Below are 66,789 nucleotides of genomic sequence, written 5' to 3'. Positions count from 1 at the left end.
ATATTATGCCTTCTACACACGATCAGATCATCTGATGAAAACGGTCTGACGGATTTTTTCATCAGATATCCGATGAAGCTGACTTTCATCAGTCTTGCCTACACACCATCAGTTAAAAATCCGATCGTGTCCAATGCGGTGACCTAAAACACAACGACGTGCTGAGAAAAATGAAGTTCAATGCTTCCGAGCATGCGTGGACTTGATTCTGAGCATGCGTGGATTTTTGACCGATGGATTTCCCCACAGACGATCGTTTTTTTTCTATCGTTTTTTTAACCATAAGAAAATTTTAAAACAGGTTCTATTTTTTTTCACCGATGGGAAAAAAAACGATGGGGCCCACACACGATCGGTTCGTCCGATGAAAACGGTCCATCGGTCCGTTTTCATCAGTCAAACCAATCGTGTGTACAGGGCATAAGAGTTGATCTAACGGTCCATGATATGAGAGAGCAAAGAAATTAATTGAGTAATATAATTTAATAATATAAATTTAATCATCCAAGATTTACATAATAATCCATTTAATACAATAAATCAATGGACATAATTAATACAAATAAACATATGAAAAAAGAATAAAACAATCACATGATTAAAGCAGATAAAGGATAATGGTATTGTTAAAATTCATGATTGAAACGGGCTAAGCTGAGCATCGTTAGTTGACAACCCGACGCGTTTCGTGTCTTCAGCTAACAGGGGTATAATGCATGTGCTGAAAATTAAATAGATAAATTAACTATTAATAGATAGAAAAACCTTCTCATGGAACAGGAATAACAAAAATAGCCACAGGATGGAAATACTAATGGGCCGTACAGACGACCGAACATGTCTGCTGAAACTGGTCCGCGGACCAGTTTCAGCAGACATGTTCGGTCGTGTGTAGGACCGAGCGTGCAGGATTCCAGCAAACATTTGCCCGCCGGGCCTTTTCCCAGCGGGAAAATATTTCTGGACTTGTTTTAAAACAGTCCGCTGGAATCCTGCCCGCTCGGACATGTTCGGTCGTCTGTACAGACCTACCGTACATGTTCGAGCGCCCGCCATCCCTCGCATGCGTCGAATGACTTCGACGCATGCGTGGAAGCATTTAACTGGCAGGCCCGCCCACGTCGCTGCGTCATCGGCACGGCGACGGTGCGGACACGCCCCGCGTATTGTTTAGGCGCGGATTTCTGTACGATGGTTAGTACAGCCATCGTACAGAAATCCCCGGGCAGACATGTACAGTGAAAACGGTCCGACGGACCGGTTTCATCGTACATGTTTGCCCGTGTGTACGCGGCCTTACAGAACAACTCGTAAGTTATGCCTAAGTCCAGCAACAGGTATGCAGGATAGTCCCTTTTATACACACACCCCAGGTCCATCCACTCCACTCACACAACCCTTTGTCACCTCTCTCATCTTTGAAATTCAATATCTTCCATCCTTTTCCTTTACAGACTTTGGTTTATAACGTGCAAATACAACACTTGTCAGATAAGTGATGGGGCTGTCCAGTCTGGCCCGAGGCTTTTGCTGTTCCCCTGGTCCCTTCTCCGATGTTCCACCAGGGGGGCGTGTGTTACCCTGCCTCAACCCCGGGTGAGACAGCTTATTCCAGACTATCCTGCATACCTGTTCCTGGACCTAGGCATAACTTACGGGTTGTTCTGTATTTCCATCATGTGGTCATTTTTGTTATTTTCATTCCATGAGAAGGTTTTTCTATGTATTAATAGTTAATCACTTAAGACCCGGACCAATATGCAGGTAAAGGACCAGGCCCCTTTTTGCGATTCGGCACTGCGTCGGTTTAACTGACAATTGCGCGGTCATGCGACGTGGCTCCCAAACAAAATTGGCTTCCTTTTTTCCCCACAAATAGAGCTTTCTTTTGGTGGTATTTGATCACCTCTGTGTTTTTTATTTTTTTGCACTATAAACAAAAATAGAGCGACAATTTTGAAAAAAATGCAATATTTTTTACTTTTTGCTATAATAAATATCCCCCAAAAATATATATAAAAAACTTTTTTTTTCCTCAGTTTAGGCCGATACGTATTCTTCTACCTATTTTTGGTATAAAAAAAAATCGCAATAAGTGTTTATCGATTGGTTTGCGCAAAATTTATAGCGTTTACAAAATAGGGGATAGTTTTATTGCATTTTTATTAATAATTTTTTTTACTACTAATGGCGGCGATCAGCGTTTTTCTTTCGTGACTGCGACATTATGGCGGACACTTCGGACAATTTTTGGGACCATTGTCATTTTCACAGCAAAAAGTGATATAAAAATGCATTGTTTACTGTGAAAATTAAAATTTCAGTTTGGGAGTTAACCAGTAGGGGACGCTGAAGGGGTTAAGTGTGACCTCATATGTGTTTCTAACTGTAGGGGGCGGGGCTGGACATGTGACATCATTGATCGCCTTTCCCCATATCAGGGAACAGGCAATCAATGACAGCGCCACGGTGAAGAACGGGGAAGGTGTGTTTACACACACCTCTCCCCGTTCTTCAGCTCCTGCGATCGATCGCGGGACTCCGGCGGCAATCGGGGCCACGGGTCCCGCGGTCACGGAGCTTCGGACTGGGTCCCGCGGCCGCGGTCACGGAGCTTCGGACATGGTTGGGCTTTTAAAGCGGTGGTTCCCCTAAAAATAAACTTTTGACATTGCATTTGCTACATTAATTACAATTAGAATCGGCTGGTTTTATTGAAAAAATACCTCCGTACGTAGCGTTTGCTATATTCGTTCCCACCGCCACTTCCGGGTACGATGCTGGCGGTGGGCGTTCCTAATTGATGGACAGGCATCACCGACGTTCGGCTTCTTTCGGCATCTCGTGACGCGATGGATGCGTCGGTCGGATGCCTGTCCATCAATTAGGAACGCCCACCGCCAGCATCGTACCCGGAAGTGGCGGTGGGAACGAATATAGCAAACACTACGTACGGAGGTATTTTTTCAATAAAACCAGCCGATTCTAATTGTAATTAATGTAGCAAATGCAATGTCAAAAGTTTATTTTTAGGGGAACCACCGCTTTAACAATCACGTACAGGTACGTGATTGTGCCCAGCCGTGCCATTCTGCCGACGTATATCAGCGTTAGGCAGTCCTTAAGTGGTTAATTTATCTATTTAATTTTCAGCACATTTATGCATTATACCCCTGATGATTGGCAGAAGCCATGAAACGTGTCGGGTTGTCAACCAACGATGCTCAGCTTAGCCCGTTTCAATTATGAATTTTAACAATACCATTACCCTTTATCTGCTTTAATCATGCGATTTCTTGATTCTTTTTTCATATGTTTATTTATATTAATTATGTCCATTGATTGATTGCATTGAATGTATTATTATGATTATGTAAATCTTGTATGATTAAATTTATATTACTCAATTAATTTCTTTGCTCTCTGATATCATGGACCACCCTTAGAAGTAAACTTTATCTAATCAAAATGAATTAGATAAACGCTTATATTTATTCATATTCATCATTCACAATGACATGTTTCACATAAAGTCCCAATTTCCTTCATTCCTTACTGTTTATATTGTTTTCATCTACAGGCGCCTCGTTTCTGCATAGGCTTTTATTTTGGTAAAGGCGAACTAACCCTTTAACCGCTTGCTTACTTGGCACTTTCACTCCCTTCCTGCCCAGGCCATTTTTCAGCACTGTCACACTTTGAATGACAATTGCGCGGTCATGCTACACTGTACTCAAATACATTTGTTATCAGTTTTTTCACACAAATTTATTTTTGTGGTATTTAATCACTACTGGGGTTTAGATTTTTTGCTAAAAAAAATAAAAAAAAAAATCATAGCTTGTTATAAAATTTTGCAAACAGGTAATTTTTCTCCTTCATTGATGTGCGCTGATGAGGCGGCACTGCTCAACAGTGCCGATATGCACTGGTAAGTGCCACTGGTGGGCACTACTTAGCAGCAGTGGATCTGGAGTGTGCTAGACCGATGTCCCGTTTACTCCAGATGGTAATCACCCTTTTTTCCCCTCACGCTGTCATTGGCTGACAGTTGATCACACGGTAAGGGGACAGCATCAGCCCCTTACTCCGATCTGTGATCAGCCGAGTCTCATTGGACTCACTGATCACAGAGCGAGCTGCGCGAACCCTGCATGGGGCACACAGGCTTTACATGCACGGGAGGACATACATTAGTACCCTCCTGGCAATTTAGGCCAGCGCTGTAGCCCTCTTTTAGCTATAGCGCGGGCGCAAAGAGGTTAAATAGTTAATCTGGACCAAGCTGCTCCAAATAAAAAAAAATCCTTGACTAACATGCTGCAGCTTAGCGTACATACAGTATACAGCACACAATTTTGAGTCCAGCTTAGCGCGTCTCAGCCTTTCACAGCAAACTTTGTATTCTATGAATAAATATAAGGCTTCCTATGATTGGCTGAGGCAAAGATTGCGACATCACCAGCCCACCTCTCGTTCACACCATGGTACAGAGACATCAGTTTTTCTGCACACGTTCTGCAAGGGCTCAAAAAAAATTAAAATAAATGGTTCTCTTTGTGCCCTGTTCACACCACACCGTGTGGATTTTTTGCCCGGGAAAAAACTGACGTGACATCAACATTGGTGTGAATAGGGCACATAACTGATGCGCTTAAAAACTGGTAAACTGATGTCTCTGCAAGTGAAATTTGCACGTTTTTTTCCCATAAGTTTTCATGCACATATGGTCAGTCAACCAGAGGAAGCCTCATATTCATTTAGAAAATACAAAGCTCCCTGTGAATGGCTGAGCAGCATTCAGCCTGATTTTGTTCCATGAGCTGGTCAGAAAGTCCCTGTCCTGCTGCCAGAATACACAGCGCTGTATACTGTATTAAGCTGATGCTATATACAGTTTATAAAACTGGACTTTTTTACAGTTGTTTCTAGGGGTGTCAGGTGTTTTTTCCCCCTGCCTCTAATTGCCCCTCCGTATTATCCCATGCACACATAGGCTTTTGCAGTGTATTTGCAAAGTAATATCTGAGTTCGCACATTTGGTGCACAGAAACTGCATTTATATCTGGAGTAAAGCTTTAACCCCTTATGTAATGCAGTTTATTTTTCAATGGCAGATCAATGACACTATTTTTTTTAACCCAGTGTCATGTATGAACCTTATGCTACATTGTGGGACAACAATGGGACTGTCAGGTGTTCCACCATACCTGGACATACTGGATATTTTTTGGGCAGGCTGGCAGCAGATTGGGGCAACAGGCTGGTACCAAAATACACTCTAACGGCTCTGTAGCCATCATAGTACAGTGAACTCTTGTTTGTTCAGCATGGACAATACACAGGTTCACCTAAGATAGAGATGTGTAGCTTAACCATTAAAAACTGGACACTTTCGACCCTTTTCTGGCCCAGGCCATTTATATGTTTTCATACTTTGAATGACAAATTGCTCAGTCATGCAACATTGTACAAAAAAAAAAAAAGAAAAGGAATAATAATTTTTTATTTAGGACAGAAAGAGCTTTCTTTGGTGGTATGTAATAACCACCAGCATTTTTGTTTTGGTATATAAACTGACAAACTGGTAAAAATAACCCAAATACGTGAATTCAGTTATTGTAAACATTTATTATACTGCAGCTTACCATTTCTCAGGCCCCGTACACACGAGAGGATATCCGCTAGAAACGGTCCGCTGGACCGTTTCCAACGGATAAATCCTCTGGCGGATTTGGATCTGATGGCTGTACTCACCATCAGATCGAAATCCGCGCGGAATCCATCCGCGGTGACGTGTCGTGGCGATGTGCGCGATGCTGGAAGGTAAAGACTTTCACGCATGCGTCGAATCATTACGACGCATGCGAAGGAGGGGAGCGGACGGATTGATCCGGTGAGTCTGTACAGACCACCGGATCAATCCGCTGGACAGGATTCAAGCGGATAGATTTCTTAGCATGCTAAGAAATTTTTATCCGCTTGAAATCCGTCGGCTGGATTTTTTTACGCCGATAAATGTCCGCTCGGACGTACACACGACCGGATCTATCCGCTGGAACTGATCTGCGGATAAATCCCAGCGGATAGATCCGGTCGTGTGTACGGGGCCTTAGATGTAATTGATACAATAATTTTCTTTAGACTTGATTTCTTCATCTGGTGATCCAGCTAGCAAGTCTGTTTTTCAACTGAACAAGCTATCCATCAGTATAGAGTAGTTACACAGATGACACAAACCACTTAACACTAGCAGGGTTGCTTACAATGATCAGCTTTTATTTATGTAACTTTTTGGGATAAAAAAACAAAAAAACGTTTGCTGTAACTGCTTATAAAGTTTTAGCTAGAGTTTGGCTTCAGTTTGTTAGTATATTTAAATCTGCTAGTACGCCCCTCCCCCCAGACTGGCAAAGCTTCTGTCCAAAGGTGCCCCCCCCATTGCTTCTTTATCCAGAGGGGGGTACTCCAATACAGGAGATGTGTCACTGACCAAATCACCAGATAAAAACAGAAGCAAAATGGACTAAGAAGAAAAATAAAATATTGGCAAGCTGCAATATATAAAAATTTTGGTTTATTATCACTTTAACAAAGCATTCCTCATTTGCTTGCTATTATAGCACCACTCTGATATCTACATGATCTTATTTCTACTACAACGTGTTTGATACGATGGCCTTTACAGTATTCAGAAACCTGGTCCAAAACACACAGGTATGCTGTGTGTCAAAGCAACCAAGTTTTAACCCTCAAGCCTCGTACACACGCACGGTTTTCATGGCAAGAAAGCTGCTGGGAGAGCTTTTTGCCGAGAAAACCATGCGTGTGTATGGTTTCTCGTCTGGAAAACTACCGGGAATCTCAACGAGAAAAATAGAGAATCTGCTCTCTATTTTTCTCGTTGGGATTCTCGGCAGTGTTTTCCTGGCGAGAAACCTGAGCGTGCGTAGGGTGTAGCAAGATGGCGGCGAAGGCATTGAATGTGACGAGCGCATGCTCGTTGTAGTCGATGACGTCACCGCGTTCTTGCCATTCAAAAGAACGGCGGTTCTTTTGAATGGTGTGTGTACACTTGGTGAGCAAGGCAGCTTGCCAGGAAAACCAACGTTTTTTTCCTGACGAGATTCCTGGCCGTGTGTACAGGGCTTTAGACTTTGAAGAAGTTGGTTTAGTCATTGCAGTGTGTAGTATGCAGTATCCAGACTTGTAGTATATAGTATTTTTGACTTGTTTCTATGACTACTTGCTCTTTGCCGTAATAAATATATGCTCATTAAGCTAAGCATTCATGAATGACCATATATGCGTGGAACAAAAAACAAAAACAAAACCCATAACATGCCAGTTGAGATATATACACACACAACCAAATGAAAAAATAAAATAAAGAGAGAAAAACCTTGGATTGCTGTATTTACAAGCAACATCAGAACATGCGTTCCTAAAACGCCAAAAGACTCATATGACCCATAAGCAAAATGAGCGCAATTATAAAAAGAGTGCATAATAAAATGGAAGGCGTTGCGGCAGAAATACATTTCAGCTCTTTTTCAAAGTGCTTAGTGTCCTTTTACATGATCTCCACTTCTTGTCTTTGGGAACAGTCTTAATGTAACAATGTAGACCAAACTTTATTGGTAATGTTGTCAGTTGAAGAACAATTCTTGATCACACGCTCTGGCCATTTTTGGTTTGTACTGCTGCATCAAAATGACGCTTCCCATCTAAGTAAAGCATTGACTCTATATAAAAAGAAAAAACATTAGGTCAGTGTTACATTACATCCCTGCCTGGAGAACACAGCGATTACTGCTAGCAGCTATAGCCACATGCTAAAAAATCTGACATGCTGGTGCCCAAATCAATACAATCAGCCTGCCTATAGATGGATCGAATCTCGGCCGGTTCAGCAGGGACCAGGCAAGATTCAATCCATCTATGGCCGCCTTAAGTGTACTGTAAGGCCCGGTTCACACTGATGCGAGTTCATAACGAATGTGATGCGTCACATACATGCGTTGCGATTCCTCTACGAATGCAATGCGATAAAAAAAAAAAAAAAAAAAAAGAGTCTTGTGCGAGTTTACAGCGTTGTGAATTTAGTCTCCATATACTTCAATGTAAATCTTTCTGGAATCACACAGATTTGCAAATAGAATACAATTATAGACATACAACACAAACATATAAACGTTCATTTAATTTTTTTTTAGCAAACTTTGAAACGACTTAAAGCCGATTGCCATGTTGTTCGTTTGGACCAAGCTGGTCAAACACATTCCTTCACCAACAGATGCAGCGGCTGTCAATGCTGTATAAACTGTATGTAGCCTCAGCTACATACAGTATTCAGCACTGTTTTTTGGCAGTGGGAGAAGGCCTTCCTGTCCCACTCCTGGTACAAAAGCAGGTTGGGCTGAACTTTCTCCATTTATAGACAATTTGTCTTACCATGGACTGATGAACAGCAAGGCTTTTGGAGATACTTTTATAACCCTTTCCAGCTTTATGCAAGTCAACAATTCTTAATCGTAGGTCTTCTGAGAGCTCTTTTGTGCGAGGCATCATTCACATCAGGCAATGCTTCTTGTGAAAAGCAAACCCAGAACTGGTGTGTGTTTTTTATAGGGCAGGGCAGGGCAGCTGTAACCAACACCTCCAATCTGATCTCAGTGATTGGACTCCAGTTGGCTGACACCTCACTCCAATTAGCTCTTGGAGATGTCATTAGTCTAGAAACTCACAAATTTTTTCCACCTGCACTGTGAATATTTACATGGTGTGTTCAATAAAAACATGGTAACATTTAATTCTTTGTGTGTTATTAGTTTAAGCAGACTGTGATTGTCTATTGTTGTGACTTAGATGAAGATCAGATTACATTTTATGACCAATTTTTGCAGAAATCCATATCATTCCAAAGGGGTTCACATACTTTTTCTTGCAACTGTACTTATTGAAAATTCTCAATACAATAAAAAGAATACCGGATCAAGGTCCACTCACCTCCATATGTCTTTGGTACAATGCGAGGCACTTCCTCTTCTGCCATAAATGTAAAGTGAAAGATGTTAGTTGTGTGATGTTCCCTAGTGATGGGATCCGAAACTTCACTGTGGACTCGGATCTGAATATAGTTGTTCTCTGTATAGCACACCTACAATGAAAAGAGAACACGTTCCCAGATGAATTGAAATTATCGAACTGGACAAAGAAATCTTTATAGAAGGGTGTGTTTGTCTCATCTTCAGTAACACGACTAATGTCACTAAGTTACAGCTCAAAGCAAACATTTGTGTGGCTGAAAAGAACACACATACATATAGTTTATTTATTTTTAATAAATCACATGCATTTAACTTGGTGCACTGAGCTTAATTGCAGTTAGTAACATAATATCCCAGGCTTTCACCTAGCTCTTACATTTTAGCTACAAACACGAGGGTGCGTGTCCCACCGCACCTAAGCCAACTGGTCTTAAAACCTAACTTATTAGTTCACAAATAAAATATAAAAAAAAGTGTATTGTGTTTTTACTTAAAGGGGTCACCTCAAAAAAAAGAATGATGAGAGATTACCATGGTGGTCAATGTCTAACCATGGGTCTTTAAATACTGCAAATATCTTCCCTGCTTCTAATCTGAACAGGATCTCTCTGGCTGTATAGTAGAACTACCTGATCTGCTGGCTTTGCGGCGATGTGTCTATCTGTAGGAGGCTACTTTAATATCCTACCTGTCAATACGATAGATAACCTGACAGATGCCTATAAGCCGCTTAAAATAAATATATCTTTCAACAGCTCTACAGCTCAGATAATTGTATGATTAGTTCTATCTGTAGTACCTGCTTAGTATCCAATCTTCAGCTTTGCTCCAGCCAATCTGTCTATATCGGTAGTGCTACAATTTCTACCTTGTTGTAGATAATATGCCCTCTTATGACCACCATTCATCTCTCAAACTAAGGTGCTATACCCCCACTTAAACCATGTAAACCCACAACCAAAAAAACTCCCCAAATGGGCTTTCTGTTCACTTTGGGCGTTTTTTGGTTGTGGCTTTACATGGCTTCAGTTGGGGTATAAACACGATACATTCTTTCACACACTTTTAGAATATTTTGTGAACTAATACAAGTTAGGTTTTAAGACCAGTTGGCTTAGGAATGGTGGGACATGGGAGAGGAAGGAGAAGGCGGATTTAAACGAAAATGGCAGGACTGGGCCAACTTTAAACTTACACCAAGGTATATTGACAGGATGATAAGATGATTTGACATAGAGTAGGAAGATTATTGGGCAAAGAGTGATTCAATAAGAGACTGATTTCCGGAGGTAGGGGAGGGTGGGAAGGCGGGGAGAAGGGTTGGGGGTGACTTGAGGGTGGGATGAGGGTTTGTTCGGCTAGGGGAAACTAATGTATCTATTTATGTATTTAAGTATTTTTTCCTTTCTCTCCTTTTGTATATTAACTGATATATATTAAAAAAAAAAAAAAAAAAAAAGGGGAAGAAAATGAAATGAATAGATAAATAAATTTTCCAACCATGATGCGAACTAAGGAGACTGCGAAATGAACGCAAATTGATTGAATATCCTGATAGTTCTCTGAGGCGGAAAAAAAAAAAAAAAGGAATGGTGGGACATGCACCCTCATGTTGTAGCTTAAATAGTATTGCCAGAAGTTGGTCACTATAAAATGAAGACATTGTTAGTGGGGAAAAAAAATAGATCTTACATTTGAAAGATGGAACTATCTTTTTAATGCATACTTGCATATTTAGAAGCCTCTTGACACATTGATACAAAGATAATTAAAGTGGATGTAAACCCCCCATACACCCAGTGAAGTGAACAGCCTCAGATGATACAGAGATTAACCAAATCTCCCTATATAGGTTTTATATCTATATATGCTGTGTTCACATTTATATACTATTTAGAAGGTTGAGATTGTGTTAGGAGATTTTCTCTTCCTGGTCAACACAGAGTGTGATGTCTGGGTATACAGCCAAGATAGCCAACATTGCTGATTGGAGGAAAGTCACACACCCCCTCTCTTCATAGGCAGAGACTCTCAGAGCTGTTTTGTAATAGGAGCTGCTCTCTGCTACTCTATTTTAGCAACCTCCTTTGACAAAAGATTCAGGCTGTTTTTGTCTAAAAAGTCAAAAAAACATGTCAGGAGTTCTCAGGCTGATAACAGAGGAACAGTTCAGAAGATAGCTATAAGACTTAGTTCATTCAAAAGAGATAACAAAATACTGCAGATGTATGTGCCCAGCTCAAATTTTTATGAATCGGGTTTACATCCACTTTAAAGAAACCTGCAGAGAAATATATGTGATCTGTACTGACCCATTCTGAAAATGCTTGTTGCCTGTCTGTCTCATGTACCTTCTGAGTTACTCTCCCAAAACAAACATGCAGCCAGTAATGTCTGACTGATGTCAGAACCTATTTACAAACTTGTCCTAGGTCAGCAGCTTAGAAAGCACTAGCGACCCTTGGATGAACATGCCAGCAATGCAAGTAGCATTTTCAGGGGTGGCAATGGTAGTCCACATATTTTCCTTAGTACACTTTCTATTGAAAAGATCAGGCCTCAAAATACTGATATTTCAGTTATGAACTGACCCCAGTTTTCTGAATCAACTGCTGGTCTCCGTTTTCCCTGCTGGACTCCCCATTTCTACCCCTGCACTATGGAGTTTCATACCCCATGCATCTATCTTTTCCGTAATGTAAGGCCACGTACACACCATCTGTCCAAACCAAACCGATGAAAACGGACCGAAGTTCAGTTTCATCGGTCCAAACCGTCCGTGTGTACGCCCCATCGGTCTTTTGTCCAACTTACTTTAAAATCGAACCGATGGATCGCTAACCGATGGTTAGTACACAAAAGCATCGGTTCAAAACCTGCGCATGCTCAGAATCAAGTCGACGCATGCTTGGAAGCATTGAACTTCGTTTTTTTCAGCACGTCGTGTGTTTTACGTCACCGCGTTCTGACCCAATCGGTTTTTGGAACGATGGTGTGTACGCACATCAGACCATCAGTCTGCTTCAGCGGTGAACCGATGAAAACGGTTTGTCGGACCATTCTCATCGGATGGATCGGCCGTGTGTATGCGGCCTAAGATGTAACTAGCAATGGGACAGCCTCAATAAGGCCTCAGCATGTATGTGGTACTGGGAAATGTAAAAAGCAGATGGTTATATCAACCCAATAGCATTAGCCCGATACTGATGGACTAAGTACCTTTTCATATGTCACTGGTTGAAGACCTGAGACCTGTGGCTTTATTTTATTTTTATAATCAAATATTTATTGAGTTTTCACAGTACATTAAAAAATCCACAATAGATCACAGTTAAAGAATATGCACTGTACACAACTCCATAACGCCACCAAAATGCATAAGAACAAGAACAAGATGCGTCTATAGTGCTGAAAGGGTGGTTGGCCACTGAGGTAAGACCAGCATATGCAATACAATCCTTGAGAAACAACAGGTTAACATCCTGAGCACAGGTCATTCAGTACCTACTATATAACAAGTGGTAATGCACACAGCACAGAACGTAAAGACAAAAATGTAAAAAAGGGGGACATGGACAATGCACTCAAAAGACCTGAGAAGAATGTTCCCGGGGAAATATATTCACAGTAAATATAGGGGGGCCACAACCGGCAGTGTAGAATAACTTGGTTGCATAATAAAAAGGCCTATAACGCCATCATCAGCCCCGTGGAGGATTTTAAATCAAAATATTGATCACATTTAAAGCGGGGGTTCACCCAAATTTTTTTTTTTTAACATTAGATTGAGGCTAATTGTGGGAAGCACAATCGGGTGTTTTTTTTTAAATCAATGCAGTACATACCGTTTTAGAGATAGATGTTCTTCGCGGCTTCCGGGTATGATCTTCGGGACTGGGCGTTCCCATTTGATTATATAAAAAACAGGGTGCAATCAGCGCAAATATATAGATCAAAAAATGATGATATTAAAAGTGTATTTATGTGATACAGACCCCCAGGGTTCAGATCACTGGTAATGCCAGCTGAACACTAAGGGAAATTCGCAAAAATCCTAAGCAAGTAAAAAATAAAATAGAAAAAGTGCAGCGCAAAACTCAAATATATAAATGATACTGGTATACTCAAACACCAATACCATAAGTGTGAATATGAATATGCAGAAAAAATGAAAAAAAAAAAAAAAAAAAAGAATATTAAAAAATAAATACAATTCAAACAAACAGTCCAAAAGTCCAGAAGTGTCAGAAGATGAGTGAAATAAATCTCCACCACGTGACAATCCACCAAAATTTTGAAGTGATCCCTCCACCGTTGTAGATGGCTACTCTCATCTTCATATATGGACCACTGAGTTAACAGATGGTCAATAAAGCAAATAGGCAGGTCATGAACAGGAACCAGGCTGATGTATTAGATCCTCATAAGACAACCAAACCGCAAAGGACAGGTGCATGTAAAGAGATAATCACAGACTAAGTGCTCACAGTTGCAATGTGTGGATTTATTCTTTAAAAGAAGCAAAAGTCAGGCTACTCACATTTGGCCAGACAAAAAACGGCATGAAGTAACAATCTTTAGGAATGAACAGCAGATGAGCGACGTGATGTTTCAGGCCCGAGTTGCCGAAAGAAGCCGACCGTCGGTGCGGCTCTATACGGCGTCTGCGCACCGACGTTCGGCTACTTTCGGCAACTCGTGACGCACTGTATGCGACGGTCGGAAGCCTGTCAATCAAATAGGAACGCCCAGTCCCGCAGATCATACCCGGAAGCCGCGGAGAACATCGATCTCTAAAACGGTAAGTACTGCATTGATTGTAAAAAAAACACCCGATTGTGCTTCCCATAATTAGCCTCAATCTAATGTTAAAAATTTGTTTTTTGGGTGAACCCCCGCTTTAAGTTCACTATACACATTACAATAAGCCCTAGATCTACCAAAACATTATATTATGGAGGGCCTACCTAGCTAAACTATCCAATCAATTTGTATCCAATTAGTCAAACCCTTCTACTACATACTGTACTTGTTAGTAGATCTAAAGTTCACCACACATGCTACAATCCGATTGTTACAATTGCCTTTAGATCTACCAACAACTACATAGTTCAAGCGCCTGCCTGACTGGATAGCTGATCTAGGTTCCTATATTTGGCAAATTTAAAATTGCTTGTACAAAGGTTGTATGGTCAGATAGTAACGTGTACGGCGACCACTGAATGAATACAGCTTTAACTATTAAGTGTAAAACCCTACCTGAGAGGATAAGAATAATAATGACCCCAATTCCACAGGCCTTTGGAACATGATGTCATCAACGGCTACAACGTAAGGTCTAGATCCACTAGAAGAGAAAGGTGTAGCAATGATTTTTTTATATATTCTATATACATACACACACTGAAATACATTAGGGTATGCATTACCCACCGTCTTGAAAGACATGAAGTAGTACACTGAAAGAATCTTATATATGTGTATATAAAACAAATCCTGAAATATTCATCAAGACAAGGAGTAAAACATATTTTAACAATAAATGAAATATCACTTACCCATAGGAACATGCAGTAGCCCATCCCAGCTCATAGGCCTTTCTCATTAGAAAACCGCCAAATATCCTGTTGAAGATGTTCCTTTGCTTAAGTTGTAAAAAAAAAATTTAAGAAATCATTGAGCTCACACAGAACTGAGAAATATTTTACAACATTTGCAGCAAAGCTGATCTGACAGCAGCACACTGTGGATGGGTCCAGCTCCCAACACCAAAAGCAATTGCCCCCCCGGTCGCTCTGCCATAAGCGATCCTGCCATAAACCGCTTCTGCCATAAGCGATCAGACAAGAAACTGTTATGAGGAGAGCTGGCCAGATCACACAGAGAGTTTCAGATCCAAGCTGTATCACATCGGGAGATTCTCTCTGTGTGATCCGGCTCTCATCCGGAATTATCCCTGTGATCCCAATGCAGCGATAGGCTGAATTGATGGGCACCAATGAGGCTGCACTGATAGGACGACAGCACTGATGGGTCGGCACTTATGGCCACTGATGAGGCAGCAATGATGGCCACTGATAAGGCTGCACTGATATGATTTATTTTAATATGGTAAAAGAAGTTGATTTCTTTTTTGTAACTTAATTCTGCATAAAACATTTAAAGCGGTAGTTCACCCCCCCCGACACGATTTTACCATCGAGACAGGCATTGTAGCGCGAGCTACAGTATGCCTGTCCCGATTTTTTTAACCCCGGACTCACCTTGTAATCGGACATCGTAGATTTCGGCTCCCGCGGGGAATGGGCGTGCCTATGGAGAGGGAGGATGATTGACGGCCGGCCCTGGCACGTCACTCTCCCCGAAGACAGCCGGAGTAGGTCTCGGCTCTTCACGGCGCCTGCGCACAGGCTATGAGCACGCGTCGTGAAGAGCCAAGCCTATTTTGGCTATTTCCGGAGAAGCGTGACGCGCCAGAGCCGGCCGTCAATCATCCTCCGTCTCCATAGGCACGCCCATTCCCCGGTATCTTCGATCTACGCGTACAAGGTGAGTACGGGGGTAAAAAATTCGGGACAGGCATACTGTAGCTCGCGCTACAATGCCTGATTTTATGGTAAAAGAAAAAAAACATTTTTTTTTTTCGTTGATAGGGTGAACCCCCGCTTTAACATTTCATGAGAAGTGACATTTGCATCACTTTCTTATAACACAAAGGAGTTCAAGTTTTCAACAAGCTAAATGCAGAGATTTCCACAAGGTTTCTAAATGATATCACACGCTCTGTAACTGGCAATTACATGATGATGTCTTTTCACTTTAACTATAAGAATAGAGAATCAGTTCAGCAGGGAAGACCACACATTCCCAAATACTTGAATGAAATCTGCTCTTGGACTCCTATGCAAACATCATTGATTTTCTTCAGCTCAGAAAAAATGCCAGAAATGCTACTATGACACTGTGGCAGTGGTGGTGGTTGTAGGGGGGACATTTCTTTTTTTATATAGAGTGAACAATTCCTTTTATTCATGCTAGTGCAAAAAATATATTAGGGCCAGATTCTCGTAGATCGGCGTATCTTTGTTCCGGCGTAGCGTATCCTATTTACGCTACGCCTCTGCAACTTAGACGGGCAAGTGCTGTATTCTCAAAGCACTTGCTCTGTAAGTTGCGGCGGCGTAGCGTAAATAGGCCGGCGTAAGCCTGCCTAATTCAAATGTGGAACAGGGGAGCGTGTTTTATGTAAATGTTATGTGACCCGACGTGATTGACGTTTTTCACGAACGGCGCATGCGCCGTCCGTGGAATATCCCAGTGTGCATTGCTCCAAAGTACGCCGCAAGGACGTATTGGTTTTGACGTGAACGTAAATGACATCCATCCCCATTCACGGACGACTTACGCAAACAAAGTAAAATTTTCAAATTTCGACGCGGGAACGCCGGCCATTCTTAACATTGGTACGCCGCATGTACACCACCATATAGCAGGGGTTAACTTTACGCCGGGAAAAGCCTAACGTAAACGGCGTATCTGTACTGCGTTGGCCGGGCGTACGTTTTTGTGAATTTGCGTATCTAGCTGATTTACATATTTCTAGGCGTAAATCAGCGTACACGCTCCTAGCGGCCAGCGTAAATATGCAGTTAAGATCCGACGGAGTAAGAGACTTACACCGGTCGGATCTAATAGAAATCTATGCGTAACTGATTCTATGAATCAGGCGCATAGATACGACCACGCAACTCAGAGTTACGACGGCGTATCCGGAGATACGCCGTCGTAACTCCGTTGTGAATCCGGGTCTTAGTATGTAAGATAGGATAATACCTGTGGGTGACAGATCTCCAAGCCCTTCAGTTTAGCATCTTCCATCCACACCGACTTGTGAGGCAATACACGACTTCTGAAGCTCACTGTGCTAAAGAACGACATTAGTGAAAAAATCCAGAAAGATACTTGCCCCATCCATATTCAAATGACTTGTATTTACCCCTATGCACATACTTTGTATCTAGTGTGTTCAAAAACATGTCATGCACAATTTTCCTTTCTTCTGCTTCTGGAGCCATTTTCAGAAGAGATGCGGTACTGAATGCAACTCGCCTCGACTTATTCACTATCAAAAGAGGATAAAAAGCATAGTTGGAAACATGATACACAAGAGATTTCCATTTGCACTAGTATTTATAATGACCCCCAGTGGCCTTAAACTTGAATATATGTTTGGCCATCATCATCTTAGTAGAAGTTAAAGTGGAATGCAAGTCTAATGCCTCGTACACACGCTCGGGATTTCCGGCAGGAAAAATTCTGTTGGGAATCCCGACGGGGGAAAAAAAATAGAGAGCTAGTTCTCTTTTTTTACCGCAAGATTTTGGCAGTTTTCCCGTCGGAAAAACTGCGAGGGAGTGTACACATGGCCGGCATTCCCGGCCAAAAGCTCTCCTCGCAGTTTTCCTGTCAGAAAACCCGGTCGTGTGTATGAGGCATTACACCAACTATAGTATTTTTAAAAATATTCCCTCCGCCTCCTCCTATCTGCACTGTGTAAAGAAAGATCTGTATACTTACCTTTTTTTTTATCCATACTGGTCATTTGATTCAGTAGGTCTGTCTGTCCAATGTCATGGAGCGCTCCACAACAGGTGGGTATTCTGTAACGTAACCCATAGGCTCCCATAGCTGTTAGCACTGTGTAGACTAAAATAAGGCAAGTATACTGAACTTTTTTTGTACAGAGTAGGTGGGGTCGGCCACCACTCCTAAGAACTAGTAGATTCTGGTGTCAAAAATCTATACTTAAAAGGGTTCAGGAAAATAACTCATAACAGTGTTGAAAAAAAAGTAAAAAAAAAAATATATATATATATATATATATATATATATATATATATATATATATATATATATATATATATATATATATATATATATATATCCCTCAAATATGTTTTCTAGTTTTCATCTTAGCTCCCCATTACTATGCAACAAGAATGACAATTGGAAGATGACTAGAAGGTTACTTTGGGCAACTGCGTAGTACAAAACAGTGAGGGTCACACCACCTACCCCTCTTCTTTATGTCATATAAAGCCATGAGAATAATGCATGAATGTAATTAATTTGTTCACAAGCACGATTTTAACCATCAGCCTTTCTCAACCGAGGTTCCATAGAAATTTAGGGTTCCTCTAGAGATTGCTAGGCATTCTCTGAGCAGTTCCTGCCTCTCAGATAAGTAACTACTGGCAACAATAATGTTTTTAGCACAAATGTAAGGAGCAGTCTTTCCAAAGACCACTACACTAAGGTGCTGCAAGCTAGATAGATGGTAGCTATAGCATATTTTGTTAGGGGTTCCCTGGGACAGGAAAGTTATTCCAAGGGTACCTGCATGTTAAAGTTGTGAAAGGGTGGGTTAGATGAACACTTACTTTCCCCTTGCTTGAAAAGATTTTCCTCTTCTTCTCCATTAGGAACTAAAGGATTCACAAATGCTGGCCTAAGGATATTAATAAGGCATGAGAAGTTACATTTTTATAGTACCATTAGAACCACTAAAAAGTCCAGCACCATTACACCCACTTTGGACCCATATTACGAAAGAACACCACACACAGTCATATGCCAGCAATTAAATAAATGTCCCAAGATCCTGGTGCTAAGTGCATATCAACAGAGTTAAATTTAAATCAGAAGATAGATAACAATAACACATCTCCGAGACGGCTGATGGTGGTCCATTCCCTAGGTAACCCAACCTTTACCAACATTATCATCACTACATTATATTCTTTTGAAACATTAGACCATTCATCTCACAGTAATAATCTAATGGACTCTCTCCATACCTGGAACAGTTTACACATTATGGGCCAGATTCAGGTAGGAGATACGACGGCGTATCTCCAGATACGCCGCTGTATCTCTGAGTGTGAGGCGTCGTATCTTGGCGCCTGATTCAAAGAATCAGATACGCCAGAATTTGTCTAAGATACAAAAAGATACTTGGTGGGCACACCCTAAAAATGCTATACATCTAAGCTGGTGCTGCTATAAGACCAAATACAGTACAAAACAGATTATAGCACACACATGCAAAAATGACATTTATCCTGCAAGGCTAGTTAAAAACACCTGAACATATTCAAAAATACGGGGGTTTTGTCTAAGATACGACCAGCGTAAGTCTCCTACGCCGTCGTATCCTAACTGCATATTTACGCTGGCCGCTAGGGGCGTGTATGCTGATTTACGCCTAGAATATGTAAATCAGCTAGATACGCCTATTCACGAACGTACGCCCGGCCGTTGCAGTACAGATACGCCATTTACGTAAGGCCTTTTCCGGCGTAAAGTTACCCCTGCTATATAAGGGGCAGCCAATGTTAAGTATGGACGTCGGGACCGCGTCGAATTTTCCGTTGATTACGTCGTTTGCGTAAGTCGTTCGCAAATAGGGCTGGGCGTAATTTACGTTCATGTCGAAAGCATTGGCTTTTTGCGGGTTAATTTGGAGCATGCGCACTGGGATACTTTCACGGACGGCGCATGCACCGTTCATAAAAAGCGTCATTTACGTGGGGTCACGATGATTTTGCATAAAACACGCCCACATCTTACAGATTTGAATTAGGCAGGCTTACGGCGGCCAATTTACGCTACGCCGCCGCAACTTACGGAGCAAGTGCTTTGTGAATAATGCACTTGCCTGTCAAAGTTGCGGAGGCGTAGCGTAAATAGGATACGTTACGCCCGCACACAAATACGCGCTCCCTACCTGAATCTACCCCTTATTCTCAAAATACTATGCACTATGTTATCTATACTTATTATAACAATAGGCTATCCCAAAACACATTCTTGGAAAGAGGTGATCTGTAGAATATGTAACCATTTATATTCAGCACCTATTTACCTCCTGTTTTCTGGATCCCGGGCCACCATAACAAACGTTGCATCCAGCACAGGACTGTAAACACCGTCATGAAGCTGTAACCACCAAAAAACACAAAGATTATGTTATGTAGTTATTTGCCACATAATCTTCTTCATGGCTAATTAAAGTGATTGTAGAGTCAGAAGATTTTATCTTAATGCAGCCCCCCTAATACTTACCGGAGTGCCATCTCCAATCGAGCAAAGTTGCAGGAGAGACTCGGCTGCACGGGACTCTTCCTCCTCACTAGCTGAGACAACAACAGAGCGCCATTGGCTCCCACTGCTATCAAAGTCTTTGAGCCAATAAGGAGAAAGAGGGGGCCTAGCCTCGGCTCTGTGTATGAATAAACAGGGCGGCTCAGCTGCCCCCATAGCAAGATGCAAAGAGACTTATCATTTTAATGCTTAACTATCATCCACTTCTGTTAAATTGGCACTGCTGAACAGAAGTGCCCACTGTATACGTCCTTAGCTCATGTGACAACTGCTGTCACCACTAGTATCATTTGCATAGGTGTTTGAGGAGCATTAAAAAACACCCCCTCAAATGCCTGCTTTCAATGCCAGTATGAACTTAGCCTAATGCCGCGTACACGCGATAATTTTTCGGGTTGTAAAAAACAACGTTTTTCAGCCTCTAGAAAAAACAACGTTTTTTCCAACTTCATCATTAAAACAACTTGCCTACACACGATAGTGAAAAAAAGAAGCTCTAGCAAAGCGCAGGGACGTACAACACGTACGACGGCACTATAAAGGGGAAGTTCCATGTGGATGACGCCACCCTTGGGGCTGCTTTTGCTGATTTTGTGTTAGTAAATGACGATTCGCGCTTTTCTGTCTGTTACAGCGTGATGAATGTACTTACTCCCGTCTCATAACTTGCTTCTGAGCATGCACAGGTTTTTCACGTCGTTAAAGCCCACACACCATCATTTTTTACAACCCGAAAAACAACATCATTTAAAACGTTGTGAAAAAAATAGAGCATGTTCGAATTTTTTTTTGTCGTTTTTCAGAACCCGAAAAATGCTCTGAAACCCATACACGATCGTTTTAAATTACATTTTTAAAAAACCCAAAAAATTATCGTGTGTATGCGGCATAAGAATAGCAGCCCAGCTGGTATCAGGACTGTGTAAATGTACTTGGGATGTGGGTGCCGCTTTTCAAAAATAACAAATAAATAACTAACTAAAAATGATGCAATTAAAAGCCATTTTAAGGAATCAATGTTTAAAAAGGCAAGACCCCCAAAATGCAATACGCTGTCCAGTATTGACCTCCCCATTGATTATTAATTCCAGGTTTCTAACATTGCTAATCATGCACCCAGTTTGGAGACCAGTTTATTATGTCAACTTATAGTGAACCTGTCCTGAAAAAAAAATGTAGGCTGCTACTGCTGATCTGCTTTTGACAAATCTACTTGTCTATCTATTATGCTGATCTTCTGGATTTCAAATGTTTTCTAAGTCACTGATTCATAACAAGCATAAATCCTGGTACGCACACAGGTAGTTCTGAGGCATTCATGGTACTAATTATGCAATGTTAAAGTGGTTGTAAAGCTTACATTTTTTTTAAATACCAAACATGTCATACTTACCTTCACTGTGCAGCTCGTTTCGCACAGACTGGCCCCGATCCTTGTCTTCTGGGGTCCCTCATTGGCTTTCTCGGCTCCTACCCGCTTCTGGTAACCCCCTGGGAAGTGCTCTCCCAAGGGGGGTTACCTTGCGGGCACGCTCCCGAGTCCTGTATTCGGCGTCCATAGCCGCCAACTACAGGACTCAGCCCAGCCCTTGCGTGATTGGAGTTGATAGACAGCAGCGTGAGTTAATGGCTGCGCTGCTATCAATCTATCCAATGAAGAGCCGAGAAGACCGAGCTGAGATCAAGTGCGGTCTCGACGCGGGACTTTCGAGGGCTCAGGTAAGTAAACGGGGGGGGGGGGGGGGCAAACATCAGATATTTTTTTCACCTTAAAGCGGGAGTTCACCCGAAAAAAAATTTTTAACATTAGATTGAGGCTCATTTTGTCAAGGGGAATCGGGTGTTTTTTTTTTTAATCGAAGCAGTACTTACCGTTTTAGAGAGAGATCTTCTCCGCCGTTTCCGGGTATGGTCTTCGGGACTGGGCGTTTCTATTTGATTGACAGGCTTTCCGACGGTCGCATACATCGCGTCACGAGTAGCCGAACGAGTGCGGCTCTATACGGCGCCTGCGAACCGACGTTCGGCTACTTTCGGAAAATCGTGACGCGATGTATGCGACCGTCGGAAGCCTGTCAATCAAATAGGAACTCCCAGTCCCGCAGCCCATACCCGGAAGCGGCGGAGAAGATCTATCTCTAAAACGGTAAGTACTGCTTCGATTTTAAAAAAAACACCCGATTCCCCTAGACAAAACGAGCCTCAATCTAATGTTAAAAATTACGTTTTTGGGTGAACCTCCACTTTCATGCATAGGATGCATTAAGGTGAAAAAACATGAACCTTTACAACCCCTTTAATACACCGATCTCCCTGCTGAGCTATTGGGTTCTGAGAGTGGGACTGCCTCCTGCCAGAACACACCTATCAGGGCTCGCAGCCATTGCCTGCAAGCTCTGATTAAATGCTGATCAGCTGCCAGTTTTACAGCATGCTTGTTCGACACAGCTGGGACGTTAGGCCAGCTTCTGTTGGACAGGCTGCTGTACTGGCACAATGTCAGTCTGTTTTTTTTTAACCAGCCAATATTCGGCCCATGTGTGGCAGCTTTTAAGATCAGATTACCGACTTCCCTTGCTACATTCTTTTCATATAAAAAAAGGTCAGAAATGGTGGCCCATGTTGTTTTCTAATTGTAAATTCCCTGTAATATCTTCTTGGATGTAACTATATAATAAGTCACTTGGCTAGACAAGTGAAATATTATGTAGGCTTTATTCTATGTAATGTTGTTATTTCTTTTGGATACAAAATCTTCTAGTAAAACACTATAAAGAACAACCAATGTCAATTTTATTTATGATGAAAAAAAAATAAAAAAAGCAATAAAGTCAAATACAGGCATTACATAATACATACCTGTAACATATGCATTTTGACTTCCATTGAAGTTTTCCCAACCCATGACACATGGCCTGTCAGCTTAATGTCACAGTCAGGAGAAATGATCTGCTTACGTAGATCTGAAACATATTAAACACAGTGTCATTTAGTAAAGCAAAGCATTTATTATAAATCAATAAACACACACAATATATATATATATATATATATATATATATATATATATATATACACATATATATATATATACATATATATATATATGTATATGTAATAGAATTCAAAATAAAAAGAGTCAAGGGTGCCATTAAACTCGTTACTTCAGTGCTCAGTCTGTTTTAGCTTCTCATAGCATATACCGTAGTTGTGGATAAATCTAAAGAGGATTATAAAAGTTGAATTTTGTGACCAGCATTAAGTGTTTTGTTATGGCAAAATCTCTCTTTGTTTTAGATTGGAACCTTTTTAGTATTGGTTGAAAGGAAATCTAACATTTTTAAATTGCCACCAGAGCAGGTGGAGGGGAAATCTTTCGATGGTGAAATCTGGTCACACACTTCAAATTTTGGCTGATTCCCGTTGAACTTCAATTAGTGGGTGTTACCGTCTTCCCACTCCTATCTGGATTGAAAAATCTAAGGCTGGACATAGATGCCTTGTTTTTTATTTATTTTTTAATCAACCAGAGGGCTGATCGAAAAAACAAAAACAAATGGGTCCACACATCCACACATGCAAGGAATCCTCCCTGCTGTGTCATTGTATTCTGACCGATCCAACTAGCTACATCTGATGTTTGGGATCATTTGACAGCCAGCTGTCAAAATACAAACTAGCTGCAGTGGGAGATTCGTACATCTGTGCTGTATAGCATGGAGGGATGAAATAGTCAGCCCACAGACCGAACATAAAAATAAAATATATGTGTGTATGGCAGGGGTTGACAAATTTGCTTGGAATCTAGGAGCCAGGTAAAAAAAGTTAGGAGCCAGAAAACGCGCCCCGTCCCGACGAGCTTGCGCGCAGAAGCGAACACATACGTGAGCAGCGCCCGCATATGTAAACGGTGTTCAAAACACACGTGAGGTATCGCTGCGATTGGTAGAGCGAGAGCAATAATTCTAGCCCTAGACCTCCTCTGTAACTCAAAACATGCAAACTGTAGATTTTTTTTAAACGTCGCCTATGAAGATTTTAAAGGGTAAAAATTTGTCGGCATTCCACGAGCGGACGCAATTTTGAAGCGTGACATGTTGGGTATCAATTTACTCGGCGTAACATTATCTTTCATAATATAAAAAAAAAATGGGGATAACTTTACTGTTGTCTTATTTTTTAATGAAAAAAAGTGTCATTTTTTCACAAAAAAGTGCGCTTGTAAGACCGCTGCGCAAATACTGCGTGACAGAAAGTATTGCAACGATCGCCATTTTATTCTCTAGGGTGTTAGGATAAAAAATATATACAATGTTTGGGGGTTCTAATTAGAGGGAAGAAGATGGCAGTGAAAATAGTGAAAAACAACATTAGAATTGCTGTTTAACTTGTAATGCTTAACTTGTAATACCAACGGCCACCACCAGATGGCGCCAGCTCACATCTGGTGGTAATAACTTGTAATACCCACGGCTCACCACCAGATGGCCCCCTTCCAATTCAAGTCGCCAGGACCCTATTTCTAGTCGCCATGGCGACCTGGCGCCCGGGATTTGTCGAGCCCTGGTGTATGGCCACTCTTGCTTTAGAAAGATCTCCCCTTGCTTTCTGCTGTTTCTTCGGGACAAGAACTAAAAGGCAATCTCTCTGATAGGACACCAGGGACAGCAGTAAAAAAAAAAAAATTTAAGAAAAAAAATTAAAAAAGCGGAATAATCACTCCTTACTCTATCCAAAACGAACACAAAAAGTTTTTGCTTTATATACATATTTTTAAAAGTGTATGCCAAGGCAAAAAAAAAAAAAATTAGGGCTGCCGTGTCCATCTGAAGGGCTCCTTTGCTGTGCCTTCATATCTGCATGCCGGTGGGACCTTACTATCCTCTATCAACCTGGGATTCTACAACCATCCACTGGGAGTTGTGATAGTTCCCTTCACGGGACATCTACATGCCGACACACTGATGTTAACCCCTCCTCATCTGGATTCAGCAGTGGTATCGTTGTACACATTTTTATACCAGTATCATACTTAGCTACATGTTTTTATGACTGCTTTTGCTACCGTTTGGTATTACTCGCACCATTTTTCCAGTTTATGTAGCTACATGGATTTTTATCTCCAGTGCAATTTTTTTTTTTTTACCTACTTGAAGACTATGAAAGTTTTAATGCTATTCCCATCGAGCGCTGCCTTTGTGTGTTTTTTGTATCCTGTTATGCATTTTCCAGTGGTTGGTAGCTGCACTGAAAATCAGCCTGCAAGGAGATCAGCTAAAAGTAGTTGGATCTGTATGTGCGTTATAATTAATCAAAATTAGTTGATTAATTGATAAAAAAAAATGTATAAAAAAAATTGATTAATCGAATACGAAAATTTTAATCAGCAACAGCCCTACTAATAATTATTGCACATGTTGGCTATCAGAGAGTTTTTTCCATGTCAGCTGGGTCATTGGTATGAACTGTTCGTCTAAATTGATTGTACCATAACGTTTTTGTCTGTTTGTGGGTATTTTTATACCTAATAAAAATGTTTTTTTTTTAAAATAAATAACTGTACCATAATAAATAGGGTTGCACCTATACTGATACCGGTACCAATGCCGATACCAAGCATTTGCACGCATATTCGTACACATGCAAATGCTCAGATACCTGAAATCAAAACCTTTGCTCATATCGCACTGCAAAGAAATGCATGCGATTTGAACAAGAATGGGGTGCAACCCATGTCCGAATCGCATTTGGTATCCCACACCGCTCCTGTGTAAACCCAGGCTTCTCATAGTGACTTTGGCCTGGGTTCACACAAGAGTGGTGTGGGAAACCGCATGCGAGTTGGTGCAGTGCGATTTGAGCCCATTCATTTTGTATGGGCTCAAATTGCATTGCAAAGGTATTGGCCCTCGGCATTGGCGAGTACTTGACTGAAAGTATCGGTGCGCGTACCCACCGGTAAAAAAAAAAAAAAAAAAGGGTATCGGTGCAACCCTAATAATAGATGATGCCACCACCAACCACACAAAGCTTATCAATGGATATCAATTACTTGACTTCAAAGATTTACTGTGAATTGATTATCATAGAGTCACAGTAAAAAACAAAGCTGGTACCAAATCTGGAGTTTTTCATCCCAAACACTCACCAATCTTGTCCACCAAGGCAGTGACTATTGAAAGAGGAGATGTGTTGCGCGATTCAGACTTGGTGTGGGTGTAGCAGATGAGAACTAGTACAGAAAAGCAAAAATCAGTATATACTGCAAAAACTTCCAATACTTCAACATAGAGCTTTAAAAAAAAAAAAAAAAAAAAAAAAAATGCCCTATTCTCTTGTTATAGCACTTGTTAGGACTGCCAACAGTGTTAAGCTGGCCATACACTAGTAGAATTTCATTTAACATTTTTAATTTTAAAGAATGTTTTACTTATGGTCAGTGGGGTCATATCATTGTTTATTTTCAACCACATTGATGAGAAAATTCAAAGCAGCATCATTTTCTCGAACAAACAAATTTCTAGCAGTGTACATAGTATTTATTTGGGAAAATACACTCATTCAATATTGAATGTTAAAAGCAAATTAACCTTTTACCTACTTTCAACTTGGCTTTGAAAAAATATAGAAATATTCCATGACAGTTTGCTTCGGAAGGCAGAATGTAAGTTAAAAAATAAATAAATACCATTGTTTAGCCATAGTGGAGCGATCCAATTTTTTCCCCTTCCTTTTCCCTTTTTTTTTCTTCTTTATTCTACCTTCTTTTTTCTTTCTCCCCCTTGTTTATGAGTGTATGAAAATGATATGTATTGAAGATATGTAAGGATGTAATGTATTCTACTAGCATATGTAGATAGCCCTCACATAAATATATCTGCTGTGTACAAGGTTAAACCCCTGTAATATTCTATGAAAATAATATTGTATATATATAAAAAAAAATATATATATATATATATATATATATATATATATATATATATATATATATATATATATATATATATATATATATATATATATAAAATAAACCCACACATATAGGAACTCTCTCCAATATATTTGTGACATAACAAATTTTATTCATCCATCCCTCCATGCTCAGCTATCCCTGTCCATACCCAGCAATACCCTGCCAATACTCCGCAATACCCCACAATACGCCACCCTCCGGTGCTTCTACTGACTCACCGCTACAATCAAAGCCAGGATACTTTTTTTTATTTCAGGCTTCCCAGCCTAGAAGTGAGATGTGGGGTCTTATTGACACCACATCTCACTGTAAAGAGAACCTGTCATGCTATATTCCTATTACAAGGGATGTCAAACTAAAGTAAATAAAGTAAAATAAACAATACATTTTTTTATTTTTTTTAAAACGCCCTTGTCTCCGTGTGCTTGCATGCAGAAGCGAACGCATATGTAATCCCTGCCGACATATGAAAACAGTGTTCAAGCTACACATGTGAGGTATCGCTGCGAACGTTAGAGCAAGAGCAATAATTTTGGCTGTAACTTAAAACATGTTACCAATAAAAAAAATTAAAGCGTTGCCTATGGGGATTTTTAAGTAGCGAAGTTTGGCGCCATTCCACGAGCGTGTGCAATTTTGAAGGGTGACATGTTAGGTATCTATTTACTCGGCGTAACTTCATCTTTCACATTATTCAAAAACATTGGGCTAACTTTACTGTTTTTTTTTTAAGCACAAAACATTATTTTTTTTAAAACCGCGTTCGAAAAATTTCTGCGCAAATACCGTGCAAGATAAAAAGTTGTAATGACCGCCATTTTATTCTCTAGGGTCTTTGCTAAAAAAGCATATATAATGTTTTGGGGTTCTATGTAATTTTCTAGCAAATAAATTATGATTTTTACATGTAGGAGAGAAATGTCAGAATTGGCCTGGGTGCCCCAGAACGCCTGAAGGTGCTCCCTGCATGTTGGGCCTCTGTATGTGGCCATGCTGTGTAAAAGTCTCACACATGTGGTATCGCCATACTCGGGAGTAGCAGAATGTGTTTTGGGGTGTAATTTGTGGTATGCATATGCTGTGTGTGAGAAATAACCTGCTAATATGAACATTTTGTGAAAAAAAAAAATCTTGATTTTGCAAAGAATTGTGGGGGGAAAAATGACAACTTCAAAAAAACTCACCATGCCTTTTTCTAAATACCTTGGAATGTCTTCTTTCCAAAATGGGGTCATTTGGGGGGTATTTGTACTTTTCTGGCATGTTAGGGTCTCAAGAAATGAGATATGCCGTCAGTACTTCAGGTGTGATCAATTTCAGAGATTGGCACCATAGCTTGTGGACTCTAATGGCCCGTACACATGATCCGAATATCGGACGAAAACGATCGTCCGATGAAGAATCGTACGATTTTCGGATCGTGTGTACACTACTTTCGAGAGCCGATCACGACAGTTCATCCGATATTATTCGATCGGACATGCCCGAAAATGTTCCTCGTACGATGTCAGATCGTACGATTTTCGTTTAGTCAGTACAGTTGTCGTCTGAAAATACAATACAAATACATTACAACACATGACATCACTTCCGATTATTTTTTTCGGTCGTACGAGAATTTTCGTGAATTTAATAACCTATTTCATTTTACTTGCGACTATTAAGCGAAAAAAGTCGTATGATCTGTCGTACGATATTCGGATCGTGTGTACGGGCCATAAGGCCCCTTTCACATTGAGGAGTTTTTCAGGCGGTACAGCGCTAAAAATAGCGCTGCTATCCCGCCTGAAAAACTCCTTCACTTGGAGGGCTTTCACACTGAGGCGATGCGCTGGCGGGAGACAAAAAAATCTCCTGTCAGCAGCATCTTTGGAGCGGTGAGAGGAGCGGCATGTATACCGCTCCTTCCCATTGAAAACAATGGGAAACCGTGGCAATACCGCCGGCAATGCGCCTCTATAGAGGCGCATTGCCGGCGGTATTAACCCTTTATCGGCTGCTAGCGGGGGTTAATACCGCACCACTAGCGGCTGATTCCCTCTGCAATCCCGGCGGTATAGCGCCGCTATTTTTAGCGGCGTTATACCGCCACCGCGGCTCCCGCCCAAGTCTGAAAGGGGCCTAACTTTCACAAAGACCAAATAATATACACCAAATTGTACTTATTTTTACCAAAATTTATGAAGAAAAATTACAATTTTTTTTTTTTTTTTTACAGAATTTTTTGTCTTTTTTCTTTTATAGTGCAAAAAATAAAAAACCCAATGGTGATTAAATACCACCAAAAGATAGCTCTATTTGTAAGGACAAAAATTTCATATGGGTACAGTAATTGTCATTCAAATTGTGAGAGCACCGAAAGCTGAAAATTGACCTAGTTAGGAAGGGGGTTTAAGTGCCCAGTGGTCAAGTTTTTAAAATCCTTCTGTCAAAACACAAATACCATATAGTTTGATATAGCTGAAAATTGTACCTCCCAAGCTGTCAAGATCCTCAAGAATTCTACCAAACCTATAAACAAAAAATGCAATAATTACAACCTTATAAAAATAACACATACACCACACATAAATGTATCACACTTTATATTTATGCTTTATATTCAATATTAGAAAAAAAAATGTTTTTCTGAGAGTCTTAAAATTTTGGACACAAAAAACTGACATTGTAAAAGCAGACGGGCTGCAGAGGTTCTTACCGGACATTGTTATAAACATTCAGGTATTTTTCTCGTAGTTCTGGCTGGCTACCAAGTGGCAGCATGACCTCAGTGTAGCTGTCTTTCATTCTACGTGACGGGAGGTCCTCTTGCCTTTTGGCCAGTAAAGACTGCAGAGCCTTTCTTTCCTCCATGGCTTGCACATGATCTCTATCGAAATACAGGAGAGTTCATACAATATTTTCAAGGGTTGGCAAATAAACTTGCACCTGCTATCTTGGCATACTAGAGAAAAGCACCTTACCGCCAGTTTGTAGAGACTCCAACTATTTCCCTAAGTTTATCACGCACTGAAAGAGAATCCAACAGTCACCATTACTATACAATGAAGAATGGGATAGAGAGGAAGACAGGACAATTGAAACAGACCGAAGAGGAGACACAGCCATTGAAAACTGCCACCATATAGACTATTCTAATTTATTTAGTATATAAGTAGTATTAAAAAAATAAGAATGCATTTCAATGCTAATACCTAGCAAAGCTAAATCTAAATAATAATAATAAAAAAAAAAAAAAAAAAAAAGGGGAAGTGGTCCTTAACATTGACAGCTCCTGAAAACTGGGATCAGAGTGTGGGAAGGTGTGTAACGCATAAGTAACATTCGCCACAGCGTCTGATCTGCTGTTTAGGGCACATTTTGAACTGACCTCTGGAATCTCCCAGAATCTCCATAGTGACTACAGATTGCTATAGCCTTTATACCTTGTAAAAAAGCAGTAGTGAAAGATCAAACTCATGGTGACTGGAGCATTCGGTCAGCATATTGGAGTAAAGGGGAAGGCCAAAGTAATGCAGACATTTTACTTATTTACAGCTCAAATACCAGTGCATCAAGTGCATGGTACAGGATACAAATATAATGAATCAAGGATTCATTTCATTTTGAATGCTTGTTACCCGTTAAATGATTTACGGCAATCATTTTGTCACCTACGTGATGGTGACACCAGGAATGAACAAATCCCAAGTACCAGGTAGCCAATGGTCCTTAAAAATAAAGGGCCAGATTCACATACATTTCCGTTACGCAGCGGCGGCGTAACGTATTCCATTTACGTTACACCGCCGCATGTTTACAGCGTAAGTGCCTGATTTACATAGCTCTTACCTGTAAACTTGCGGCGGTGTAACGTAAATGCGCTTGGCGCAAGCCCGCCTAATTCAAATGGGGCGGGCACCATTTAAATTAGGCGCGTTCCCGCGCCGAACGTACTGCGCATGCTCCGTCGGGAAAATTACCCGACGTGCATTGCGCTAAATGACGTCGCACGAACGTCATTTGCTTAAACGTTAACGTAAATGGCGTCCAGCGCCATTCACGGACGACTTACGCAAACGACGTGATTTTTCATATTTCGACGTGGGAACGACGGCTATACTTAACATTGGCTAGTCCACCTAGAGGGCAGCTTTAGTTTTACGCGGCGCATCTCGACGGAAACGACGTAAAGTTAGAGCAACGGGTAACGCGGACGTTCGGGAATCGCCGTAACTTGTGATTTGCATATTCTACGCCGACCGCTATGGAAACGCCACCTAGCGGCCGGCCTAGAATTGCATCCTAAGATCCGACGGTGTAATTACACCTGTCGGATCTTAGGGCTATCTATGCGGAACTGATTATATGAATCAGCCGCATAGATACGACAATCGTATCTCAGAGATACGACGGCGTATCAGGAGATACGCCGTCGTATCTCGGCTGTGAATCTGGCCCAAAAACTGCACCAAACTTTAAGGTTTTCTCTAGTTGTCAATTGAGCCAAAAAAACAACAAAAAAAAACGGGAAATACAATTTGGCCCCTTTCAAAAGGCAAAGATTCCAATACGATCAGCAGGAGATCAGCTAACACATCCACTTCTGTTTGGAGCAGATCAGGCGGATGACTACGTGTCCGCCTAGTTTTTGAGCCCGCGCTGCTCTTTTGGGCAGCCAGGAATCAATGAACTCTGCTGTCTGTTTACTCACGACTACCTTCCGATCCAATCCGCCTAAATGGAAGAGTATGGATCCCCCCTCCCTTTTTTTTTTTTTTGTGGACCTGATGGTAGGCGAGTGTAAACGGACACAAGTCCATTTACACCGGCCTGTCCATAGGGATGAATGAACCTTCTGATCAGGTCCACCCAACAAACTAACCAGAAGACCTGATCAGAACAGCTGTGTGAAAGGGGCCTTATTCTTACTTTTATCTATAAAGTGACACAAAAGTAACTAAACATAACATCAATACCAAGCGCAGTAGAAGCCAACAAAACCAAGTTAAGATAAAAACAAAAAGAGAGAGGAAGTATCCATGCATGTGCGAGTGGAGTGATGGTGCATGCAACAATGCATTTTGCTGGCTGGATTTTTCTAAAGCTCCATTTTTTAGTGCAGGCATATTCAAAAAAAATTTGATCCAAATCAATAAGTTGTAGCAAGTAGGGCAAGCTTGTTACATTTCTATACATGATAAAATTCTATACATGATTACAATTAAAGTAAAATTCCAGGAATTCAGATCCTTTGTAAACAGTGAAGGCACACTAGGAGTTAAGTCCAAGGAGGTGCATGTCATTTCACTGAACTCATCTCTATTTTTAATGTCTGACAGATCAAAAGACCACATTCGCTGTAGTTCCACAAGCCCCATGCTGATCCTTCAGGTCTTCAACAGAGTCGCCGAAACTACTATGCCTGTCCTTAACCCATCCTGTCCAATCACAGAAGCCTTTGTATTATGTGAGCTCATTCACAAAATGCAAAGGCATCTGAGAATGGGCAGCAGAGGGGAGGGGCGGGCATAGCTGCTTTGTGTGCTTCTCTCCCCTCACTCACAGCCCTAAGTGTTTCATGTATCCTCTGGTAGAGCCACAAATCAGATATAATTAATAGAAATATGTTGAGGAGATGCAATGCTCCGCCTTAGACTTAACTCATAGTGTGTTTTCACTGTTTACAAAGTGGCTGAACTCCTGGAACGTTTGCACGTTTTGTCGTACATAGACTGACTGTGGCTCAGTTTTTCAATCACACCGTTTATTTAGAACACAAACCAGCTGGTTTATCTGTGCATGGAAACAAATCAAACCAAGCATTGTACAATGCATATCCGATTCTGACTTTGACTGGTAATGCAAATACATGTAAATAAGCTAGTGCTCTGACAGATAAACTTCTCAAAAAGACATGATTTTCAGTTTCTTTTTTTAAAGTGTGAACACAGTCCCCCGGTATTAATGAAGCTGAGGGTCAGTACACCCGGCGTGCAATGAATGAGTCCCACACGAAGTATCACCTTCGTTATCATGGCCACTACCCTGCCAGGTAAGTATGATTTTCAGGTTTTTTTCCACCCCTTTTCAAATGGAGCTCAGGCAGGAAACCCGATTCAGTCCTGAAATTACCCAGGGCAACAAAACCAAATTCATGGATGGGCAACAACTTCATGACCAACACATGATCAACGCATAAAATAATTTCAAAGGAATTTGTTTGTAAGAAATATTTATTAGAAATCACAAAAGGTAACGCGTTTTTTTTTTTTCTAATTTACATATGAATTGTATAAATTTAGGATAATGTGCACAATCAACCATGATTCATTAGGTTTATATATTATTACATTCAAGTGTGCTTGACCAGCACTTTAAAAAAGTTCAGTGCTTCCATAATCCACAGCCACAGCAAAATGCGCAGGAAATAAGAGGCTTAAAGCAAAGCGAGTGCTATAAAAATGCTTTAAGTTACCACGCACCATTATTCACATGGACAGGTATGCATCCTACAAGGGAAAACAAACATTTACACAAGCAAGGTACAACTGAGGCAAAATAAAATGTTAATACCTACAAGCTCACACCTATGTATCGGTGGTCTCATGAATCATTTAAAATGGTCCTCCAATCTCCCAGTGAAAAGGTGCAGTCTTTACATTCCACTAGTATGGATGCCGCACGTTTTGGCTAGGACCGGAGGAATTTTTTATTCCTGGCCGGAGGGCCTGGTCATTGTTTCACCACAATGGCCACTTCTTTCACTCTCCTCTCCACTATCCCTTCCCCCACTTTATTGTATTTAAGCCTGTGTTTGTCACTTTTTTGTTGTGCACGTTTCGTCACTGTGTGATTAGTAGGGTGCGGGTCCTCGGGCCAGCCCTGAACGTCTTGGGAGTGGGTGGACATGGCCTTCTGGCTTAGTTCGCCTGCTCTCATGGGGTCTCCCTTCGGGGGAGCCCCACCTAGTACTGGGAGGGTTCTGTTTCGGCAGTCCCTCCGAGGAAGTTGGGTCCGTGTCGGCTTCGGTTGCTCGGACCACAGTACCTCAGTCCCCGTCTGGAGCCTAACGCCCCGGGGGATCAGGGTTATGGGTCCCTCTTCACAGGAGGACCACTTGACGTTGCACCCGTCTGCACGTTTTTGTGAACACTCTTTATGTGTGTGCACTTTTTTTCTGCACCGGGTGGAGTTTTTTGGGTGTGTTCACACGCCATAGGCTTTTCAAAAAAAAAAAAAATGGATGCCGCACGTTACACATGCTAAATTTACACTAAATCAAGCCATCTGCCATTTTGTGAAATTACATGGGATGACTGGGATGAAGTCCCCATTTTTTGCAACTTTGTTATTCAGATATAGTGACTCTTTATACACCATGTCTAAGGTACACATGTCACCTGGATAAAGTTATCCAATACAACAGCAAATGAACATTATTATTATTTAAAGGTACCGTATATATTCAAGTATAAGCCAAGTTTTTCAGCCCTTTTTTTAGGGCTGAAAATAGCCCCCTCGGCTTATACTTATAGGGCTAGATTCAGATAGCCCGCCGTAAGTTTGTGCGGGCATAGCGTATCTTAGATACGCTACGCCGCCGTAACTTAGTGAGGCTGGGGCTGGATTCATAAAGAACCTGCGCCCTAAGTTACGGCGGCGTATCGTAAATCTGCGGGCGTAAGCGCGCCAAATTCAAATTCTGAAGAGGTGGGCGTGTTTTATGCAAATAAAACATGACCCCACCTAAATGACGTCTCTAACGATCGGCACATGCGCCGTCCGTGAACGTATCCCAGTGCGCATGCTCCTAATCACGTTGCAAATAGTCAATGCTTTCGACGTGAACGTAATTTACGCAAAGCCCTATTTGCGAACGACTTACGCAATCGACGCAAAATTCAACGCTGTCCCGACGTCCATACTTAACATTGTATACTCCTCATATAGCAGGAGTAACCTTACGCCGGAAAAAACCTTACGTAAACTACGTAAAAAAATCCGCCGGGCGCACGTACGTTTCTGATTTGGCGTATCTAGCTCATTTGCATATTCTACGCCGAAATCAACGGAAGCGCCACCTAGCGGCCAGCGTAAATATGCACCCTAAGATACGACGGCGTAGGAGACTTACGCCGCTCGTATCTTAGCCTAATTTAAGCATATCTGGTTTCCAGAATACGCTTAAATTTACGACAGCGTAGATTCAGAGTTACGACGGCGTATCTACTGATACGCCGGCGTAACTCTCTCTCTGAATCTAGCCCATACTACCGCCTATCACAGAGGTCCTCTCATCCTCGGACTTTCCCAGCAGACACTGTGTTCAGTGTTCTGCCTATCACGGACGTCCTCTTGTCCGAGGATGAAAGAAGGTCCGTGATTGGCGGAACACTGAACACAGTGTCTGCTGGGAAACTGAGTCCGAGGATGAGCCTCCGTGATAGGCGGTAGCCGAACACAGTGTCAAACGCCTATCACGGACCAGGAGGATACTGCGACTTTTGAAAAATGGATGACCGCGACCCGACAGGTACACTGACTATCACGGAATGAAACGGGACCAGGAGGAAGCCGCGACTTTTGAAAAATGGATGCCCGCAGCCTGTCAAAAAATACAGGTACACTGAGGCTGCAATGGGCACAGTGAGAATGGACACAGTAAGGCTGCACTGGGCACAATGAGAATGGGCACAGTAAGGCTGCAAATGGGCACAGTAAGGCTGCAAATGGGCATTGTTGACCCTCTTTTCCGCTTACAGTAGCTACTGCATTCTCACCCTAGGCTTATACTCGAGTCAATACATTTTCTCAGGTTTTTGTGGTAACTTTAGGGTCTCCGTTTACACTCGGGTCGGCTTATACTCGAGTATATACGGTACTTATATAGCGCCGTAAATTTACGCAGCGCTTTACATATACATTGTATATTCACATCAGTCCCTACCCTCAAGGAGCTTACATCTAAAATCCCTAAATCACATTCATATACTAGGGCCAATTTATACAGAAGCCAATTAACCTACCAGCATGTCTTTGGAGTGTGGGAGGAAACAGGAGTACCCGGAGGAAACCCACAGGGAGAACATGCAAACTCCAGGCAGGTAGTGTCGTGGTTGAGATTCGAACCAGGAACGCTTATTACTGCTAGGCGAGAGTGCTCCCTTCTACACCACATGGGAGGCTGGAGGGGCATGTCAAACTGACAGGCTGCACTGCCGTCATACTTAACCATTTTTAAGTAAATGAGGCTGTGCTGCAACCGCAAGCCAAATGCTTTGAACCCAATTAAGCCCAGGCTGACACCGACAGCGGGAATGAAATAGTGTGAGTTCAGCTAAGCTTGCACGATTTAATTCCTGCATGTCAGTTCCGACTTTGGGGGGGGGGGGGTGATTTAAAAAACATCTTGCGGGTTGCTGCACAGATGTCTATTGAAATCACACTCCAAAGTAGTACAGAAACGACTTTTGGGAATCTGTGCCATTGCCATCAATTGCCGCCAATTTGGCATGTCAAATCGCATGCAAAATTGCTCCAGTGTCAACCTAGGCTAAATGGCTTTCTAGTTTGGAATTCGGGCCTGCATCCACTTAGCTACAACATCTACTTTTGTACTGCTTAGGGATACAGGAGAGGTTAGGATGAGTTTGCTAGTGCATGTTGACTGCTCCCAATTCTACAACTCCACAGGGACTTTGCAAGATAACAGAAAGTACTACAAGACTTTATGTTTTGTTTTTTTACATGGATAACTTTATCAAAATGACAAATTTGAATTTAAGGAAACCTATAGGAAGGTGGTTTGGAGGCTGCCATTGCCAACTTTCATAAAAGTCGACAATGGCAGCTGGTTGCCTGGTTTCCATTGTAATTCGACAGTTTCAAGAAGCTCTTGGATCCTTTATTTTCTCCTGGTGATCTGACCACTAATACACTTCCTGGTCTAGGGTGTCCCCAAAGTCTTTTTTCTTTAATTGTTAATTTATAAATTTTTGCAAGTTATACAAAAGAGAAAACACAGGAAACATTAACAGTTTAAAGGAATGCAGGTATACATAGTCTGAGCTAACTACTAAGCACATACAATTTGTACAAGTAAAGGAATGCAATGTGGATACCCCAAAGTCTTAATAGCAGCAAACAAATACTCTTGCGCATAAGTGTGATGTCTGGGTGATCTATTGTACAAGGGATAGTTTCTCAGGCCTTGCTGCCCTCCAGGATAGGGGATATCCTAGTAGTCACAAAAAGAGATAAAGAAAAAAGAGGGCGCACTAGCCTTGTGCATTATCCCAAGCAAATTTATTTATAAAAATTAATTAGAAATACTCACAAAACGTGAAGAAAAATCACTTTGTAAAGGCCACCTATTCGCGGTGAACAGTTTTAAAATCGACAATCTCCAGATGGTAAAGGAGAGGATATCAGGACCACTGTTGGTTGACGCGTTTCGAAGGAGTACATTCCAAAGGCTCTGAGGAAGAAGGTACTCCTTCGAAATGCGTCAACCAACAGTGGTCCTGATGTCCTCTCCTTTACCATCTGGAGATTGTCGATTTAAGACTGTTCGCCACGAATAGGTGGTTTTTACAAAGTGATTTTAATTCATTTTTATTAATAAACTTGCTTAGGATCAGTAGTGTATTTAGGTTTTGTGCTGCCCTAGGCCTAGCTAAACTCGTGCACCCCCTAATTTAAATATGACCCTCCCCTTCCTGTCAAGGCCACGCCCTGAAATTTTCGAGTGGGGACACTAGTTCTTAGGGTCAGGGGGCATTGGATTCCCTTAATTTGCATAGATTTCCTCTCACTTCCCTCCCTTACTCTATCCAAAAGAAAAAATAAAGTGTTGCCTATAATTCTACTTTAAGCATAAATTTCTGATAATTTTATGGAGAGGACTAAGAAGATATAGCCATGCCAATGGTGCAGCAGAAAACATAGAAGAGTGAGGAAGGTTTGTGATCCAGGCTGATAGGACAGTCAAAATTAGAAGCAGCTTGCGTTACACTAACACTGTAGCACAAGCCGGTGGGGACTCTTTCCGTGCTGCCCCCCTGCAAAGTGCTGCCCTAGGCCTGGACCTTGTTGGCCTAGGCCAGGATACAGCGTTGCTTAGAATAATGCACAAGGCCGCTGCACCCTCTTTTCTTTATCTATTTTTAGGGCGTCCCCACTCTATGGAGGCACAACAGAGACACCTTTGGGCAGCATCATTGGCAGTCTGTGGAAAAGACTAGTGTTAGACTACTAGCAGATTTAGCTAAAAGGGACCAACAAATGAAAATGTAATACCAGATAGTACTTTATAAGCAGTTACATGATTTCCAATGAGTACCATTCATATCTGTGCGACTTCAAGTCACACTGACTTCAAAGTAGTCCCTGAACTACTTTGTTCTGACTTTGATGCGAGTTGAAGTCCATAGACCTCACGTTTACACAGGCATTCCCTGAAATCGCGGTGGAAACGCAGTATTGTGAAAGGGGCCTTAGGGATAAAGGTTTTACAGACGTTGACCACTGTAATTAACATAAAATGTTTTTTCTCAGCCCTCTATCTGCCACTTTTGTTAGACAGCTTGGTCTGTTAAAGGAAGTTTAAAAAAAACAGACTTACAGGCTGGATCACCAGGTGAAAATAAAAAGGGGGGGGGGGGAGTCAAAATTCAGAATTAGTACAGCATAGAGAAGAATGTGTTTATTATGGCTTTTCGGAAATGAAAGTTTTGAAAAATTTATTTTTAGTGCATTTGTCACATTACCCCTTACTCAGGAGCTAGTAATAAATTATTTCCTGTTCCCACTATAGTGGAGCTGAACTAAAAAGTGAAGATTTGGGAAAATATAGAAATATTACATCTTCTTAAAACTGAACTAAGTTAGGCCCCTTTCAGACATGCGGACCGTATGTCTGCTTTTTCATCCATCCATTTGCGGATGAAAAAGGGACATACATGGGTCCCTATGTGATTGCCGGTGTCAGCAGATAAACATCCGCTGACACCTGTAATCATCCGCCTCCACAAACATCCGATTTTGCAGACGGAAGAAAACCCTATTTTTTCTTCTGTCTGCGGATCGGATGGGATGAACACGGACACACGGTCCGTTTTCATCCGATCCCCCATAGGGGAGAGCGGAGAAAAGTGTGCGGGGACCGCCCTGTCAGCCGCCGGCTCAGCGGGGATTTACAGAGCGATCCCCGCTGAGCTTACGGACACAAGGAGGCGGATCATTACTGATCCGCCCCGTGTAAAAAGGGCCCTTAGGGTATATACACACCAGATTCAGAGTGACTGCGTTGGGCATCTATTCCAGCACAATCCTACTGCATGACAAGGCCAAATGCATTGCAATGGTGTGAAAGTCGGTGTGCGGTACCTTTTTACAGAGCGGCACAATGAACCAATCCACTGGCTTGCGCCGTGCAGCGGAAAAATTGAGAACCAGCTTTCAAATTTTTCTTGTCGGAAATTCCGACAGAAAATGTCCGATGGAGCATACACACAGTCGGAATTTCCGATAAAAAGCTCACGTCGAACATTTCTTGTTTGTGTGTACGCGGCATCAGTCTTCTACTGAAGACTACATATACTACAACAACACTGAACATGCATTCGCACCACACTTGGGATGTGCCAGAATGACCAACTCCCAAGAGCATGCACAGGATGGCATCACCCTCTCCCACCACTTCCCCACTGATCAATCAAGAGGTTGAAAACCTTGCACCTGGGAAGAAGATGACAGCGACTGGTGAGAGAAGGCTGGCGCTGGAAGGTGGAGGCAGTTATTTTGGGAGTTTTGTTTTGCTTTAAGCAATACCTTAAAGCGGGGGTTCACCCTTAGAGGGCACTTTTCCCCCTTAGATTCCTGCTCGTTTTTACTAGGGGAATCGGCTATTTATTTTAAAATATGTGCAGTACTTACCCGTTTACGAGATGCATCCTCTCCGTCGCTTCCGGGTATGGGCTTCGGGAATGGGCGTTCCTTCTTGATTGACAGTCTTCCGAGAGGCTTCCGACGGTCGCATCCATCGCGTCACGATTTTCCGAAAGAAGCCGAACGTCGGTGCGCAGGCGCAGTATAGAGCCGCACCGACGTTCGGCTTCTTTCGGCTACGAGTGACGCGATGGATGCGACCGTCGGAAGCCTCTCGGAAGACTGTCAATCAAGAAGGAACGCCCGCTCCCGAAGACCCATACCCGGAAGCGACGGAAGAAGATGCAGCTCGAAAATGGGTAAGTACTGCTCATATTTTAATACAAATAGCCGATTCCCCTAGACCGAACGAGCAGGAAGCTAAGGGGAGAACATTTTTTTTTTTATAAATGGGTGAACTCCCGCTTTAAGAAATGTTCCCTTTGTCTGAAACTCCTCCTGAAATATAGCTTTGCACTTTCTGGTATGGGAGGATACCTAGGGAACCGGTAATGGAAAATATGTGCCGCTCAGGCTGCAAGGGAAAGCATCCTGTCTCCACCACTGTGAGTGCAGGCCAAGGAAAGAGCTCGGCTCCAAACAACTGTTAAAGTGGTTGTAAACCCTTACAGACCACTTTAACCTACAGTTAAGCCTAGAAACACGGGTTTAGGCGATATTTGCAAAAGAAAGGCACCGTAAACAGCGCGCAGGCGTACTGAGCGTGCCGTTACTAACAGCATTAATGCCGTTAGTGGCGGCACCGGCGCGCATGCACAGGAGTGACATCATCGTGGCTCCGGCCAGTCACAGCGCCGGAGCCGCGATATGCGGAAAAGACTCGTGGAGAGATGGCGCCGACAGAGGAGGTGACTGAGCACCGCTGCGGGGGCTTCAATCTCAGGCAAGTACTTCATAATGAGCTAGTATGCTATGCATACTAGCTCATATGCCTTTGCCCTGCAGGGTGTTTTTTTTTTTTTTAAAGAGCAAAGGATGAATCCCATGAAGCCGCACATCAATGCAGACCCATTGGTATTGAAATGAATGCCAGTCTCAGCCTAGGCTCCGGCCAGGCCACACCCCTAACTCATTTCATTCCAAGCTTAATCATGATGAAGCTCTGAGGAGCAGAGTGAAATGTGTTGGGGGCGTGGCCTGGCGGGAGCCCCGGCTGAGACTGCCACTTATTCCAATACCAATGGGTCAGCATTGATGTGCCGTTTATAGGATCCATCCTTTGCGTAATAGGATACCTAGGGACCTCTGAGCCTACAACGTCATAGCTGTATATGGATGCATGGTGTTCAGATTTTAGGGTGCAGGCTTAAATGCCAAGAATGATTAAGTGCTTTCTGACACTTTAGGCAACTTGCTGATTTTACTTGATCTTCGGTGGCAAAAGCCTTGTGCCAAAAACTGTCCATGCCAGAAAACAAACAAGCAATGTTTAAAGCATGTGCCGGCAACCTCAGCACTCCAGTTGTTGTGAAGCTGATATCTGGAGACAGAGGCATGATGGGATTTGTAGTTTCACCACAGCTGGAGAGCCATGGTTGCCCAACCCTGGTCTAAAGTCATATATTGTATCTAAAGTTATGAAAAAAAAAAAAAACATCTTTGAAAAATTGGTTTTAGTTAAATTAGATTTGCCAATCTTACCTTCTCTCATATCTGGCAGTTTCCCATTAGAGTGTACTGTACTCGTTGTCATTAACGATCTGCTGAGAAGCCGTGATATCTGACATGTTATACCAGATCTGTAAAGAGAGAGGACAAAGAATAAAAAGCAAAAACATTTTTTTTAACTTAAAGTAGAACTTCACCCAAAAGGGTCGACTTCACCCGCGCCCCTAACCCCTTCCTTTACATTTGGCACCTTTTTCAGTTTCTTTTTGTGGGGGAGGGTGAGAGCAGGTACCCGATTTTGACAGGTACCCAATCCTCCACTTCCAGTCAGATGGCCGTGGCGATCTGAGAGGAAGTTTGGCCCCCCTCCTTCCCCTGCGGCCTTCCAGGACACGTTACAAGTCCCAGAAAACAGTGGCAGTAAACACAAAGCATAGCGCGGTTTGCCTATTGTGCCATTGGAAGGCTTCACTGACGGATTCCCTTAGTAAAGATGCCAATGCCTGTAGCCAAAGCTGATTGAAGAATCAGCCTGGGTGAAGACAATGCTGGATCCAGGGGCAGGTAAGTGTCCTTATTTTAAAAGTCAGCAGCTACAGTATTTGTAGCTTCTTACTTAATTTTTGTAGGGAAGACTGGAGGCCCTCTTTAAATGCTGGGTAACCAAAGTGCCATCAAGCAAGGTGAAAAGACCTTCGTAGGGTGACATGAGGAAATAGGCCTCATTTACAAAGGTGGCTAGGGAGAGGTAAAAATAGGCAATTGAGCCACAGATTTTCAAAAGGCACCTTGAAGCACTCTAATGCTGCGTACACACGGCTCAGGTTCTAAAAAATGACGTTTTTTTTAAATGTCATTACAAACGACCGTGTGTGGGCTTCAGAGCATTTTTCGGGTTCTAAAAAATTAGCAAAAAAAAATTCGAACATGCTCTATTTCTTAACTACGTTTTTTAACGTTGTCGTTTTTCGGGTTCTAAAAAATGGTCGTGTGTGGGCTTTAACGACGTGAAAAATTTGAACATGCTCAGAAGCAAGTTATGAGACGGGAGCGCTTGTTGTGGTAAAACTACCGTTTGTAATGGAGTAAGCACATTCATCACGCTGTAACAGACAGAAAAGCGCGAATAGTCTTTTACTAACACGGAATCAGCTAAAGCAGCTCCAAGGGTGGGGCCATCTGCATGGAACTTCCCCTTTATAGTGCCGTCGTACGTGTTGTACGTCACCGCGCTTTGCTAGAGCATTTTTTTTTTCACGATCGTGTGTAGGCAAGGCCATTTTAATGATCAAGTTGAAAAAAACATTGTTTTTTCAAGAGCCTGAAAAACATCATTTTTTAGAACCCGAAAAATGATTGTGTGTACGCGGCATTAGACCATGAAAAAAAAATTCTCTGGTCTGATGAAACAAAGATTGAACTCTTTGGCCTGAATGGCAAGCGCATACCTCCCAACTGTTCCTGATTTCAAGGCGCTGTCCCAGATTTGGAGCAATGTCCCTCATTCCTCCTCATTTGTCCCTCATTTTGGTCTGATCTTTATAGATGTATATAAAATACACTTTTTATCTATCAAAAAGTGTTTCTCGTGCTAAAACTTTCATCTGATTTCTAAATTGCTGCATTTGTAAATTCTAAAAGCCAATATAAAGGAATAGTAATAATAAAAAAAGCACTTGTGGGTTTAACTAATCTTATTTTTTGTACAATTCCCCTTTAAAGGGGCGTGGCAAGGGGTGTGTCCTATGCCTGCATACTTTTGCCGATAGGTGTCCCTCATTCCCATCTTAAAAAGTTGGGAGATATGCAAGCGTCATGTCTGTGGAAAACCAGGCACAGCTCATTACCTGGCCAATACCATCCCTACTGTGAAGCATGGTGGTGACAGCATCATGCTGTGGGGATGTTTTGCAGCATCAAGAACAGGGAGACTAGTCAGGATCGAGGGAAAGATGGATGCAGCAATGTACAGAGACATCCTTGATGAAAAACTGCTCTCTGGACCTCAGACCGGGGCGAAGGTTCATCTTCCAACAGGACAACGACTCTTAGCACACAGCCAAGATAAAAAGGAGTGGCTACGGGACAACTCTGAATGTCCTTGATTGGCCCAGCCAGAACCCAATTGGACATCTCTGGAGAGATCTGAATATGGCTGTGCACCGACGCTCCCCATCCAACCTGATGGAGCTGGAGAGGTCCTGCAAAGAAGAATGGGAGAAACTGCCCAAAAATAGGTGTGCCAAGCTTGTAACATCATACTAAAAAAGGCTGGAGGCTGTAGTTGGTGCCAAAGGTGCTTCAGAAAAGTATTGAGCAAAGGCTGTGGATACTTCTGTACATGTGGATATATTTTGTTTTTAAGAAATTCGCAAAGATTTCAAACAAACATTTTTCACGTTGTTATTATGTGGAATTTTTTGTAGAATTTAGAGGAAAATTATGAATTGAATCCATTTTAGGCTGTAACATAAAAAAAAATGTGGGAAAAGTGAAGCGCTGTGAATACTTTCTGGATTAAGGATGAGCTCCGGCGTGTTCGCATAGAACACGTGCAAAGCACGCCAGGAAGTGTGCACGGCACTGCGCTAATAACAGCCAGGGAGACATTTCACGATCCCTGCAGCCGAGCATCGTGAAATGTCTCCCTGGCTGTGATTAGCACAGCGCCGTGCTCACTTCCTGGCGGGCTCTGCACATGTTCTATGCGAACACGCCAGAGCTCATCTTTATTCTGGATGCACTGTAATGGTGAACGGTCCCTTTAAATTCAGCAGTGTGACCATTTTCTACATCATCCAATCATATGAGCTTCCTCTCCCCTTGTAGCCTATAGGAGATGGATCCCAGTTACCCTATAGTAGATGGGATGAGTACTTGAGCTGCCCTCTGTACTGTCACATTCCATAGAACATAGAGGCTCCTCCCACACACCATGCCCTGTCCTATCACCACACCCATTCTCTCCCAAACCTCGCCTGTCCTACGCCAGTCCATGGCCCCCTATTATCATATAATGATGGGATACGGACAGACAAGACGAGCTCTGCACCTCATACACCATCTACCTGAATGACAGCAGCATGTTGATCGCTGGGCTCGGGACAAACTCCACTGACCGATACTTCTTCTACCAGAACAGCCAGCAGCCAATCCGCACTCTCCCCGCCCATCAACTCCTTCACTGCCAATCAACTCCGGTCCTCCAACACCATAGAGGTGACGGAGCAGAGCGTCTGAGTATGATAGAGTTTCTGTATGCTGTACAATACAGATAAAATCATGAGATTGTAACAGTCTTATCAAGTTGCATTATATGTATTCAGAATCTATATGTCTCTGAAATTGCTGAGATAGAGACGTCTATTTATAAACTGTTACTGACTAATGCAACGTTTTCAGTGCTGAAAGTGTCCCCATATTTGTCTAGTCATATTTCCCTCTGCAATGCGAAGTCACCTCATTCTCTACACCAGAGGTCTCAAACTGATGGCTCTCCAGCTGTTGCGAAACTACAAGTCCCATGAGGCATTGCAAACCTGACTACTACAAGCATGACTCAAAAAGGCATGATGGGACTTGTAGTTCCGCAACAGCTGGAGACCCCTGCTCTACACCCTGCTTATATTATGGCTGTATGACATATAAATATCCCATGATTCCTCTCACCCACCAGAGAAATGATCCCATACCTTTAACCACTTGACCACCAGGCACGTAAACCCACTTAATAACCAGACCAATGTTCAGCTTTCGGTGCTCTCACAATTTGAATGACAATTACTTAGTCATAAAACATTGTACCCAAATGAAATTTTCACACAAATAGAGCTTTCTTTTGGTGGTATTTAATCACTGTTGGGTTTTTTATTTTTTGCGCTATAAGAGAAAAAAGACTGAAAATTCTGTAAAAAAAAAAAAAATTCTTTGTTTCTGTTATAAAATTTAGCAAATTTTGTATTTTTTCTTCATTCTTTTGCATAAATGTGAAAGATGAAGTTACGCCGAGTAAATAGATACCCAACATGTCACCCTTCAAAATTGCACACGCTCGTGGAATGGCGCCAAACTTTGCTACTTAAAAATCCCCATAGGCGACGTTGCAGGGTATTGTGGGGTATTGCAGAGTATTGTGGGGTATTGCAGAGTAGTGTGGGGTATTGCAGAGTATTGTGGGGTATTGCAGAGTAGTGTGGGGTATTGCAGAGTATTGTGGGGTATTGCAGAGTAGTGTGGGGTATTGCAGAGTAGTGTGGGGTATTGCAGAGTATTGTGGGGTATTGCAGAGTAGTGTGGGGTATTGCAGAGTAGTGTGGGGTATTGCAGAGTAGTGTGGGGTATTGCAGAGTATTGTGGGGTATTGCAGAGTAGTGTGGGGTATTGCAGAGTATTGTGGGGTATTGCAGAGTAGTGTGGGGTATTGCAGAGTATTGTGGGGTATTGCAGAGTAGTGTGGGGTATTGCAGAGTAGTGTGGGGTATTGCAGAGTAGTGTGGGGTATTGCAGAGTATTGTGGGGTATTGCAGAGTAGTGTGGGGTATTGCAGAGTATTGTGGGGTATTGCACAGTCTTAGTATGGGGCAGGGATGGCTGAGCAGGGATGGATGGCTGGATCTGTGACTGCAGTTCTGTTGCTGCCTCCGCTCTCTCCCCCCCCCTCTCCTCTCACACTGTACCGTTCGCTCTCTCCCCCCCTCTCCTCTCACACTGTACCACAGCACTGTTGCTGCCTCCGCTCTCTCCCCCCCCCCCCCTCTCCTCTCACACTGTACCGTTCGGTACAGAGAGGGGAGGGAGGAACCGGCGTCATCACATGACGCCGGTTTGTTTACAAGTGATCGCTCTGTCATTGGACGGAGCGATCACGTGGTAAACCGCCGCTATCAGCAGCGATTTACCGTGATCCAAGATGCACCGGGTCCGGAGGACCCGGCGGTCACGGACATTCCCATGTGCGCGCCCCAGAGGGCGCGTGGGAGCACGTTTCTGGGAGGACATCCATGGACGTCCTCCCAGAGTTAAGCAAACGCCTTGTAGACGTATATCGTCTATAGGGTGGTGAGTAACTGGTTAAATTCACTCAGATGTCAAAGAGTTGAGCACACGTGTTTAGTTGGGTTGTCATGCAGTACTTTTACTTGTGCAAATACTGTGATACATAAAACAATACCTTTGCGGTGCCCATATGAAATGAATGGGCTTAAATCGCACAGCAAAGAATCGCATGCCATTTGAACAGGAATGGGTTGCGATTCCTGTCCGAATTGCATGCAGTTTCCCGCACTCTTCCTGCGTGAACCCAGGCTTGTCAACTTGTGTTCACACAGGAACAGTGTAGGAAACTGAATGTGATTCAAGCAGGAATTGCACCACATTCCTGTCCAAATCGCATGTGATTCTTTGCAGTGCGATTTGAGCCCATTCATTTTGTATGGGCTCAAATCTTACTGCAAAGGTATCGGTATCGGTAAGTACTTGAGCACAAGTATCAGTACGCATACTCACCATTAAAAAATGGTATTGGTGCAACCCTAGTGTCCACACAAGCCAATACTTTTCCATAAGGGTTCATTCACATGGGCGCTTAGTAGCGTTGCCACTTTTTCTTCAAGCCAAACCCAAACACTTTAGCAGCGCACAGCAAATATATATATTTTTTAAGCGTACACTAGAGGATTGTAACAGATCTGGGACACCTTTGGGCGCTCCAAAGAGAATAGTAATGTGGCGTGCATAGTGCCCCCTCTCCCTCTTATGGGGCCCTGTTCTCAGCCACATTCATGTCTGAATATTGTGTCTGGGTTTCAGGTAAACTGAAACCAGAACACATGATTCAAATCCCGGACTGTCTGGGTGAATCCCGGACAGGTGGCAACCCTAATTGAACTGCGTGTTCTGAAACTTTTCTTTCAGAACCAGCATTTACACTTTCCAAAATTTGAGTTACAGTAGCCTTTCTAGTTGATTGGCTTTCCCGTAGGCATTAATGAGACTTGGCCCCCCATGACCCTGTTTTTAGTTTTACAGTTTCCTTTTATTGCACTACATTCAGGCCCGGATTTACTCCCTGTGCCGCCCCAAGGCCGGGTCCTTCATCTCCTGGGAGATGCTTTCTTACATCTCAGGTGTCACTGTCCCCAGCGGAGTGTTTCCTTACATCCCAGGTGTCACTGTCCCCAGCGGAGTGTTTCCTTACATCCCAGGTGTCACTGTCCCCAGCGGAGTGTTTCCTTACATCCCAGGTGTCACTGTCCCCAGCGGAGTGCTTCCTTACATCCCAGGTGTCACTGTCCCCAGCGGAGTGTTTCCTTACATCCCAGGTGTCACTGTCCCCAGCGGAGTGCTTCCTTACATCTCAGGTGTCACTGTCCCCAGCGGAGTGCTTCCTTACATCTCAGGTGTCACTGTCCCCAGCGGAGTGCTTCCTTACACCTCAGGTGTCACTGTCCCCAGCGGAGTGTTTCCTTACATCTCAGGTGTCAATGTCCCCAGTGGAGTGTTTCCTTACATCTCAGGTGTCAATGTCCCCAGCGGAGTGTTCCTTACATCTTGGGTGTCACTGTCCCCAGCCAGCGGAGTGCTTCCTTACATCTCAGGTGTCACTGTCCCCAGCCAGCGGAGTGTTTCCTTACATCTCAGGTGTCACTGTCCCCAGCCAGCGGAGTGCTTCCTTACATCTCAGGTGTCACTGTCCCCAGCGGAGTGCTTCCTTACATCTCAGGTGTCACTGTCCCCAGCCAGCGGAGTGCTTCCTTACATCTCAGGTGTCACTGTCCCCAGCGAAGTGCTTCCTTACATCTCAGGTGTCCCCCCCATTAGAGTCCTTCTATATGCCAGCAGTAGTGTCACCGCCGCCATTACTGAAGGCTGAGGGGGGAAAAATTAGGGGCAACCATTTTCCAGAAAACCACAGACGAGTTATAAACAAGAAGGAAGCCTGCCGAGTGGCTACAATAGAGATTGAGTGGTGGCACCGCCCACCCTTTCCACAACAGGTCACAGATGACAGACAATCCGACCAGGGGCGGGGGGTGGGCGGTGCCGCAGATGCATTTCTATTGTAGCCACTCGGCAGGCTCCCTTCTCGTTTATAACTAGTCTGTGGTTTTCTGGAAAATGGCTGCGGGTGGAGACATTATCTCCGCCGGCCGCAGACCTCCAGCGGCGGTGGCAAAAAATAGTACATTACAGTGCCGCCGCCCACTGGGGGGCTATGTTAGTGCGGGGGGCGGCCGCGAAAGCCGAGAAGTTGCCGCAAGAGCGGCGCCGCCCCTTCACCCACTGTCGCCCCGAGGCCTGGTCTCGGTGGCCTTGTGGGAAATCCGGCCCTGACTACATTTGGTGGATCCTGACCACTCCAGACCAGGGAACATCCCACAAGAACTGCCGTTTTGGAGATGCTCTGACCCAGACGTGTTATAATTTGGCCCTTGTCACTTAAAGTCACTCAAATCTTTACAATTGCCTATTTTTTTCTGCTTTTAACACATCTACATGTTCACTTGCTGCCTAATACATCCTACCCACTTTCAGATGCTATTTTGTAGTTCAGTATGTGTGTAGCAGGTACTTCTCCAGACTGATCTAATCTATTAGGGGACAGCTGTCTGCTGCAGCAGCGTGGGCTTTTCCACCCCCCCCCCCCTTTCTCTTTTCACACACAGACTCTCAGAACTGCTTGTTTGTAAACTCCCTATTGGAAGAGCCTAAGCCAATCATCAGACAGCAGCAGAAGAGGAGATAAAAAGCCAGAGGAACTAGGCCAGAGCCTCTTTTTGCCTGCACCCCATCAGGAGAGCATCTCCTGCACTCTATGTGTGTGTGGATTTGTGGCCTACCAAGGGGCACACAGCCTGCAACTTCAGCCCAGAAGAACAGATTGTTCATGCAGCTCCAGCCCAGAGGAACAGACTGTCCATGCTAAAGAAGGACACCCTACAACAGCTCAAGGACTGAATGCCACTGCGACACACCTACATCTAAGATGGAACGATCGCTCAGGGGAGGACCACTGACTGGGTACAGGATTTGGTGAGGGGGCTTTGCCCAGGAACCTTTAATGCTTTTCATAGAATACCACATCCAAATATTGTCCACAGAGCTCCTACATTGCCGGTAGAAGATAATAAGACGCAAAGCTTTGCCTCCAGCACATTACCGCGGTTGCTCTTAAAGGGGACACACCACGGGTATTGAGATAATTTCACTGGGTGTGTACTAGAAGCATCGTAGGCCCGGCCTGGGGTTCCCCTTAAGCCACATAATCCCACACACACCAAGAGTTATTGGGGAGTCTATTTAATCTGTACATATTGTTACCTATTGCTTTTGTTGTTTGCATAGTGTTCCTGACTGTTTCCTTTAAACTGTTTCAACCAAGTCCTGGGTACTTACACAGGTCCTGGCTGACTAATGTTAACCTGAATTTTACTTTTCTTTAAAGCGGGAGTTCACCCATTTATTAAAAAAAAAAAATTTCCCCTTAGATTCCTGCTCGTTTGGTCTAGGGGAATCGGCTATTTGTTTTAAAATATGAGCAGTACTTACCGTTTTCGAGATGCATCTTCTTCCGTCTCTTCCGGGTATGGGTCTTCGGGAGCGGGCGTTCCTTCTTGATTGACAGTCTTCCGAGAGGCTTCCGACGGTCGCATCCATCGCGTCACGATTTTCCAAAAGAATACAAAATCTCACATAATGATATCAGTCTCCTTGTATTAAACCCAATAACAAAGCTCTAAGGTCAACAAATGCAGTATATAGATCAGCATTACATATACATAGCTCCCAACTGTCCCTGATTTAAAGGGACTGTCCCTGATTTGGAGCAATGTCCCTCTATCCCTCTTTCCTTCTCATTTGTCCCTTATTTTGGTCTGATCTATATAGTTGTATATAAAATGTACTTTTTATCTTTAAAAAAGTGTTTCCCAGTGCTAAACATTTAATCCAATTTCTAAATTGCTGCATTTGTACATTTTAAAAGCCAATATAAAGGAATAGTAGCAGTAAAAAAAAAGCCCTGCATACATGTGCTAGTTGGTGTCCCTCATTACAATCTCAAAATGTTGGGAGGTATGCAGATACGGTATATAGATCAGCATCACAGGACAAAGTTCTGTATATAGCTCAGCATCACAGATCAGGGTATATAGATCAGCATCACAGATCAGGGTATATAGATCAGCATCACAGATCAGGGTATATAGATCAGCATCACAGATCAGGGTATATAGATCAGCATCACAGATCAGGGTATATAGATCAGCATCACAGATCAGGGTATAAAGATTATCATCACAGATCAGTGTACAGTATATAGACCATCCTTACAGATCAGGGTATATAGAGCAGCATCATAAATCAGGGTATATAGAGCAGCATCACAGATCATGATATATAGAACCAGGGCTTTTTTTCAGGGGGAACTTGGGGGAACCCAGTTCCGCCACCTTTGGCTCAGACCCTTTGGTGCCTGCTCACCACAATCACTTGTAAAACACAGAAGTCTGGTTTTTGTGTTTACAAGTGACAGCTCTGCACTCTGTGTGTAACCCCCAGAACTCTGCACTCTGTATGTAATGCAATCCTGGTATTTAATGCCCCTTTAAGACCTTTCTACTGTTTGTGAAATCTAAACAGGGTCGTGGTTGAGTTCCTGTACCTATTTTCTGAGAAAAAAAGCTCTGTATAGAACAGCATTAGTGCGGGCAGCAGCGGTGAAGGAGTCCGATCCTCCAGCTTCCTTCTCTGTGTGTCTCCTCTTCTGCCAAAGCGCTGGGCATGCAATAGGATCGCCTGTTGCTTTGGCCATTCAGGAAACAGGTCTCACTGATCTGCCTCCAGGGCCGGTGCTATCACTAGGCAAACTAAAAAGCCACCTAGGGTGCACTGCTGCCTAGGGCGCCCGGCCACTGGTGTTCCTACTCCCTTCTCTCTGCAGCAAGCACCTAAGTCTCAGCATCAGCAGACAGCCACCGCTCCATTCACACATAGTGTCAGAGGCACAGCGGCGATGGAGGACTGTGTCTGTGTCCCTTCTCCCGAATAAATGGAAGCAAACAAACATTTATTGATGGCCGCTGGTAGGCTACATTGATGGGTGCTGGTAGGCTGCATTTGATGGGCGCTGGTGAGGCTGCATTTGATCGACGATGGTGAGGCTGCATTTGATGGGCACTTCATTAAAAAGGTGGGTTATACATGGGCAGGGCAAAGGGGGGTGGAGCCAAGGGGGGCAGCAAAATGAGGTTTCGCCTAGGGTGACCAGCCCTGCCAGCCCCCTGATTGGCTGGGAGGCACTGTGTTGTGAAAATAGCGGAAAATCATTCTCTATGCCCGAGTGCCCTCCTTCAATGCGTCCCGCTGATCTCTCTGCGCCGATGTCAAGCATTTTTTAAATAACGATGGGGCGTGACAATCAGATTACATTATCTGGAGGCCATGCCCCCTTGTGACGTCACGGACCCATCATGCCCCAGGGGGTGTTGTCATAGGGGGCGTGGCCTCTGAGTGACGTAATCCGATTGTCACACCCCCATCGTTATTTAAGAAATGTTTGACATTGGCGCAGGCAGATCAGCGGGACGCAGCATCGGAGGAGGGTCGTCGGCGGGAGCGGTGGCAGACGAAGAAGAACACCAAAGAAGAAGAGGGGGCTTCCAGTTTCCGATAAGCCCCCGCCCGCAGACCCTGACAACCATTGGGCAAGGGTTGTCGGGAAGAGGCCCTTGTCCTTATCAACATGGGGGTAAGGTGTTTTGGGGAGGGGGGGTGGCCCTGCCCCAAAGCACCCATCCCCCAATGTTGAGGGCATGCGGTCTGGTATGGTTCAGGAGGGGAAGGGGCGCTTGCTCGTCCCCTCCCTTTCCTGACCTGCCGTGCTGCATGCTCAGATAAGGGTCTGGTATGGATTTGGGGGGGGGGTGCTATTTTTTTTTATTTTGGCATGGGAGGTCCCCTCCAAATCCATACTAGACCCAAGGGCCTGGTATGGACCTGGGGGGGGGGGGGCACACTGTTTTTTGTCTTGATTATTTTCTAAGCAGGCAATTTTTTTTTACATTCAGAGGGAGGCCTGCTGACAGCTGTTAACTCATCGGTTGTTAAGGATGCTGCGGCCAGCTTCCGGACCCCTCCTTAGCAACCAGCTATATACAGTGTAAAGACAAAATGCAAATCGCGGCAAAATGGTGTTAAAATCGCAGTACTTGCGTTTTGGATGCGGGTCTATTGAAGTCTATTACATGCAAAAAAGAAAAGTCCCCAACCCTTTCCAAAAAGGCAGAGGCACAAAAATGCATTGATGTGAACATGTTCCTTAGGAACCCATGTTAAAAAATTTCCCTGCATTTCTGCAAAATGCAAAATGCACCAGAAAACGCATTAGTGTGAATCGAGCCTTAATCGACCCACCCTCTCTATTTGTCCTGTTTACCAATATCATTGAAAGTGAATGTAAAAGAAATTACCCACATTTTGGGATGTCCCTATAGAAAAGTAATAGAGGGGAAATCTTCCAATGGAAATGCTACTTCTGGTGACCTGGGGGTCCCCAAGGAATTCTTTTGATTTACAGGGATTTCCTCTCACTTCCTGTTTGGCTATGGGACAGGAAGTGAAGTGATATCTCCACAATGGGACACAGATGGCAAAAAAAAAAAAATTGACAGGGGTATAACCCTCACTATACTATCCAAAATGAAAAAAAAAAATACTTTACAATCACTTTAAATGAACACGATAAAGTGTATATGACATTTTAGGCATTGGGTTTACATCTCCTTTAATTGTGTTCATTTGTACACTGGAATTGTGTGAAGAAGGGGGATTGCACCCCTGAAATATAACATTTGTGCTCCTTACGCTTTAAACCAAGCAAACCCTACATTATTCCGGAGCCATGAGATTATTTGCTAAAATAAATTTCCTCCTGGCAGAGGTGTATGCCATTTGCAATAGTTTGGAGAACAAAGAACTCCACCCAGTCCTTTGTTATGGCCCTTTATTGTAGTAATGACTTGTAAACTGAGAGTAGCAACTGTTTCCTCTTCTCCTTTTACATATACAAAGTAATTGTATCCCTGGCTTTTCAGCCCTAACAGGATTCAGGGTTCTGTTTACCATTACGATTAATAAACTTTCTAATGCTAGCCATAGATGGATTGATAGATGGAGAAATACGTTTGTTTTTGTTTTTTTGGAACAGCTTTCTTTTTTTTTTTAAAAAGCCTATGGCGTGTGAACACACCCAAAAACTCCACCCGGTGCAGAAAAAATGTGCACACACATAAAGAGTGTTCACAAAAACGTGCAGACGGGTGCAACGTCAAGTGGTCCTCCTGTGAAGAGGGACCCAAACCCTGATCCCCCGGGGCGTTAGGCTCCAGACGGGGACTGAGGTACTGTGGTCCGAGCAACCAAAGCCGACACGGACCCAACTTCCTCGGAGGGACTGCCGAAACAGAACCCTCCCAGTACTAGGTGGGGCTCCCCCGAAGGGAGACCCCATGAGAGAAAGTGAACTAAGCCAGAAGGCCATGTCCACCTACTCCCAAGACGTTCAGGGCTGACCCGAGGACCGGCACCCTAATAATCTCACAGTGAACAAAACGTGCACAAACAAAAATAAGACTAAAACGTGACAAACATAGGCTTAAATTAAATAAAGTGGGGGAAAGGGATAGTGAATGAATGAATGAATGAAAAACTTATAAAGCGCGGCGCATGCGAACTGAATCACTTCTGGGCGCTAGTTGTTCGTGTCTCATGACATCAAAAGAGCAGAGTTTTGATCTGTCTTCTGAAAGTCAGGTGGTTTTCCTCCAACCGAATGCTCGTTGGTAAAGCGTTCCATAGTCTAGGACCCTGAAAAGCAAACCTTCTTTCTCCTTTGGACTTGTATTTGGTTTTTGGTACCCTGACCAGATTTTAGTCGGTGGATCGCAGAACGCGATTCGAATTGTGAGGTTCTATCTTGTCGCAAAGATATTGCGGAGCCTTCCCATGGATGCACTTATGTGTCAGGCAGAGTGCTTTAAATGCAATTCTGTCTTTTACTGGCAGCCAGTGAAGGGTTCTCAACGAAGGTGAGATTGATTCCCATTTTTTTTTCCCAGTCACCAGTCTGGCGGCCGTATTCTGAACGACTTGCAGACGGGAGATTTGGTACTTTGGGAGTCCCAGGTACAGGGCGTTAGCATAGTCCAGTCTGGAATTCACGATTGTTCCCACCACGACTGGTACGTCTTCTTTGGGGATAAATGGAATAAGTCTGCGTAGTAGGCGCAACAGATGGTGCGCTCCGCTGACTACTGACCCTATTTGTGCGTCCATTGTCATGAAGGTGTCGAAGATGACCCCGAGACTTTTGGCTTTGGAGCTAGGGGTGATGATTTGGCCCAGAATGGGCGGGGGTGTCCAGGTTGTTGCCAGTTGACTCTTTCGGCTGGCGTGAAACATAAGGAGTTCTGTTTTTGAACTGTTGAGTTTAAGATAACTCTTTGTCATCCAGTTTTCTATCAAAGAGAGACATTTCTCTAAACTGGGATGATGATCCTTTTTGTTGCAGATGCGAAAATACAGTTGCGTATCGTCTGCATAAGAGTAGTTCTTGGCTACTGATAATATCAAAGAGAGGGCGAAGATAGATGTTGAAAAGCACCGGTGACAGGGGGGATCCTTGGGGGACTCCACATGACACCGTGCGCTTTTCCGACGTGAAAGAACCCAATTTAACTGTTTGTGATCGGTTTTCAAGAAAGGAAGAAAACCATGGTAAATCACCTTCTGCGACTTCTGCTACCTTGGCTAGTCGCATCAGTAACAGTTTGTGGTCTACCGTGTCAAAGGCTGCGCTTAGGTCCAGCAGAACCAGGAGACAAGATTCTCCTTCGTCTGCGGCCTCGAGGGCATCGTCCCATATTTTGAGTAAGGCCGTTTCTGTCCCGTGTCCGGGACGGAAGCCTGATTGTAATGGATCCAGTAGATTGTGGGTATCTAGATGCTGTTGCAGCTGTTGTACCACTACTTTCTCCATTATCTTGGAGAGAACATTTAGGCCTGTTATGGGACGGCGGTGAGTTGGGTCCTTGGGATCCAGGTTAGGTTTTTTCAAGATGGGCTGGATTGTGCCCTCTTTCAACAGGGATGGCACTGTGCCTTCCTTAAATGACTGGTTTATAAGCTGTGTGATGGGTGGTGCCAGGATGTCGGCACATTCCTTCAGCAGTTTGGTGGGGATGATATCATTGGGCGATGTGCTGTTCCGCAAAGCACCAATGATATTTTTTGTGGTATCGATGGAGATCGGTTCCAGAGTGAACTTTGTTGATTGTAGAGCGTTTCTGTGGGTGTTTTGTGGTTGATTGACGGTGGGGTTGAGGGGGGTATTGTTTTGCAAGATGCTTTCCCGGATTCTTTCAATTTTGTTGATGAAGAAATCCGATAGTTCATTACAGAACTCTTGGGTGTCTGAGTTGGGGACTTCAAGACATCCTGGATTCATGGTCTGGGTGACCATCTTGAAGAGTTTGCGGGGGCGGTTTAGGGCGCTGTTAATCGCCATAGAAAAATGATGTTTCTTGGCTTTGAAGATTTCTTTATGATATCGTGTTGTTATTGCCTTGTAGATGATGAGGTTATCCTCTGCAGGGCTTCTTTTCCAGGCGGCTTCCGCCCTTCTGCGATAGTGAAGAGGAGAGTGAAAGGAGTGGTCATTGTGTTCAACAATTACCAGGCCCTCCGGCCAGGAATAAAAAATTCCTCCGGTCCTAGCCAAAAGGCCCGGCCCAGGAGGCAGGTGCTAAAAAAAGCGTGTAGCTGGTGCAGTGACTGTGGTATCTTAAATCAATGTGTCCCTCACACACAGTGATCTTCAGATACCCCTGGACTGCCACTGCCACACATGCACCATAGGCTTTTCGTTCCATATCCGACCCCCCCGACCGGCCAGTGCAGCCCTCCACCCCTGCCAGCTAGAGAGCCCTTCAAGGTTTTCTTGGGGAGAACTGCCGCTCCAGTTAGCAGCCTCCGCCAATACTAGCCCCTCCAGACCCTCCGTCAACCCGGCGGATTTGCATGGTTATTACCCTGTCTACTCTGAGGGCAGTACCAGCTCCTCCTACCAGATCTCTGACAGGGACAGCACTTACACCGGCCAGCCAGAAGGCCAGACTAGAACTCGGCAAAAAGACCAGAACAAGCGTAGCCACCCATCCTCACCAGGAGCACCCTTCCAGATGGCTCAGACTCAACCATGGGCCGGCCCCCAGTATCTGTTTTGGAACAGCTGGCTGATTCAGTGGACAGCCTTAGCCACAGCAATGATGTGGGGACCTAAAAACACTGGTTTCTTATATCTCTGTGTTCCTCTTTCTGTTAAAAGATGGAGCGGAATTCATAGCCCTACTACCAAGAATTTTGCAGAGAGTAAAAAAAGTTACAGTAGACCATAATAAGGGTTTATTTACATGGGCACATAGGCCTGTACAGTGTGCAAGAACCATTTGTTTATGCACCCAGAGCAACATCGAGCTGCAAGGAAGCAACCTATGTTAGCCAATGGAGCAGTCACAAACGCTGAGATTGACAGATGTGCAAAGACAAGTGCACAGCTCCTCAACGCAGACTCCACATCCATGTAACTAAGCCCTAATGGTATGATTTTTATTATATATATATGTTTGCTGCTGATCTCCTGCAGCCTCTTCGCAGCACCTTCCTATCTACATGTGCTTGTGCTCCAGTAATGGCTGCATACCATTTCTCAGGCTTGGTTTCCTGTTGATGACACAAGTGTACTATGCGTGTGTAATAGGCTTTTTAAATATCAGAAGCCCCGGTGGCAGGGTGACAACACAGGAGAACAGTTTGGAGACGGGGACAGAACGTTGTCACATTATAACAAGAAGTGCCACACAAGGTTATTCATTGCCGGATCACCAAGGATTATTTTCATGAAAGCTGCAGATTTGAAATATCCTAAACACTGCTTTTGAAATTGTAAACATAACATTTTTTAGTAACCTGGTTTACAATCTCTGTATGATCTCCTTTATCAAAACGATGTCACTAGCTATGACTAAGCACCAAATCAAGGTGTAAAACATGTCAGCCGTTTGTATCCCCCCAGTTCTGTACTGAATGGACTGACTGCTATACATTGGATTTTAACTCAATAAAGGTGTTGCCTCGGAGTGCTGCTGTCCAGGCCTATTTGTTTGTTCTCTGATCAAAACGATGTCATAAGAACAAATTAGGGCTGTGGTAGTTAAAGATTAATTCCTTGATTAATCGTTAATTTTCTTGATCGCTACTAGTAGTGAATGATCTGTGATCCGAACGGGTCACCATATGCGGATCTGCACACCACGTGATCCGCAGAGTTCGGCTGCTGCTTCGGCCATAGGAAAGGCCGCGGCTTTGGCCTAGCTCCCGGAGAGGCAGCCATCTTGGTCCACCCGGCGGCGGCCTAGGTGAGCCTAGAGCGGCGCGCTGACGTCATCACCCGGCCTCAACTGCTCGTGTTCGGCCGGCTTCTCTGGTAAGACTAAGCAAGTACTAATCTTCCTATATAGTGGGGGAGATGTGGACCATATTACAGTGGGGAGATGTCTGTGGATATTACAGTGGGGAGATGTCTGTGGATATTACAGTGGGGGAGATGTCTGTGGATATTACAGTGGGGAGATGTCTATGGATATTACAGTGGGGAGATGTCTATGGATATTACAGTGGGGGAGATGTCTGTGGATATTACAGTGGGGAGATGTCTATGGATATTACAGTGGGGAGATGTCTATGGATATTACAGTGGGGGAGATGTCTGTGGATATTACAGTGGGGGAGATGTCCGTGGATATTACAGTGGGGGAGATGTCTGTGGATATTACAGTGGGGGAGATGTCTGTGGATATTACAGTGGGGGAGATGTCTGTGGATATTACAGTGGGGGAGATGTCTGTGGATATTACAGTGGGGGAGATGTCTGTGGATATTACAGTGGGGGAGATGTCTGTGGATATTACAGTGGGGAGATGTCCGTGGATATTACAGTGGGGGAGATGTCCGTGGATATTACAGTGGGGTAGATGTCTGTGGATATTACAGTGGGGGAGATGTCTGTGGATATTACAGTGGGGGAGATGTCTGTGGATATTACAGTGGGGGAGATTGTGGATATTACATTGGGGGAGATGTCTGTGGATATTACAGTGGGGGAGATGTCTGTGAATATTACAGTGGGGGAGATGTCTGTGGCTATTACAGTGGGGGAGATGTCTGTGGATATTACAGTGGGGACTATATTTGGTGGTCATCCGAAAAATGTATGTGCTTTATAATTAATCGAAATTAGTTGATTAATCGATTTAAAAGAAAAATGATTAATCGAACACAAAAATTGTAATCAGTAACAGCCCTAGAACAAATTGAAACCATCTATGCAGTGAAACCAGGCAAGCCCTTCCAGTACATCCAGTTTATGGTAGATCTAAAGCAGTGGTTCTCAACCTGGGGGTCGGGACCCCCTCGGGGGTCAAATGATGATTTGCCAGGGGTCACTAGATCCTGGGCTGTTCCGAAAGCCTGCAACCCCTCTCCCAGCCTTCTTGCAGCTGCTCAGCAGGGCTGTCTCCGGAGCCTGTGGCCACCCAGCTGGGCTGTTCCTGGAGCACACGGTCACCCACTCAGCCTCTTCGCAACCACCCATTCATTTCACAGCATGGCTGGGGGGCAGAGACTAGAGGTCCGCTGACTGGTGAGGATTGTGAAGTGGGAAGGGCTGGAGGAGACCCTATCTCCTGATTTCAGCATAGGTGTCACTGCTACGAGACACCACAAAGTCAGAGACACACTGGGTAACACTACCTGTGATTAGAGTTGCCATTAAAAGTCCCCACTACAGATCTCAGATCAGCAGATGACCTTGATCAAGAGCACCAAAGTTGGCTGATCAGAACTCCCCCCCCCCCCTATACTGCCACTCATCCCATTTCCCCCCACCAAGGAGTAAGAGAAGGAATTAAAATTGAGAATAGATGGAAGGGAGAGGAAAAGAGGGGGAGGAAGAAAGGAAAAAGGGAGAGAAAGAATAAGAGAAAAAACAAAGAAGGCTAGAGAGAGGGATGGGGGAAAAAACAAGAAATTAGGATAGAGAGAGATAAAAGGGAAAAAGAGGAGAACGAAGATAGAGTGGTACATCCTAAAATGTACCATAAGGGGTTTTAATACTGTATGATTGGAGGGGACTCAGGGAGCGCTAAATTTTCGTGGATTAGGGGCGCAAATTACTTGTCTTGCCTTGGGTGCTGACAACCCCCGCTACGAAAATTATTTTACTGTTAGGGGTCCCCACAACTTGGGAAATTTTATCAAGGGGTCACGGCACTAGAGAGGTTGAGAACCACTGATCTAAAGGAAATTGTACAATCAAATTGTATAGTGTATGGTCAACCTTATTCCAACCATGAAAGCACAATGAAGGTTTTTTTTTTTTTAGAAAAGATTAATCTTTTAAGATCTTAAGTTGCAAATTATATTTTTTTCTCAAAATGTTGCCCTTTTTCTGTAGCCCTTTTTGTATGTAAAAGAGACATTACTTTTGTTTTAAGATCAATTCTTTAGTGTATAGTGGACACTAGGTGGTGCTGGTGCCTATATCAGAGTTATGGTGAGTCACATATTCCAGGAATCTCTGACGTTAGAAGGGAAGGGAGGAAGACTTTCTGTTAAGGAGTTATGTAATGCCCTTCTCCCATTTGTTAAAGAAGGTAGGGGGGGTGTGGTTAGGGTAATTAAGCATCCATAAATAGGAAAAGTTGCAGCTCGTTGACACTTCGTCATCGAAGTTGACTGAACACAGTGGCGTGTTTGTGGAGTCTCTGCCGAGTCAGGGTCCCAGACTGACTAAGGAGCGGAAGCCCCTGGGACGCGAATGAAGAAACACCTTCTACTACTCTTCACATTCAGAGGTCTAGTCAGAAAAGGAAAAAAGAGCAAGAAACGAAAATGGCCAATTATATCATACGATCAGCTGTACCCGGAGACTGTAAAGACATTTTGCGACTTATAAAGGTGAATATCCTTTACTGCCGTTGGTGGAATACACAGCGCTTACAGAGAAATGATAGGATGGGATTTTTGTTGTTTTTTTGTTTTTTTTATTTAATTTTCAAGTAATAGAATTGGATATTTATTATCATTATTCAGGAATTATCTAGCGCTAACAGTTACGATATAAAGGGAGACAGTACCGTTACAATATAAATCAATACAAGACGGTTAGAAAGACCCTGCTCGTGAGAGCGTACGGTCTAAACGTTTCACATCCGGGCGGTTGATGCCTAAATACTCTTGAGTATACCATCTGCCTTGTATAACCATGCACTTGTTTCCCGAGGAATGTAGAGAAATCCTTTTCTTCCTCCCTCTCCCTAACGTTAACAAAGATCCCTAATGTCTGAGCCACGCTGTCCATCCCCTCTTCTTCCTGTGCCAAGTCATACGTGGGCTGGGGACAATGCCACCCTTTATGTGCTGGATGGAGCTTTACTGACCTTTCCACTCTTTGTTAGACTCGTTATTGCTTACGTATGGATGTGTTATATGGAAGGAGGACACGATTAGTACTCGATGACTTGGCTTTTTTTTTTTTCATGATCTAAGCGCTTTAAAGCTTTATTAATCATTCCTTGATTTTAATTTTTTTTTCTTTGTTTAGGAATTGGCTAAATATGAAGAAATGGAAAACCAAGTAGTGTTAACTGAGAAAGGTATGCGGCTAAGATTTATGTTGCTTTTATGTGTTTATTAAAAGGTTTACCCTTTCATGTATTGTTTTAAGGCACCTGTTTTTATGACGGTTGCTGTACTCTAAACTGCCTATTTGTAGAACAAAATGGCTGACTTGTTTTGCATTAACAAATAGGCAGCTTGCCAGTCTTGTCTTCTGAGATTTACAGTGCTGCCTAGCTAAATAAAACAGAGCACACTAAGAGAAAATTAAATATGGACAGGACACTTATTGCCTAGATAAAATTTAACAGAGAGAAAATGAATGTTGGACAGGCTACTTACTGCCTAGATAAGTAAAGCAGAACAAAAGGGAAAGCACAGTACTGCTTGTATTATTGAGCATTTTATTATTTAGTATTATGGTAATATAGATACTTGCTGGCTGGGTCAAAGAACAGAAAATAATAAAGATGAAATTAATTGTGGACTATTTATTAAACTATATATATTTTTTTTCTTTCCTTCTAATCTAAAGATCTTTTAGAAGATGGCTTTGGAGAACATCCTTTCTACCACTGTCTTGTTGCTGAAGTACCAAAAGAGAACCAGACTATTGATGGTAATAAGATGTTTTGTGTTTTTATTAATCAATGATCCATTTCTAGCCTTGCGGCAATTCTTGTATTGACCCTGTATGTAAGCAGATGCAATATTTGTTAAATCACATTTTCTTTTTAATTTGTCCCCAATCTTCAGGTTACAGTCTCTAGCTTCGCCATGTACATGGATGGCCCTTCCGTGTACATGGGTGGGCGGGGAGGTAACTAAAAGATCCGTTACACAATAACATAGATGAGCATGAAACGAGGTAAGGCCACCAGGGACTTCCATTCAACCATAACCAACAAACACGGTAGATCAGAAACCCATGCAACCCATAAGAGATTCGTTCCTTTACCATCTGTGTCCATTTTCAAGAGCAACCCGTTCCCAACTGTTATACTAAAGCTGATCTAGAGATGGCCATGGCCAACCCAACGCTATAATATATTTCCTTGGTGTGTAGACCTTTTGTCTCCCTGGCATTTGGGCCCAATATTTATTTTAGGTCAACTGTATGGATTTGCCTTTGTTCTCTATATTCTGTCTTTGCAGTTTGGGATTTAATGCTCAATAACTAAAAGAGAACTTTTTTGTCTGTTTTTGTATGGAATAATTTTCAAGGAGTTAGCGTATAGACAACTTTTCTGAACTGCCGTGTAAAAGGAAATTGCTCCTTAACTTGCATATTTTTTTTTTGTCTTGCTGCTGCTTTGTGGTAGTTTTACCACATAAAGTATCTGAATATTTTGGAATTAAAATGAGATAATGTCAGGTGTCTTGAATGCATTATACAGCAAATACATGTATATATGACACAATTATATTGATATGATACAACAGCTGCTAATGCTTTTTTTTCTTTTGGATTTAAGATCCCTGCTAAAAGTGTTCTCCCTTCACAGGATACAACATTGTTGGGTTTGCTATGTACTACTTCACATATGACCCATGGATAGGAAAGCTTCTGTATTTGGAAGACTTTTTTGTCATGAATGAATTCAGAGGTATGTACTGGATATTTTCAAATGCTAATCTTGAAACTTTTACTTTTATGATCTAAACTTGTTTTAGATCCAAATGGCAAACTACATTGATATTTTTTTTTTCACAGGATCAGGCATCGGGTCAGATATATTCAAGCACTTGAGTCAGGTGAGTGTAATTAAAATCTCAAAATGGCAGTTTAGAGGCAGGTTTACATAAGGAATGATTTGTTTTTGCAGTGGTATACTATAATCAGTTGCATTTTACACTAGAAAACATAAAAAAATGGCCAAAACCTACATTTTATTAATATAAACTACCCTATAGCCCACTCTGACAGTCTTCCACTTGCAGTGCATTAATATTAGTTTTTGTCTAGCCCAAATGCCCTGAAATATAGATACAGTAAAACCTTGGTTTGCAAGCATAATTTGTTCCAGAAACATGCTTGTAATTCAAAGCACTTTTTTTTTACAGGATATAAAAGAGAAGAGAGGCACCTCTAAGTTAAGCAATAAGTTGCTAAATGTTGTACCTTCATTAAATGTAACCATCTTGCTACACTTAGGCCTTGTACTCACGAGCAGACATGTCCGATGAAACCGGTCCGCGGACCGTTTTCATCGGACATGTCTGCCCGGGGACTTCTGTTCGATGGCTGTACACACCATCGAACAGAAGTCCGCTCGTAAACTATACGCGGGGCGTGTACGCGCTGTCGCCGCGTCGATGATGCGGCGACGTGGGCGGGCCTGCCTTTTAAATGCTTCCACGCATGCGTCGAAGTCATTCGACGCATGCGAGGGATGGCGGGCGGCCGGACATGTACGGTAGGTCTGTACAGACGACCGTACATGTCCGGGCGGACAGGTTTCCAGCGGACTGTTTTAAAGCAAGTCCAGGAAACAGTTGTCCGCTGGAAACCTGTCCGATCCGCCTGAAAATGGTCCGCTCGGGCCTACACACGAACGAACATGTCTGCTGAAACTGGGCCGCGGACCAGTTTCAGCAGACATGTTCGGTCGTGTGTACGGGGCCTTAGAGAATCTTCTCTTCTTTTTTATACTCAGTTGTGACATGACACTACTCTTATATCAAGACATCGCTTGTATATCAAGGCAAATTTTATTAAAACATTTTGCCTGTCTTGCAAAACGCTCTTATACCAAGGTTTTACTGTACTAGTTCTACTGTTGTCTTGGATTCCTAAAGAACTCAGATAAACCTTTTTGTATCTGAAATGGCCCCATATTGTAACCAGAATATATTACATTTTCTTTTTTATGAGCCTGTTTAAGGTATTTCCACCCAGCCTTAAAGCTATTTCTCAGAACATTCAAGTAGGGCTGAAATGGAAAAACTGTCTGCTAATACGTAATGTCAGTTTCTTTACTTTACTTCTGTATAAGCTGGGAAAGTATACTGCAGGGGTCTCCAAACTTTCTAAACAAAGGGCCAGTTTATTGTCCTTCAGACTTCAGGAGGGCCCAACTGTGGCCTTTGGAAGTAGAAAAGGTCCCAATGTCTGTGGGGGGAAAAAACAATGCCCCATCTTTGGTGTCGGTGGAAGGAATTGTGCCCCATTTGTGTTAGGGGGAGGAATTGCACCCCTTCATTGGTTCCATTGGGAGTAATTGTGTATCATCATTGGTGTAATTGAAAGGAATTGTGTCCTATCATTGGGATAAATTGTGCCCCATCATTAGTGTCATTGAGAGGAATTGTGTCCCATTGTTGGTGTCATTGGGAGAAATTGTGCTCCATCATTGGTGTCATTGGGAGAAATTGTTCCCTGTCATTGGGAGGAATTGTGCCCCATCGTTGGTGTCAGCGAGGGGATTTGTGCCCCTTCACTGTTATCAGTGGGAGGAATAATGCCCCACTGTTGGTATCGGTGGATAAAAACGTGCCCCAAGGGCCAGATAAAAGCAAGCAAAGGGCCGCAGTTTGGAGACCACTGGTATACTGTATAGTTAGTAATCACAGACGCCCCTGTACTGTACTGTACTGTATGTAAAGCTAAAACATATTTTTTGGGGTAGGATGGGAAAGGGACACCCTTTTGAGTAAAAAAAACTGGCAGGGGCCTTAACTATTAATAATTAGCCTAAACTGAAAAAAAATGACATGCAGTTTAGGAGCAATATCCTGTTGTCAGTTAAATCTGATTTTCTTTGAGCTAGTACAATTCAAGCAACACAAATTACTATTTTGTAAACTTTAATTGTATAGAAACCAAATAAAGTATAGTTACGTTGAGCCATATATCTTCTAGGTGTACACAAATTGACACAATGGATTTTTTTTTTTTGCCTAGATTGCTGTAAAGTGCCGTTGTAGCAGCATGCACTTCCTGGTGGCCGAATGGAATGAGCCATCGATCAGGTTCTATAAGAGACGTGGAGCATCAGATCTGTCCACTGAAGAAGGTTGGCGCCTCTTTAAAATTGACAAGGAGTACCTGTCCAAGATGGCGTCTGAGGAGTGAACTCAGTGCCTCCCAAGAAGAAATTGTTACTTACAAATAAAATTGCTTTTCTTTTGCCTGCTTAGTATTCTTTAGTGTCTTGCATGGCAACTAATTCAAAAGCTTTAGTACCAGTGGCATTGTAGCATACAATTGTCACCCTTCCCCCTCCCCCTCTGCTTTTCTCAGCTATGCCGTTAATGGCCCAAGACTGTTTAAAGAGCCCTAAAAATAAGATCCTCAGTTGTATGTGTATATATGTAACTTCATTCTTGTAAGTCATTTGATTGTGTACAGTGTACACACTGGTATTTAGGGTTTTTGTATGATTAACCATTTTTTTTTTTTTTTTATTAAAAAGCAGCATGTGTTGTACTATGTGCAAGTTGTCTGTCTTTTCTCTGTAACGCTCAAAGCCTAAATTAGGCTTGTCACCACTGTCTAAAGAATCAATCCACCCAAACTTAATTTTTCAGCTTACAGTAAATGTTAAAGAGCTAAAGCTTAAGTTTAGCTAACATCAATAACATAAAAATCTGTACAAGGGACATAACTTAGAATTAGCAATGTTTATCACTTGTGTTGTTTCTTCTTCTTTTTAGGAGATAGTGGGGATATAACGGAGGAGATTTCTTCTAAAAGAAGAAGATTTAGCACCAGGAACACATCATACTTTTATCATTTGTGTTGTTTCTTCTTCTTTTAGGAGATAGTGGGAGTATAACGGAGGAGATTTCTTCTAAAAGAAGAAGATTTAGCACCAGGAACACATCATACTTTTATCACTTGTGTTGTTTCTTCTTTTAGGAGATGGTGGGGATATAACGGAGGAGATTTCTTCTAAAAGAAGAAGACTCAGCACCAGGCACACATCATACTTTTATCACTTGTTCTGATATTTCTTCTTTTAGGAGGTGGGGATGGAGCGAACACCCCCCCCTCCCCCCGGTTCTGTTCACCAGAACACAGTGAACCCGGCAAAAAGTTCTAGTAAACATGCAAAACCAATAAAGTCTATTGGACACAAACATGAAAAATCAAAAGTGCTAATTTTAAAGGCTAATGCTACGTACACACGATAATTTTTCGGCATGAAAAAACATAGTTTTTAAAAAAAATGTAATTTAAAATGATCGTGTGTGGGCTTCACATCATTTTTTGGGTTCTGAAAAATTACATTTATTTTTTTCGAACATGCTGCATTTTTTAACAACGTTTTAAACTATGTCGTTTTTCGGGTTGTAAAAAATGATCGTGTGTGGGCTAAAACGACGTTA

At 43.0% G+C, this 66,789-nt stretch overlaps 2 protein-coding genes and 1 pseudogene across 3 annotated transcripts; 1 reads left to right on the top strand and 2 right to left on the bottom strand.

The window, feature by feature from the left end:
• Positions 1–7,387: 7,387 nt before the first annotated feature.
• ACOT9 (acyl-CoA thioesterase 9) lies at positions 7,388–44,922 on the bottom strand. 2 transcript variants are annotated; one of them, XM_040338266.1, is made up of 16 exons: positions 44,796–44,922; positions 41,761–41,858; positions 33,654–33,680; positions 30,153–30,198; positions 29,888–30,058; positions 29,663–29,700; positions 26,362–26,445; positions 23,073–23,176; positions 19,975–20,048; positions 18,491–18,558; positions 17,061–17,172; positions 16,884–16,974; positions 14,609–14,694; positions 14,310–14,397; positions 9,010–9,160; positions 7,388–7,745 (listed from the first exon to the last, which is right to left on the bottom strand). In XM_040338266.1, the coding sequence occupies exons 1-16, from the start codon at positions 44,810–44,812 to the stop codon at positions 7,672–7,674; spliced, it is 1,329 nt and encodes a 442-aa protein (XP_040194200.1). In that variant the 5' UTR covers positions 44,813–44,922; the 3' UTR covers positions 7,388–7,671. The 2 variants fall into 2 exon arrangements, with proteins under 2 accessions (XP_040194200.1, XP_040194201.1); XM_040338267.1 differs by lacking the exon at positions 33,654–33,680.
• Positions 33,107–33,231, bottom strand: LOC120929901 (annotated as a pseudogene).
• A 15,623-nt stretch (positions 44,923–60,545) lies between the features above and the next one.
• Positions 60,546–65,892, top strand: SAT1 (spermidine/spermine N1-acetyltransferase 1). The gene is made up of 6 exons (XM_040338265.1): positions 60,546–60,798; positions 61,445–61,496; positions 61,994–62,077; positions 62,964–63,065; positions 63,173–63,213; positions 65,363–65,892. Exons 1-6 carry the CDS (start codon positions 60,733–60,735, stop codon positions 65,531–65,533), a joined length of 516 nt encoding a protein of 171 aa, XP_040194199.1. The 5' UTR covers positions 60,546–60,732; the 3' UTR covers positions 65,534–65,892.
• Positions 65,893–66,789: the final 897 nt, after the last annotated feature.

The sequence above is a fragment of the Rana temporaria genome, chromosome 2 (assembly GCF_905171775.1).
Source record: "Rana temporaria chromosome 2, aRanTem1.1, whole genome shotgun sequence".
In the NCBI taxonomy this organism is placed as follows: Eukaryota; Metazoa; Chordata; class Amphibia; order Anura; family Ranidae; genus Rana; species Rana temporaria.
This window is presented reverse-complemented; position numbering and strand designations above follow the sequence as displayed.

What these genes read in the sequence shown, in the direction of transcription:
- ACOT9 (XM_040338266.1), bottom strand. An exon ending in AATGTTTATAACAATGTCCG is followed by an intron (nt 29,701 to 29,887) that starts GTAAGAACCTCT and finishes TTTTGTTTATAG; the next exon opens with GTTTGGTAGAATTCTTGAGG. An exon ending in CGGGATCCAGAAAACAGGAG is followed by an intron (nt 18,559 to 19,974) that starts GTAAATAGGTGC and finishes TAATATCCTTAG; the next exon opens with GCCAGCATTTGTGAATCCTT.
- SAT1 (XM_040338265.1), top strand. Translation starts at nt 60,733, where the DNA reads ATGGCCAATTATATCATACGATCAGCTGTACCCGGAGACTGTAAAGAC. An exon ending in TGTCATGAATGAATTCAGAG is followed by an intron (nt 63,066 to 63,172) that starts GTATGTACTGGA and finishes TTTTTTTCACAG; the next exon opens with GATCAGGCATCGGGTCAGAT. An exon ending in TATTCAAGCACTTGAGTCAG is followed by an intron (nt 63,214 to 65,362) that starts GTGAGTGTAATT and finishes TTTTTTGCCTAG; the next exon opens with ATTGCTGTAAAGTGCCGTTG.